Here is a 64,807-nt window from a genome sequence, read left to right as displayed (position 1 = left end):
GATCATTGGTTTTGAGCTAGTGAAGAATACTTCTAAGTGTTTCCAGAGAGGATTAGGATATGGGACAGTGACTGAAGGAAAAGACCTGCCTAAGTAGACTAGGGGCCCAGATGGAAAAAGCTGAAGAAGCCGGAAGAGATGAGATTCCAGCCTCCATCTGTCCGCAGGAACCTGTTTCAACTCTCAAACGAACATCTAGGTCTTCAGCAACTGATGGGATGACCAGAGGCTTCTAGAAGACACTTTTCTGTCTAGTGGTCATCTTTACTTAATATGCACTTTTAGCAAGTCTAACAGATCTAAGTCATTTGTCCTTTGTGCTTTGCACTTAACGTTTAATAAATTTCAATTAGCTTACAAACATTGTAGGTTTCCTTATATTTTCTTTTCTTTTCTTTGAATATGAAGGCATTTATTAGATTCTTTTCTGAGGACTCTGGGTTTTCCCAAATGTATGACAGATTCTATGGAGGTGGCTGACTTCAGATAGATTATTAACTGTCCTTGAAATTCTCCAAAGACCTCAATTCTCCATACAATATTTGTTTTTAAAAAGGCTCTATTGCTGGATCAAAGTGCATGCTGTCTCTCTCTCTCTCTCTCTCTCTCTCTCTCTCTCTCTCTCTCTCTCTCTCTCTCTCTCTCTCCTTCCTTCCTTCCTTCTGCAGAAAGAAACAAACTATCTTTTTTCATTAAAAATACCAATCCAGTTTCCTAGTTCCTCCCCTCCTCCCATTCCCTCCACATATCCCCCCACCCCATCCACTCCTCAGAGAGTGTATGGCTCATTGCTTTGAGGAAGGTCCATGGCCCTCCCTACTATTCCTTATATTTTCATACATAGTTTTGGCTGACCCCACTTCCACCCTCTTCTCTCCCTCATCTCTCTGACTCCTACCCATACCTTCTTCTCCTCCATCTCTCTGACCTTTACCCCCCCCAACACATACACACTCATCTCACCCTCATTATTTTCACTTCCACTTTCCTATTTTTCTTCATTAGTCTTTGTTCTTTCCACAATATGTAAATTGGATAGACTAATACAAAGATCAGTGCCAACTATTAAAATGCACTGATAAATTTTTCACTTTGGTAGATTACAAAAATATCTGATTTTCAGTGAATAGTACAGCTATGAAGATGTAAAGGACATGAATATTAAAGGCATACATATAAAATAAATAAAATTAAAAAATGTTCTCACCTATTTCTTCTTATCTTTGAGACAGGGTTTCAGCCCAGACTGTCTTCCAACTTACTGTGTAGTTAAGGATGACTTCTTCATCATCATCGTCATATTCATCATTATCATTTTTTTTATTTTATAAACACATTTTCTCCATGTAGCTTTAGAGTCTATCCTGGCACTCACTCTGTAAATCATGATGGTCTTCAACTCACAGAGATCCAAGTGCCTCTGCCTCCCAAGTGCTAAAATTAAACCACTGCCTGGCTGTCATTAGTATTACTGAGATAGTCTTACTATGTAGCCCTAGTTTTCTTGGAACTCACTTTGTAGACCAGGCTGGCCTCAAACTCAGCAATCCAGCTGCCTCTGGCTCCCGACTGCTTGGATTAAAGGCATGCACCACAAAGCTAAGGTTGACTTTAAACTTGATTCTCCTGCCTCTACCTCTAGGTTTGGGGATGACAGCTATACAGCACTACACCCAGTTTATACAGTGCTGGGAATGAATTCAGGGATTAACACATGATACATAATAACTCTATCAATTGAGCTACAACCTCATCCCTCTCAATTATTTCTTAAGAAAGAGAAATAGAACATTAATAATCTAGAAAAACTTTGTTATCTTTTAGAGTATTCTTGAATCAACTTAAAATATTTATTCAAAACAAAAACAACTATTTTCTATGCTTAAGGTTAAACATGCTATGGAAACAGTCTACCACTGTGGTGTGGGAGAATGCTCTTATACACTGTAAAGATTTGTAACTAATATTGGTTTAATAAAATGCTCATCGGCCAGTAGCCAGGCAGGAAGTATTGGTGGGGCAACCAGACTAGAATTCTGGGAAGAGGAAATGCAGAGATACAGTCACCAGCCAGATGCAGAGGAAGCAAGAGGCGAATGCTTCATTGACAAAATGTACCAAGCCCCATGACTAAACATAGATAAGAATTATGGATTAATTTACGTTCTAAGAGCTAGTTAATATGCCTGAGCTAATAGGCCAAATGGCCTATTATATATAATTATATTATGTTATATTTAATATAAGCCTTTGTGTTTATTTGGGACTGGATGCCTGCAGGACCATGTGGGACAGAAATTTCTGCTTACAAATGGCATCCAAATGTTTGGCAAGAATTTCCACATGAAGCCTGAGAAAGCTTTAAAAAAGAACAGAGTTAAGTGTACCTTCTTTGTAACCATCTTTACTCAGGAAGACTGTTCTCTGGCAGCAAACAGAGTAGTGTCTCCTTTAAGAGAGGTTTCCTAACTCAACATTATTGGCAAAAACTTTGCAGCTCTTTTAAGAGTCTCTGACACAAAACACTTAAATGTTGTTTATGAAGACCCTTGCATCAGGCTTCTTGGTGGTTTCATGGACCTAGAAAGTCTGCAGACTTTTGGCAATAAATCTGGTTCCCACTAGTACCTCTGCCATGAAGCTAGACTCTCAGAAAACTAAGGAATGGGGTGGAGCCAGGCCCCCAAACCGCAGTTTTAATCCTGGCCATATCGCTTAGCAGATAAAAGACTCATATGGTCTGAAAAAGATAGAGATATACAGTAAAGACAGATTGAGACAAAATGCCTCTAAATGGTTTACAGTGTGTTAAAAAATATGTATGTAGACCTGGGAAAGTAAATAAAAACGACAGAGGAAATGCTTTAAGAAAGTGATAGTGTGGGGCTGGAGAGATGGCTCAGTGGTTGAGAGCATTGCCTGCTCTTCCAAAGGTCCTGAGTTCAATTCCCGGCAACCACATGGTGGCTCACAACCATCTGTGATGAGGTCTGGTGCCCTCTTCTGGCCTGCAGACATACACACAGACAGAATATTGTATGCATAATAAATAAATAAATGTTTAAAAGAAAACATCATTTAAAAAAAGAAAGAAAGTGATAGTGTATCTGGGCATGGTGGCACACGCCTTTAATCTGAGCACTTGGGAGACAAAGGCAGGTAGATCTCTGTGAGTTTGAGGACATCCTGGTCTACAGAGTTAGTTCCAGGACAGCCAAAGATGCACAGAGAAACCCCCTTTAAAAAAAATTAGAGTAAAAAAAGACAAATAAAGATACAAAATACACAGAATCTGGATACAGTATATTATTGTATTGTTTTTTTAATTGTTTGGCTGCTGAGGAAGGAACAAGAGTGCTAAAAGACATTTGACTATAAATGATGCTGAATTAATCCAAACTACTTATTTGAAAAAGCCTGACTTCAAACTTTAAGTCAAGATGTGTTACTTTGGAGAAGAGGTTTTGATTTTGTTTCTACAGGAAATGAGAGGCTGTGGATACATTCTGTATAAGGTTTGATCAAGGAAGACCTCTGAAAAATCTCCAATAGGAATGGTTGGCCCAGATGAGCCCACATTTTTTAATTAATTTATTTATTTATTAAAGATTTCTGTCTCTTCCCTGCCACAGCCTCCCATTTTAAAGCACTTCTGTTGCAGTTTCCTCTTGAGTTCTACATCCAGAACAGCTTCAAGGCTATTGGCTGAGATGACTGACCCATTCTTACAGACTACTCCAGTTAGGACTTGACTATAATCCTAAATTTTCTTTGGGTCCTTATATTATCGGCACCCTCAATCAGTAGAAAGTAGCCTAGAAAACCACACCTATATTCCCAAAATGCATTATGGGTGTTTGTCTTTGTTTAGACTGTTGGTTACCTGTTGTTATGGATAATGGTCAGGAAAAAAGCTAAACAAAGGAGATTAGATTTAGAGTTCTTGTTTTGAAACAAAAAAAGATGAAGTGTTATGGGAGAATGTTCTTGTATCTTATAAAGATTTATCGCTCTTCTTGGTTTAATTAAAATGCTGATTGGCCAGTAGCCAGGCAAAGTCTGGGGGGGGCAACAAGACTAGGAGAATTCTGGGAATAGGAAAGGCAGAGACACAGTCACCAGCCAGATGCAGAGGAAGCAAGAGGAGAATGCCTCACTGAGAAAAGGTACCAAGCCACATGCCTAAACACAGATAAAAATTATGGGTTAATTTATGTTAGTTAATAATAAGCCTGAGCTAATAGGGCAAACAGTTTATAATTAATATAAGCCTCTGTGTGTTTCTTTGAGACTGGATGGCTGCAGGGCTGGGTGGGACATAAATTCTGTCTATACCACTGAGCTATGGCAGCCTCAGCCCAGAACCTCAATACCTGTATTGGTAAATGCAAACAAAACTTGTGTTACTTCTGACTTGAAAAGTTTAAATAAAAACAAAATAAGGTATTATTTGTTTGATCTCAGCAGGATTCAAAGAAAAACAATTAACAAATGTCATTTTACCTATAAAATGCTGAAGACATTTTTACCACAAAAGACAAAAATCTGGCAAAGTCCAAAAAATTGTGGGCATCTATATGTGCTTAACTGTTCTGGAATTTCTCTGTCTTCACTGTTTGCATACTTCTTGGTCTAGATAGCTTGCTATCTTGCTTCTTCATACTTTTCCTGAGGAAAGAATTTAGGGGCCAAATGTCTTAGGTGTTTAGGATATTTCTTATAACACTGTGTTTAGAATAGAAATAAAGTCCAGAAAAAACTTCAGTGTACAGGCACAAATGGCTAGTCGCATGATGCATAACGTATAAAAAGATATGTAGTCAATTTAAATGAATTTAATTCAATGAGGATCATCTCCATTTAGCCATCTAGCTAAGTCATAGGTATCCATGTCATACATAGATCTCCAAAACACAGGACCAAATGGCCAGGTGAATCACCAGGTGGTTCAATTTGATCCCATTCAATTAAACCACATGCCACAGAGTGAGCTGTTTTTTCCATGATTGTTCATGCAAAATACTTTATATTGACTATGATTTTAATAAATATTAAACAAATTTTAAAGTAGTCTAGATCATTCCAAGCCAGAGCTGTATCTGTTTTCATTGATCGAGAACCCTTGCTAAAGAACACTGCCAGAAATTCCTTTTATCATCTATGTAGTCTCTATTTTGCTCCCTCCTCTTCTAAACTCGATCAAGTTCCCCTCCCATAATGGAATAAAGTATCTTGGGTGCAAATTAATGCCATTGCTGGTTAGAGTCTAACACTGTGCTGGAAAACATACAAGTCTTTGGGTTTAATCTATGATACCAAAAAGAAAAAAGGAATTGGCGAGGGAAAGGAGAAAAGAATAAAAGATGAAAAAGAAATAGAATATTTCCCTTTGAGTTCCCAGTGGGTATGATACCTCCTGTTATATTCCTTGAATGTAGCATGCTGTAGTTCTCAAGAATATCCTGCACTTAAACTGCCAGCAGGCTACTTATGAGCTGCTAGACCTTGAACAAGGCACTTAACCAGGATGCACTTCAGGTTCCCGAGTGGCTAACCCTATGGGGAGTAGCAGATCCTGCCTCACCATACGTGAAAGAAATATGATTCATACAGGTCAAATGCCTGACTAGCATATAAATGCTCCAGAAGCATGAACAGTTACTATTTTAAAATCAGATGTATCCTTCCCAACCCATAACATGGTGTATCTAGTAAATTTAAGAATGAACAAATGGTTTTGTTTCCACATCTACCTCACCCCTGAATACTTCTTTATATTTTCAAATTTAAACCTTCCCATAAATCTTTACAAATACCGTAGACTTTCATGAATTCCTTTATCTGCTTTCCATCTGCCCTCTATCAACAATAAAACCTTGGGGAGATAAGCAATGAACAATCATATAAGCCATCAGTGGTAGCACACACCTTTAATCCCAGCACTCAGGAGGCAGAGACAGGTGGGTCTCTGTGAGACTGAGACTAGCCTGGTCTACAGAGTGCGTTCCAGGACAACCAGGGCTAGAGAAACCATCTTGAAAAAAAGAAAAACAATGTGCTAGACTTTGTTGACTCCCCATGGGAAACCTTACTGTCCCTGAGGTGTGGATTGGGTGGCGGGGGGGGGGGGGGGTTTGAAGGGAATGGGAGGAGGGGATAGAATAGGAACTGGGATTCATATGTAAAATGAGAAAAGATAGTTTTTTAAAAAATAAAGAAAATAGTCAAAGAAATAAAAAAACGATTAAGAAACAATAAACAAACATATAGCATTTGTGGAATTTTAGACAACATACGGAAACCAGTCAGGCTTAAAAAGAATTTTACTCAAAAGAACATGCCCAACTGTATAAAAACACAGTCGGCTGAAATGTTTAGCACATAGGGGTCATAAGCAACATGGTAGGCTCACAATTCACAGCACTGTAAAAGAATTTATTGTTTAATCATTCTTTCACTTCCTCAGCCCCATCCAGCCACTCATTCTGCTTTTTTGATGGTTCTAAAAGCTGAATATAGTCCCCTTCATGGAGGATGAAAAGCCATACAAACATCAATACTTTACAGCATGGCTTTATTAGGCACTATGCCACTGTGCAGGAACTGCTGGTTTGCAGCAAGTGAGATTTTCCTAGGGCTCCACAGGGTAGTCCTTTTTCAAGGTCACTGGGACACTCATGGACTTGAAATGACGATGTCCATCTAAATACAACATGGACTCTGAAATACAAGAAAGAAACCGCTGGAGAAATGTGTAGCACCTTGGACAATCATACAGATGAATGACTAGTTTGGAATACTAGGACAGCATTGCATGTGCAAAGCCAGCAACAGGGATGCACACTATCCTGAGAGAACAGATGCTGACTTCATCCTTTTTGTTGGCTGCACTAGTCTTCTTTCATTATTAATGGCTGTTTGCAGTTCCCACCAGGCCTGTGTACAACAGCTAAGCAAAATAACAATGGCCATTTCTGGGGCCCAAAAGGCATCTCTGGCTTTCAGGGCTACAGAACATAAAAACCCACATCTCCCAAAGACATGCTCCTGGGCTAACAGGCTTGGGGACAGTGGTAAGGATAATTTAAAAGAAGAGTAATGGAACTCTAACTCAGTGTCAGAATACATGTTTAGCTCATGTGAATCCTTGGATTCGGGGATAATTTAAAAGATGGAAATATAGCTCAATGTATGAAAACCCCTGGGTTCAATCCCTTGCCATGGAAAAAAAAAGAGAATTTCTTTCTTAAGCATTTCTTTCTTTCATTAGGAAGAAGCAGTCATCATAACTTACCTCCATATGTTTTGGGGAAAACCAAGGGTACTTCTTTTTCTGACATGAATGTAAAATGAAATACATTGGTGGTCATATGTTCATTACTCTCAAGAGAGGCCACTTCACTATGTACTCTGACTTGAATGTAATTGTCCTGAGTAAAGCATACCTAACGGATTATAGAAATAAGACGTAATCAGTTGTTTTAGGAACAAGGGAAGAACCCAGTCGTAAAAGAAACACAGAAAATAAAAACTTCTTTTCTAAACCTAAATGACAAAAAATACTTTTCACATTTCATGACACACCTACCTGTGAAGAAAGAAAGAGCAGTGAGCCAACTTCAACGGGTTTCTGAAACATGATATCATCTACGGTTACCACAAATGGCCGGGAACCACTATTGGAGAAAGACCAAGATTGGAGTGAACTGCAAAATTCAGGTCTAAAGTATTTCCCTTAACAATTTCCTGATGCAAAATAACAATAGTCAAAAAAAATGCAAAGAAAAAGAATATTATCAAATGCAGCTACTATGAGGGCGATATTCACTACAGTAAAAGTCTGGGGCTCAATTTGTGTATGACATTACCTAGGAATATATAATAAAAGTTTTTAATTAAAAAATTATCTGAGGCCTTTTACTTTGATTTTAGAATGTTAGCTCATTAATTAAAGACCAACTGAAAAAAATACAGCAATATGAAAAACGAAAAGCAAACTGATTTGAGATCTATATGGTCTCAGTGTCATCTTACATAATTTCCCCATTTAAAACCTGAAGATACACACACACACACACACACACACACACACACACAAACACACAAACATGTGAACGCAGCACACAGAGATCTTATAAAAAGCATAATCCTATAGTGTAGTTCAGAGTGGTTTAAAATATTTCCATTCAGTGGAATAAAATAAGTTGTTTCTCAGAAGTTAACTTAAGTCAAACTCACCCAAAGCTACAAGCAGTAGCCCACGCAAGTTCATATGCTTTCCTCATAAGAAAACCACCAAAGATCCGATTGAAAATGTTCCGCTCCTTTAAAAAAAATGAATATTAACAAATAAAAGTTTGTGGCTACCCTTTTGTGGGCTGTTTAAAGGTGTGTCAGATTTTAGACAATTATCATGAATGCAATCCAGCACATTCAGAAGATTGCTCACAAAGTTCTAGTACCTGAGGGTGACAAATATCCAAGCTCTTGAGTTTTGTATCCTCCATCCACACTGCCTTTGGCGGCAAAATTCGACTCTGAAAACTTATAGTCCTGTGCAAGTGGAGATGAATTAAAGCTGGTTATTGTCATGCTTTCACTCTTGAGAAGAAACTGGTTAGAAACACTCTCCACTCAAGTGTGGCTCTGGAGAAGACCTTGGACTCAAATACTTTCTCAACTTGTAGTCTCACCATCTTAACTTACTTTGGATCCAGTGTGTTAAGAAACATCTCATGTATGGTATTCCTCTCCTCAGGACTGGGAGCCATTTTCAGTAATGAAGCGGAGCTAAAGGCAATCCTTCGTCCCTTGTTCACTGGAGTATGCAAGAACAAAGAGGTGTGATCAGGAGGGTCCTCTCACAGCATCTAGGCTGTCTTGCAGCATACAACTTATGTCTAAGGTTCAAAATCCCACCAGAATATACACATACATAGACACATGCATATGTATATATGTACACACACACACATACATTTATTCATCCACTAGAATGTTGCAGAGAGTGCATAAAATTTCCAGAGATGGGACCAGGGACATGACACAGTTCAGAACTACAGCACTTCTCTTAAAGTACAAAGAACTGGGTTTCAAACCCAAACCACAAAAGAAACCTTGTTTTTCTAGTAAGTATTTTCTTTTATTTTTAAGACTCTTTTGGTCTTTTGTTTTGTTTTTAGAGATAGGGTCTGTGTAACCACCCTGATTGTCCTGGAACTCTCTATAGACCAGGCTGACCTCGAACTCACAGAGATCTGCTTGCCTCTGCCTCCTTAGTGCTGGGATTAAAGGCATGCACCACAATTGCCCAGCGGAAGACTTTTTAAAATAGTGATTTAACTTATTTTTATTTTATGTGCATTGATTTTGCACATATGTCTGTATGAGGGTGTCAAGTCCCCCAGAACTGGAGTTACAGACAGGTAGGAATTGAACCCGAGTCCTCTGGAAAAGCAGCCAGTGCTCTTAACTGCTGAGCCCATCTTTCTTGGAAATTATATCAGTTTAGCATGAAAACACTGGTTATCATACTGGTCTAGAGCCCTGACCTGTCTTGCATTTAAACCACTAAGACACACTACCCATGTTCCAGTAAATGGTCCTGCACCCATGCACATACTAGCAACATTAAGTGAATTCAGTTTTAAAAAGAGTTTATGAAATTAGGAGGGAAAAGTGGGCAGTGTGTAGGGAAGGAAGGAAAGGGGGTGGGATTTGATAAAAACATACTATATGCATGTATGTAATTCTCAAGCAATAAGAAAATGAAAAGAGAAATTGCTTCATTTAATACTGTCTCATCAATAAAACTGTTCAAAGCATTAGCTCCTTGGGACAAAATATAGTATTTTTTATTATCAAAAACTTTCTAATGTGAGTAACACATCTGACTATTATAAGAGTCATATAATCTTCAATAATCCTTTCTAAAGTAAAACTAATATGCTTAAAATTTTTATTTTACTATAAGTAAATTAACATACATTCTCCTTGTCTAAAGAGTTCTTCTTCTTCTGCAGTTTCAGGGATGAGTGGATTTACAAATGCCGGCCTAAACAAAAGAGAAAAACTTAGATTAAGACGTGGCCTTGATGGGTGTAATCCTAAAATTAGGGATGCTGAGACAGGAGGATGTCAAGTTTTAGGCCCACCTACTACAAAAAAAAGTGTACACTATTTATGCTATTATCTAATAAAGAATTAAGATGAACAAGTGCCTGCCAGTTTGAAAGTCTTCATCAGGGTTATATCTCAATGATGGGGTGCTGGCCTGGCATATGTAAGGCCCTGATGGCCAGCACTGCCAACATGAAAAGGTCTTCTTTTTTAGGTAATGCTTATTGACAGTCTCATACATGGACAGTGGAACAACTGAGCAAGCCCTCTCCTTACAGGCATAACTATGCACTAGAAAGTTCACAGTATACAGATACAGATGTTGGGCATGGTAGCACATGCCTGTAATCCTAGCATATGAGAGAGGAAGGAGGGATAGGGGTCCAGGGTCATCATAAAAATGAGTTTGAGGTCAGCCTGACCTCCATAAGGCCTGTCTTGCAAAAGGAAAAGGCACAAAGAAAACAGGATATAAGTATTTGGCACAAAGTTAAACCTGATTCTACTCATTAGAACACAAATATGGGTTTAGAACATTCTGCAGGACAACTGACTTGAACTCTACAAAAATCTCAGTATCTTCAAAGGCAGAAGGCAGGAGGGGTACTTCTGTTAAACAAACACGATAACCAAATGAAATGCAGGGTCCTTTACTGCAGCAGTTCTCAACCTGTGGATTTCAACCCCACAGGGTGTCACATCAGATATCCTGCATATGAGATATTAACGTTATGATTCAAAACAATAGCAAAATTACAGTTATGAAGTAGCAATGAAAACAATGTTATGGCTAGAGGTCAGCACAACATGAAGAACTGTATTAAAGGGTCATAGCATTAGGAAGGTTGAGCACCACTGCTTTAGTGGATCCTGAATCTGGGCTAGGACTTCACAAGGAAATTTTAGGGACATCTGGTGAAATCCAAATATGGATCATGTATGAGATAATATAACTGCTTCACTATTAAATAAATTGAAAACATGATATAAAGGCATTGAAGTCATGTATGAGAATTACGTTGTTCTTAAGAGACATACACTAAACTACATAGAATTGAAGTCACCAAAAACATACATTTAAATGATTCAGGGAAAAATTATCCCTGTGTGTAATTTCAGAGGGTAAGAGAAGAAGATGAATTAGGTACCATGTTGACCAGGGAATTTAGGTAAAAGGTATAGGAGAATTCAATGCATCTCTTAAAACTCTTCAAAAATAAAAATAAAACAAATAACTATAATGAATCAATAAAATGATAAAATAAAATAAAAATTCTTTGAAATAAAGAACTTAATTTCTCATAATTAAAAATTAAGGATACAAGAGTTCTTCACTGCAGCAAAAGAATTCAACATGTGTATCATTTGTGAATCCTAGATTTCAAATGAAAACATAAAATTATCTTTATCGCCGGGTGGTGGTGGCGCACGCCTTTAATCCCAGCACTCGGGAGGCAGAGGCAGGCGGATCTCTGTGAGTTCGAGGCTAGACTGATCTACAAGAGCTAGTTCCAGGACAGGAACCAAAAAGCTACGGAGAAACCCTGTCTCGAAAATCCAAAAAAAAAAAATATCTTTATCTATCTATATTAGAAATGAGACTATTTTAGAAATGTAGAGGAAGGAAAGAGAAGAAAAAAGATGGTTGGGGTCAATGTGATTCAAGTCTATAATATACTTGCACAAAATGTCTTTATGAGATCCATCATTATGTAGAGTGAATACATACTGTGACAGTTAGCACTGTCAATTTGACAGAATCTGGTTTTACATAGATGTTAGGTCCCTGCATGGACATGTGAGGAATTATCTAAATTACATGACCTTCTAAGCATGTCTATGGATGATTATCTTGACAACACTAATTGAGGTGTGAAGACCTGCCTACTATGGGTGACATTGTTTACTGGCTGGGCTCCCAGACCATAGCAAACAGCAAAAGTGAACTGAACACTAGCATTCTTTCACTGTTACCTGCTTCCTGATCGTGGATGCAATATAACCCACTGCTTTAAGCTTCTGTTCCCTTGATTTCCCTATGACAGACTGTACTCTTGACCTGAGAGCTGCAAGAAATCTTTTCTCCCCTAGAATTTTAATTTTTGGTCAGGGTATTTTGGCATACCAACAGGAAAAGTACATATCCTAGCTCTATACACTGAGGCACAGAAACAAGGGAAAAAATAATACCAGTATAGCTCCAGTACCCACTAAAAGGAGTCTCAGAATTGCATAGATAAATAGCTGACTCCAGGGTTTCAGAAGAAAGGGTATTAAGATGAGAGAGAGAGTACTAGCAGAGATGACTAGAATTACAGGATATGGGGGGGGTCTATGTAAAAACCTAGTGCAGTGAAAACTCCCTGGAATCTGAGACTGACCCTACTGAAGTCCCCTAGTAATGGGGGTACAGACCCCAAACCGTTGATCTTCTGTAACCAGACAACGCTTCTAGCAGGGAGACTGGAATATCAACCCAGTCACAAAACTGACCTACAATCTGTTCTGCCTGCAAGATGTGCTGGGGTAATGATGGTGCAGAACTTGTGGGAGTGGCCCACCAACGACTGCCTGCAACTTGAGGCCCACTCCACAAGAGGGAGCCTATGCCTGACACTGCCTGGATGGCCAGGAACCAGAAGTTACATATCTGGAGACCTAGGATAGAACAAAGCACAACTGGCTAAAGAAAGTCAATGAAATGATTCCTAATGATATTCTGTAATACTCATAGATTGGTACCTAACCCAGCTGCCATCAGAGCAGCAGTATCCAGCAACTGATGGGAGCAGATGCAGAGACCTACTGCAAAACATTAGGCAGAGCTCAGAGAATCCTGCAGAAGAGATCAAGGAAGGATTGGAGGAGCCAGAGGGTCAAGACACTGTGAGACCACAGGCCACAGAATCAACTAAGGGCTCATAGCAACTCACAGAGACTGAAGTGACAAACACAGAACCTGAGCTAGGTTCTTTTCCTCTATGTTACGGTTGTGTAGCTTGGTGTTTTTGTATGACTCCTAACAACTGGAGTTTTTTTGGGGGTGGGGCATCTCTGACTCTTGCTTGCACCTGGGACCCTTTTGCCAAGTCTAGATGATTTGAGGGTTTGTGCCTCGTTTTCTTGTATCTTGCTAGGCCATGTTTGGTGCATATCCCTGTGAGGCCTGTTCTTTTTTTGAAGGAAACCAGGAGGGAGAGGTCTAGGGGGAGAGGGTAGGTGGGAGAAGGGTCTAGGAAGAGTGAAGGGAGGGGAAACTGCAGTTGGGATAAAACGTATGAAATAAAATGAAAGGGAAAGGAAATAAAATTCATTTTATTCATTATTATTACTATAAAATAAAAGGGGAAAATGTGGGCCTAAACTGTCTCATCAAACTAGAGGGCAGGAAGGTATAAAGGACTAATGGTGCAGATAAGTGTCCGTCTTAGCCTTTCAGAGAGAAGCTTCTTTGTGTAGAGATCAAAGGTTAATGCAGAGACTCATAACCATTCATAGTGTAGAGAATTAATGACTGTGGAGTCATCGCTAAATGAGGTTTCTCTATCAGTAATTCCAGGCTCTGGGAACTATGAGGATACGCATATAAGAGCAGGAAGATTGGGAAGAATGCTGTGAAATACTATCTTCTGGACATAACAAGACAGTTCATATCGTGAACTCACAGCAGCTGTGGCTACCTGTGCTAACTGGAGAACATCAACATTTCATCATGCAGTCCCATCCTTCCCAGGAGGATGGGGGAAACCCTCATTTTCTTCAGAGGAGTAGCTACTGATAAGTTACCCATGCTCCAATAAATAACATCCCCTCATTCTCATGTAAGCAAACCTAACTAAACTCAGTGTATCAAAGAAAAAGACAAGAAAGCAGGAGGGGGCCTTGTTGGGAAGAAGGGGTTCAGCAGGTGTGGGGAGAAGGGTAAAGAATGAGCATAAGAGAGGAAAGAAGTAAATATGATCAAAACTACATTGTGTGCGTGTGCAAAGAATAAATAAGATAGAAATGGGAACTGGAACTAAAACTCCTGTTGAAATCTTGGTGGCTGAATTATCATTAGTAAATTTTTTTCTTTTTATTATTTCCTTAAATCCACTTCCATGATTAAATAGGAAAACATTACAGTGAAATACTATTGCTGTAGATACAGATGATCAGAAATTGAAAACAAAACAAAAGACTAATGGGGATAGGCTGAAAGGACAAAGGTGTCCAATCTCCCCCTGGCAGAAGATGATACAACCTGAACATCAAGAAGAGTAAGGACTATAGTTGACTGAAATATACTTAATATATCAAATCCACGGAAGTCAGATACCTTCTTTAAAGAGAAAAAAGGCCCAGCTCCTTCTGCAGGGCTGTCTTTCTTTCCCAGGATCCAGCCCCCCCAGCACCCCTCCCCAACCCTGCCCTGCTGTATGCTAGGACCAGTGCTCAAGTACAGTTTTAAGCTCCTAAACTAAGGCGACCCACCCAGAGCGGTGAGTGCCTGCCTACCGGGCAGACCTCAGGGTCCCCTGTAAGGGAGCCGGGCACCTTCAGCTCTGGAGCCAGGCTTCCTGCGCGCTCCTGGATACCATCCCCCCCTTGCTCCATTCATCCTGTTGGCCCTGGATCATTGGGCTACTGGCGGCCCTGCTTAGTTGCTGAGGAATCTCATCAGGACGGGTGAGTGTGTGCTATCCAGGGGCAGACTGTCCCGGAAGAGAGCACAAACCCCCTCCCCCAGCTCCTTCTGCAGGGCTGTCTATCTTTCCCACGATCCAGCCCCCCCAGCACCCCTCCCCAACCCTGCCCTGCTGTATGCTAGGACCAGTGCTCAAGTACAGTTTTAAGCTCCTAAACTAAGGCGACCCACCCAGAGCGGTGAGTGCCTGCCTACCGGGCAGACCTCAGGGTCCCCTGTAAGGGAGCCGGGCACCTTCAGCTCTGGAGCCAGGCTTCCTGCGCGCTCCTGGATACCATCCCCCCCTTGCTCCATTCATCCTGTTGGCCCTGGATCATTGGGCTACTGGCGGCCCTGTTTAGTTGCTGAGGAATCCCATCAGGACGGGTGAGTGTGTGCTATCCAGGGGCAGACTGTCCCGGAAGAGAGCACAAACCCCCTCCCCCAGCTCCTTCTGCAGGGCTGTCTTTCTTTCGCACGACCCAGCCCCCCCAACACCCCTCCCCAACCCTGCCCTGCTGTATGCTAGGACCAGTGCTCAAGTACAGTTTTAAGCTCCTAAACTAAGGCGACCCACCCAGAGCGGTGAGTGCCTGCCTACTGGGCAGGCCTCAGGGTCCCCTGTAAGGGAGCCGGGCACCTTCAGCTCTGGTGCCAGGCTTCCTGCGAACTCCTGGTTACTACCCGCCACCCTTGCTCCATTCATCCTGTTGGCCCTGGATCATTGTGCTACTGGCGGCCCTGTTTAGTTGCTGAGTAATCCCATCGGGTCGGGAACGGTTCCTACTTCTACACTGAAGAGATATACCCAGAGAGTCAATCACAGCAAAGACTGGACCAAGAGACCAGGCCTCTCCTGGCTCCATTTGAAGGAAGAGATGGGAAGGCGCCAATACAAGAATTCCTGCAACAACCTGAAAGGCATCATGACACCACCAGAAACCAGGGATCCCGAAATAAAAAGAATTGTACACCCTACTCCTGAAGAAATAGAAGAAATCGACTCAAAAGTTAACTATATGAAAATTATAGAGGACCTTAAACAGGAGGTGAAAAACTGCCATAAACAATTAGAGATTACAAACAAAAAGGTAGAGGAAATGAATAAATCGCTCAAAGACACGCAAGAAAACCAAGAGAAACAAAAAAAAGCAATCAAACAGGTTAGGGAAGCGGTTCAAGACATGAAGAATGAAATGGAAGCAATGAAGAAAGCACAAACCGAGGGAAGAATGGAGATGGAAAATCTGGGTAAACGAACAGGAATGACAGAGACAGGTACTAACAACAGATTACAAGAGATAGAAGAGAGAATATCAGACACTGAAGATACCATAGAGAAAATAAACACACTGATCAAAGAAAACAGCAAAACCAACAAACTCTCATCACAAAACATTCAGGAAATTTGGGACACAATAAAAAGACCAAACCTAAGAATAATTGGAGTAGAAGAAGGAGAAGAAGTGCAGCTCAACGGTACAGAAAATATACTTAATAAAATTATAGAAGAAAACTTTCCCAACCTGAAGAAAGAGGTACCTATGAAGGTTCAAGAAGCATACAGAACACCAAATAGGCTGGATCAAAAGAAAACATCCCCTCGCCATATAATAATCAAAACACAAAATATACAGAATAAAGAAAGAATATTAAGAGCCGCAAAGGAAAAAGGCCAAGTTACTTATAAAGGTAAACCTATCAGACTTACACCTGACTTCTCTATGGAAACCATGAAAGCCAGAAGGTCCTGGATAGATGTACTGCAAAAACTAAGAGATCATGGATGCAAGCCCAGACTACTATATCCAGCCAAGCTTTCGTTCACTATAAATGGAGAAAACAAAATTTTCCAGGATAAAAACAAATTTAAACAATACGTAGCCACAAATCCAGCCTTACAGAAAATTATAGAAGGAAAATCACTAACCAAGGAGTCCAACAATGCCCACAATAACTCAGTCATCTAGAGACCTTTCACCAGCGCATCTCAAAGAAGGGAAACACACAAACCCTACTACTAAAAAAGTGACCGGAGTTAACAACCACTGGTCATTAATATCACTTAATGTCAATGGGCTCAACTCACCTATAAAAAGGCACAGACTAAGGGATTGGATTCGAAAACAGGATCCAACATTCTGCTGTCTACAAGAAACACACCTCAACCACAAAGACAGGCACCTACTCAGAGTAAAGGGCTGGGAAAAGGCCTATCAAGCAAATGGACCTAAGAAACAAGCAGGTGTGGCCATACTAATTTCTAACAAAGTGGACTTCAAACTTAAATCAATCAGAAGAGATGGAGAGGGACATTTTATACTCATAACAGGAACAATTCATCAGGATGAAGTCTCAATTCTGAATATCTACGCCCCTAATATAAAAGCACCCACGTATGTAAAAGAAACATTACTAAAACTCAAGGCAGCCATCAAACCACACACACTAATAGTAGGAGACTTCAACACTCCTCTCTCACCAATGGACAGGTCAATCAAACAGAAACCTAACAGAGAAATTAGAGAATTAATGGAGGTAATGAAGCAAATGGACTTAACAGACATCTATAGATTATTCCACCCGAACAGGAAAGAATATACCTTCTTCTCTGCAGCTCATGGAACCTTCTCGAAAATTGACCACATACTCGGTAGCAAAGCTAACTTACACAGTTACAAAAAAATATTAGTAACCACCTGCGTCTTATCAGATCACCATGGATTAAAGTTAGAATTCAACAACAATGCTACCCCCAGAAAGCCTACAAACTCATGGAAACTGAACAGTCAACTACTGAACCATACCTGGATTAAGGAAGAAATAAAGAAAGAAATTAAAGTCTTCCTTGAATTCAATGAAAATAAAGAAACAACATACTCAAACTTATGGGACACTATGAAAGCAGTGCTAAGAGGAAAGTTCATCGCACTAAGTGCCCACTTAAAGAAAACAGAGAAAGCACATATTGAAGACTTAACAGCCCACCTGAAAGCTCTAGAAAAAAAAGAAGCAGACTCACCTAGGAGGAGTAGAAGATTGGAAATAATCAAACTGAGGGCGGAAATCAACAAAATAGAAACACAGAAAACAGTCCAAAGAATCAATGAAACAAAAAGCTGGTTCCTGGAGAAAATCAACAAGATTGATAAACCCCTATCCAAACTAATCAAACGGCAGAGAGAGAACACGCAAATTAATAAGATCAGGAATGAAAAGGGGGACATAACCACAAACACAGAGGAAATTCAGAGAGTCATTAGATCTTACTACAAAAGCCTGTATGCCACTAAACTGGAAAATGTAAAAGAAATGGACACTTTTTTAGATAAATACCATTTACCAAAATTAAACCAGGACCAGGTGAACAATCTAAACACACCTGTAAGTCGTGAAGAATTAGAAGCTGTTATCAAAAACCTCCCTACCAAAAAAAGCCCAGGGCCAGATGGGTTCAATGCGGAATTCTACCAGAACTTCCAAGAAGACCTAATTCCTATTCTCCTCAATGTATTCCACAATATAGAAACAGAAGGGTCACTACCAAATTCCTTTTATGAAGCTACAGTTACTCTGATACCAAAACCACACAAAGACTCAACCAGGAAAGAGAATTATAGGCCGATCTCACTCATGAATATCGACGCAAAATCCTCAACAAAATTCTGGCAAACCGAATCCAAGAACACATCCGAAAAATTATCCACTATGATCAAGTAGGCTTCATTCCTGAGATGCAGGGCTGGTTCAACATACGAAAATCTATCAATGTAATCCAGCATATAAACAAACTGAAAGAAAAAAACCATATGATCATTTCATTGGATGCTGAAAAAGCATTTGACAAAATTCAACATCCATTTATGTTAAAAGTCTTGGAGAGATTAGGGATACAAGGGTCATACCTAAATATAATAAAAGCTATATACAGCAAACCGACAGCTAACATCAAATTAAATGGAGAGAAACTCAAAGCCATCCCGCTTAACTCAGGAACACGACAAGGCTGTCCACTTTCACCATACCTCTTCAATATAGTGCTGGAAGTTCTAGCAATAGCAATAAGACAACATAATGGGATCAAGGGGATTCGAATTGGAAAGGAAGAAGTTAAACTTTCGTTATTCGCAGATGATATGATAGTGTACATAAGCGACCCCCAAAACTCCACCAAAGAACTTTTACAGCTGATAAACAGCTTTAGTAATGTGGCAGGATACAAGATCAACTCCAAAAAATCAGTCGCCCTCTTATACACAAAGGATATGGAAGCAGAGAGGGAAATCAGAGAAGCTTCTCCATTCACGATAGCCACAAACAGCATAAAATATCTTGGGGTAAATCTAACCAAGGAAGTGAAAGATCTATTTGATAAGAACTTTAAGGCATTGAAGAAAGAAATTGAGGAGGATACCAAAAAATGGATGGACATCCCTTGCTCTTGGATTGGGAGGATCAACATAGTAAAAATGGCAATTCTACCAAAGGCAATTTATAGATTCAATGCAATCCCCATCAAGATCCCATCAAAATTCTTCACAGATCTGGAGAGGACAATAATCAACTTTATATGGAAAAACAAAAAACCCAGGATAGCCAAAACAATCCTATACAATAAAGGATTGTCTGGAGGCATTACCATCCCTGACTTCAAACTCTATTACAGAACTACAGTAATGAAAACAGGGTGGTACTGGCATAAAAACAGAGAAGTCGACCAATGGAATCGTATAGAAGACCCGGATTTAATCCCACAAACCTATGAACACCTCATTTTCGATAAAGGAGCTAAAAGTATACAATGGAAGAAAGAAAGCATCTTCAACAAATGGTGCTGGCACAACTGAATGTCAACCTGTAGAAGAATGAACATAGACCCATATCTATCACCGTGCACAAAACTCAAGTCCAAATGGATTAAAGACCTCAATATCAGCCCGATAACACTGAACCTGATAGAAAAGAAAGTGGGAAATACCCTACAACAGATGGGCACAGGTGATCGCTTCTTAGGTATAACCCCAGAAGCACAGACATTAAGGGCAACATTGAATAAATGGGACCTACTAAAACTGAGAAGCTTCTGTAAAGCAAAGGACACTGTCACTAAGACACAAAGGCAACCTACTGACTGGGAGGAGATCTTCACCAACCCCACAACAGACAAAGGTCTGATCTCCAAAATATATAGAGAACTCAAGAAACTAGACTTTAAAAGGCTAATTAACCCAATTAAAAAATGGGGCACTGAACTGAACAGAGAATTCTCAACAGAAGAAGTTCAAATGGCCAAAAGACACTTAAGGTCATGTTCAACCTCCTTAGCGATCAGGGAAATGCAAATCAAAACAACTTTGAGATATCATCTTACACCTGTCAGAATGACTAAAGTCAAAAACACCAAGGATAGCCTTTGCTGGAGAGGCTGTGGAGGAAGAGGTACACTCATCCATTGCTGGTGGGAATGCAATCTTGTGCAACCACTGTGGAAGTCAGTGTTTCGGTTTCTCAGGAAATTCGGGATCAACCTACCCCTCGACCCAGCAATACCACTCTTGGGAATTTACCCAAGAGATGCTCTATCATATGTCAAAAGCATTTGTTCAACTATGTTCATAGCAGTATTATTTGTAATAGCCAGAACCTGGAAACAACCTAGATGCCCTTCAATGGAAGAATGGATGAAGAAAGTATGGAATATATACACATTAGAGTACTACGCTGCGGTAAAAAACAATGACTTCTCGAATTTTGCATGCAAATGGATGGAAATAGAAAACACTATCCTGAGTGAGGTATCCCAGACCCAAAAAGATGAACATGGGATGTACTCACTCATAATTGGTTTCTAGCCATAAATAGGGGCCACGGAGTCTACAATAGGCGAATCTAAAGAAGCTAAGTAAGAAGGTGAACCCAAGGAAAAACATATAGTTATCCTCTTGGATAAGGGAAGTAGACAAAATTGCCGGGGAGAAAAGTGGGATGTTGGGGGTGGGGTGGGATGGGGGTAAGGGGAGATGGGGAGAGAAAAGGTAGAAGGAAAGGAGGGGGGACTTGGGGAAACAGGAGGATCGGGATAAAGGAAGGTTGGATAGGGGAGCACGGAACCCCATTTCTTAGTTAAAGGACCCACTTTAGGATGGGCAGGAGACTTGACCCTAGAGGGGATCCCAGGTGCCCAAGCTGAGGCCCCCAGTTAGTTCCTTGGGCAGCTGAGGATAGGGAACCTGAAATGACCCTATCCTAGAGCAATACTGACGAATATCATGCATATCATCCTAGAACTTTCATCTGGCGATGGATGGAGATAGAGACAGAGACCCATACTGGAACACTGGATAGAGCTCCCAAGGTCCCAAGGAGGAGCAGAAGGAGGGAGAACATGAGCAAAGAAGTCGGGACCACGAGGGGTGCACCCACCCACTGAGACAGTGGAGCTGATCTACTGGGAGCTCACCAAGGCCAGCTGGACTGTTACCAAAAAAAAGCATGGGATAAAACTGGACTCTCTGAACATGACGAACAAGGAGGGCTGATGAGACGCCAAGGACAATGGCACGCGGTTTTGATCCAACGCAATGTGCTGGCTTGGTGGGAGCCTAGCCAGTTTGGATGTTCACCTACCTAGATATGGACGGAGGGGGGAGGACCTAGGACTTACCACAGGGCAGGGAACCCTGACTGCTCTTTGGACTGGAGAGGGAGGGGGAGAAAAGTGGGGGGAAGGGGAGAGGGGTGGGAGGAGGGGGAGAAGAATGGGAGGAGGGGGAGGGAAATGGGAGGCTGGGAGGAGGTGGAAATTTGTTTTTTTTTTCTTTCTTTTCTTTATTCTCCTTTTTTCAATAAAAAAATACATAAAAAAAATAGTACAAAGAGAAAAAAGAAATGGGAATATGTTATTAGAAAATAACCAAATTAAAAAAATTAAATATATATGTATTACAAATCTAATGGCCATAATAGATTAGGGAAAGCATCCCTTTACATAAATTAATATTAGTAAATTATTAATAAATTAATAATTTAATACATTGAGGGAAAAATCACAGAATTTAAAGGTTGCTTTATTCCAATGAAAATGATTATTGCAATGATCAACTCCATGCATTAAAATGAAGGAGTGTGGAGGAGGAAGTCGCTGCTAAGATGGCTGGTAGATAAAGGTGCCTGCTACCAAGTCTAACAACTTGAGTTAAACCTTGGGACCTACAAGGAAGAAGGACAAAATCAAGTTCCAAAAGTTGTCTTATAACCTACACACATTCCGTCCTCAATCAATCAATTGATCAATCAATTAGTAAACAGAAAAGATGGAAGAAGAAGTAGCTCATCACAAGATAAAGAAGAGAAAAACAACTTCACTGTGGAGAGCATGCCACTCGTAGATTACACAGATCAATCTTAGCAACGGCTCAGATGGTACCACCAACACCTACTGACTCACAGGGCCTTTCCTAGCATAATGATAATGTGCTCTCACCAATCATGCCTCTGAATCTAACACAAAGCTCCGGGTCAAATTTCAGGTACAGGACACAGTAGGTACACAGTACCACATACAAAGAATAAGGATGTCAAAAAGAAGCAATAAGGCAAATTCAGGAAGTAGGGTATTTTATGCAATAGCTATCCCAGTCTTTCAGCATGTAAATGATATAAAACAATAAGAGGGCAGTGGAGACACACAAGTAGGCTAGGTTAGAACATACTTAAAAGAATGTACAACTTGTAAGTATATCAAAATTCAAACTGTACACCTTCAGTGGGTGAATCATATGGCATATAAATTACAACTCAGTAAAGCTATTTTAAAAACAGACTTAGGAAACATAAAATCAAGCATAATCTATACACTGAATTTGGATCCTAATTTGAACAACCCCCTTTTAAAGGACATTAAAGAGTAAGTAAGTATGAAGGAATACTACATTATATTAAGGATTACTTGTATTTGTTAGGTGTGACAATGGTAATATAGTTTTGAATTTTTATGAGTTTATATTTTTGGTGCTAGGAATCAAACTCAGGGTCTCACACACGCTAATCAAACATGCTACCATAGAAGTAAGTCCCTAGCATGGTGATATAAATGCTATCTAGAAAATAGTCAGTTTGAGTATCACAATACCTGAATTCAAGATATACTATAGTCCTGATATGATGGCACACATATATAATCCTTGCACTGGAAAGGCTATGACAGGAAGATTGTAAGTTTGAGAGCAACCTAGCCCATATAGGGGTTTCGATGTAATAACAAGATAATGGCTAGACTTTGCATACAAACCACAAAAACAAAGTCTGGTATTGGTAGTACATGCCTATAAAACCCAGATTTACTATAGAGTTCAAAATCCTTCTCTGTTGTGGAATATTCCTTTATACTATCTGAAAATGTACCACTGTGGTTAGTTTAATAAAAAGCTAAATGGCATACCAAGTTGTGGAAGGACTAGGCCCCTCCACTCTGCATCAAGCCTGAGCAAGGTATCCCAACATAGGGAATGGGCTCTAAAAATCCAGTTCATCCACCTGGGATAAATCCTGGTCCCACTGCCAGGGGTTACACAAACACATCAAGCCACACAACTGTCATCTACATTCAGAGGTTCTAGTTCACTCTCGTAAAGGCACCCCAGTTGTCAGTCCAGAGTCTGGGAGCTCCCACTAGCTCAGGTCAGCTGTTCCTGTGCTTTTCCCAATCATGATCCCTCCTCCCTCTCTTCAACTGAATTCCAGGAACTCAGTCCAGTGCTTGGCTGTGGATCCCTGAATCTGCTTCCATCAGTTACTGGATGTAGGTTCTATGATGACAATTAGCATAATCACTAATCTGATTACAGGGGAAGGCCAGTTCAGGCACCCTCTCCACTATTGCTAGGAGACTTAGCTGGGGTCATTCTTGTAGGTTCCCTGGAATCTCCCGGGTACCAGGTTTCTCCCTAACCCCATAATGGCCCCCTCTATCAAGATATCTCTTTAATTGCTCTCCCTCTCCATCTGCCCCCTCTAAGGAGTGAATGGGGGTGGGATGGAAGATGGGGGGGGTTCGGGAGAAGGTGAGAGAGGGGCATTTTTCACGTAAAATGAAAAGAGAGAAAGAAAGAAAAAAGGAAAAGAAAGAAAAAAGGAAAGAGTGAAAAGAAAAAGAGGGAAAAAATCAAAGTCTGGGAGCAGGAACATGTCAGACAACACCAAAACATTTGCTACCAAATATGTTGCAAGAGATTATCAAATAAAAATGAAGGGTTCCAACTGTCAATAAAGGCTAAATGGCCAATAACTAGGTTGGAGGTATAGATGGGACTTCTGGACAGAGAGAGCTCTGGGAGGAAGAAAGGTGAAGTTGTGAGCCAGACACGGAATAACCAGGATGGGCTAATAGAGATGATGTATTGATCATGTGGAAGTACATAATTAAAAATATGGGTAAATTTAAGTTATAAGAGTTATTTAGAGACAAGCCTAAGCTAAGGTCAAGCTTTCAAAATTAATAATAAGTTTCTGAAGTCTGTTTCAGTTTTCGTGAGTTGGCGGCCCCAAAAGAAAAATCTGCCTACAATTCTCAGCTACACAGAGTACAAGGATAGCTTTGGCTATACTAGACCCTATTTCAAAATAAACAAATAATACATATTACAGAAATTTTAAAAAGCATAAACAGGATGCTATTGGTGTTAAAATACATATAGATTAGTGGAAGAGAATAGAGAGATTAGAAGTATAATAACATGTACATTATGTAGTACAAAGGTGATTCTTCTCAACAAATGGTGATAGGAAAACTGGGTCTCTGCATACAGAAGAAAAAAATGAGACTCATCTCTTAGCACTTACAAAAAAGCGAACTAGCCTCGTGGCAGGGGTGCATGTCTTTAATCCTAACATTTGGAAGGCAGAGGCAGGCAGATCTCTTGAGTTGGAGGGCAGCCTGGTCTACAGAATGAGTTCCAAGACAGCCAAAGCTATGCAAAGAAACCTTGTCTCAAAAAAAAAACCACAACGAAACAAAAGAACGAACTAAACACTCAAATCTAAGATCTGAAACCATTACAAAAAAAAATCAATGCAATGATGCCTAATGATATTCTGGTATACCCATAGACTGGTGCCTAGCCCAACCATTATCCAAAAGGCTTCATCCAGCAACTGATGGAAATAGATGCAGAGACCCCATAGCCAAATATTACACCAAGTTTGGGGAATCCTGCAGAAGAAGGGGAGAAAAGAGAGTAGAAGCCAAAGGGGGTCAAGAACACTACAAGAAAACTCACAGAATCAACTAATCTGGGTGTGGAGCCCCAAAAATGTGAGCCTATTTCCATCCTGACAGATGGTCAGGATATGCAAGCATACTTTTGCTCTGTCTTTTGTAAATGGAGTTACCTGGGGAAGGGCTACCTTCAGGATACTTGGTCTAGAGTGGTTTCACTTCTTAAACAACAGAATGTTAATAGCTTGATGCCTCAAAGTGTTAAAGCAATTTACTGTTCTTTGAGTTGTCCTTTGTATCATGTTAAAGAAGTCTGTTGCCTTCTTCCCCTTTTGTATTGGGGTATAAAAAACGTATGGAAAATTGAACATGGACAATTTCTGTTTTCACTGGTATGCCCTCCTGATACTATTCTATAGTTTCTGTTTTATTATTTTCAAATGCATCTTCATATTCTTTACTTATATTTATAAATCCCCACACCCCTACGCTGGCAAGAGGTGTTTTTAACATGGCAGGGTCACCATCACTGACACCTGGGCTTCAAGGGGCTCAACAGAGACTGAACCAACAACCAGGGAACCTACATAGACCTGACCTAGGCCCTCTGCATATGTTACAGTTGTGCAGCTTGGTTCTCTTGACTTTTAACTGTGGAAACAAGGGCTGTCTCTGACTCTTTTACTGGCTTTTGGGACTTCACACTTCATACTGTGTCACTTTCCTCAGCCTTAATTTATGGGGAGGTGCTTATTCTTACTGCAACTTAATATGCCATGCCTTGCTGATACTTATGAGATACTTTCCCTTTCCTAAACAGAAATGGAGAACTGGATTGGGGGTGGGAACAGAGGGGGTGGGGAAGGGGCTGGGAGGAGAGGAAGGAAAGAAAAAAAGAAAAGGAAACTGAGGAAACACTTCAGGACATCGAAATGGGTAGGGACTTTTGAGAAAACAGCTTTAAGACAGAAAACAAAAGGGAAATTAAGCAAGTGGGATTCCACCAAAATAAAAAGATTCTACCGAGCAAAGGCACATTTAACAGAGTACAGAGAGGACCTATAGAATGGAGAGAAAATCTTTACAAGCTTACATTTTAGAAAGAGTTGATATTGAGTATATATTACTCAAAAAAATTTAATAGACTAATTTAAAAATGTGCAAATGATATGGCTAATTCCCCCCAAAAGAAATACCATGGCTAATAAATAAATGAAAATATTTTTAATATCTTTAGCTATCAGAGAGTCAACAAGTTAAATGAGATACCAATTCACCCCAGTGGTTATTTATGGAGGAAGAGGAATGTAGATGGTATTGGAAAGAATGTAAATTAGTACAGATATCATAGAGAACTTTTTTAAAGAAACAGATGTGCCATATGGCTCATTTATCTCTCTTCTATATATATTCAAAAAATTAATTTAGCATACCAGAGATACCTATATACCTTATGCATAGTAGCACTATTAACATTTGCTAAGATAACTGAACCAGCTTAGGTATCTATCAACTAATAAATAGAAAAATTAAAATAAAATACATATATACAATAGAGTATTATTTAGCTGTTTAGAATGAAGTTGTTATCTGCAGAAAAATATACTGAACTAGAGTGCATTATGTTAAGTGAAATGAGCCGAACATGGTAAAACAAGCACCACAGTTCTCTCTAATCTGCAGCAGCTAAAAACAAGTCAACCTGAAAGGAAAATGGTGACTACTGCAGCCAGGAGTATGCAAGAGGAGTTTAATCAGGAAACAGTGTATGCAGTTAATAAATAAAATAAAATATCTACATTCATAAAAAGATTCTTACATCTTTGTAAGGTAAAATGCCATCATGTATGACATTTCTTTTTAAAATATTATACGTCTCCTTTAGAGAAAAATGTGAATTTGGCAAACATGTTCAATTAAGTCTGTTATACTCAGGTCATGGGCATATGGAAATTCATTAGTTTTCTCTGAAGTCTTGAAGATTTTTCAAATTAAGGAATTATGAAAAAGTGACAATTACCCTTTATTTTCAGAATCTCGAGCCACCATGACAAAGGTTGCATCCAAAACAGGCCAATAATCCTCATTATTTTGCAGCTAAAGAACAAAGGTAGAGAAAAATAAAGTTATAAGGAATGCATTTGTTGGGAAGACTGACCACAGTTCTGAAAGTATTCATTACTGTTATTCTTTTAGGTTATTATATAGTATAGTCAATACCATTTGTATGAATATGGCTAAAATATCATATCCCCAAGAACTGAAAGTATTCTAGGTCTAGGTGTTATCCAAATGTCAAAATTAGAACCCACTACTACCTCTTAAGACTAAAAATGCTGGCTAGGTATGATAGGATATGCCTGTAATCCTATCATCTGGGGAGGCTGAGGCAGAACAGTGCCTGTGAGTCTAAGGCTAGTGATGGAGGTGGGTCCTGTATCTTATCTGTTGCTTTCATTGGTTAACTAATAAAGAAAACTGCTTGGCCTGGTAGGACAGAAAATTAGGTAGGCAGAGTAGACAGAACAGAATGCTGGGAGAAAGAAGCCGAGTCGCAGTCGCCATGATTCTCCCACTCCAGACAGACGCAGGTTAAGATCCTCCCTGGTAAGCCAGCTCGTGGTGCTACACAGAATATTAGAAATGGGTTAGATCAATATGTAAGAGCTAGCCAATAAAAGGCTGGAACTAATGGTCCAGGCAGTGTTTAAAAGAATACAGTTTTCTGTGTAATTATTTCGGGTATAAAGCTAGCCGTGCAGGCGGCCGGGTGCCAGGAATGTAGTCCGCCACTCCTATTACTACAGGCTAGCCTGGTGGGTTTCAGGCTACCTTGTGTGATTATAGTCTTGTGTGACTGTCATCCTGTCATATACATACATATCCTCTTAGCTTTGTGTGTGTGTGTGTGTGTGTGTGTGTGTGTAGTTGTTATCTGCAGAAAAATATACTAAACTAGAATGTATTACATTAAGTGAAATATATATATATATATATATATATATATATATATATATATATATATAAAACTAAGAGGATAGCTGGTATTTTGATCTGTGCATTTCAAGGTCAACCAAGACCCAATGGAAAACAGAAGCCCTCTAAAAGGGCCCTAAAACTCCAGTCCTGATCAGAAAGGCTATAGGGGATCCAGAGGTTAGGCACTAATCAGTAGATATCCTATAGAGTGAAGAGACACTAGACAGGGAAACTCTAAAGGGTGGAAGAATTGCTAACATTAAACTGAACTAAATAGACAAGGCTCTAAGTTCTATGCTAGTTATAAGGATCTACTCAAATGGTCAAATGGATAACATTAAACATACTGTTCAAAAAAAACCCCAACACATTCTAAGAGTCTCTGACCAAATCTGTGGTGTTTTAATCAGTCATAAAAAGTCTAGATTCTCTATCCTACTATTTCTGTGCATAATGTATGCTCCAGGCCCTCCTGTCTTGATCCTAAAACTTTCTCTTTTTTGCCTATTTAATTTATTTCTTTTTATCATACACATATTTGTTTATTTTACATCCCAGCCGCAGTTTCCCCTCCTTCCTCTCCTCCTAGTACGTCCCCCCCCATTGCCCTGTCTGTTCCTATCCCCCAATCCAGTCCCCCTCCATTTCTGTTTAAGAAAGGGCAGGTCTCCCATAAATATCAACAAAACATAGCATATCAAGTTGCTGTAAGACTAAGCAGCTCCTCATGTATTAAGGATGAACAAAGCAACCCAGTATGAGGAGCAGGTTCCCAAAAGCCGGCAAAAGAGTCAGAGACAGCTCCTGTACCCACTGATAGGAATTCCACAAGAGTACCAAGCTACACAATTGTAACACATATGCATAATGTCTCTCTCAAACAGTAGAGAAACACTTAAGAAGTTGTTTGACATCCTAAAACTTTCTTATCAGCACAATCTCCTTTGCCTGTTTTAATTGTTTCCTGTATATATCTTCAGAAGGTCTACAGATCATAACCAAAACATCTAGTTCAAGTATAGAACTCAGCCTCATAAATTTAAAAGCAAAATTTAGCCTGATACAATTATATTTTACAAAAACAAAAGATAGTCTGACATTTTATTCAGATAATCATGTGGTTACATCGGAACCCAAAGGGAAACGGGAGTTAGAAAACTCGTTGTATTCAAGGAAACAAAAGAGATTCCATAAAGGCTACTAGGATCTCTTAGAGGCTTACCAGGCTAATTGAATCCATTAACCAACCTAAGCCTGAGATATGAAAAATGTCTCATGAGACATAAAAAATGAAAGTTGGGCAGTGGTGGTGCATGGTTTTAATCCCAGTACTTGGGAGGCAGAGGCAGGGGATCTCTGTGAGTTCAAGGCCAGCCTGGTCTACAGAATGAGTTCTAGGACAGCCAAGGCTACACAGAGAAACCGTGTCTTAAAAAAACAAACAAGAAAGAAATAAACAAAGAAATGAAAAAGACACTACTAAGGGTGGAATAAAACAAAAGAAAGCAATGATGCAGAAGGGGGCAGTGGGAGGAAAACAAAAACAAATTTTGACGGAAAATGGAGCTGGCAAGATGGCTCAGCAGGTAAAGTCTTTCTGAACAAGGAAACCACTTACACAAAAATGTCTTCCCTCTGAAGGGAAGAGTCTTCAGTTTTAGTAACTGATCCCCTTTCAGGATTAAAGCTGCTTGTGTTTTCCAGGTTTCTCCTCAAACAACTAAAGAAAATTACTCAGATAAGTTTAGATAACTCTTATATTAGATAAAAAATTCCATTTTTTACTTGAGGCCAACATATGTATAGTCTAGGTAAACAAATGTTCATTAAAGTGGTTCATTAGTCTTACCACCTTGAGGAAGATGCTTTTGAGCAAACTGTATTTGAGACAGGGTGTCATGGAGTCCAGGTTGGCTTTCTGAACTTGCTATGTAGGTAACAATGATCTTGAACTTATGACCCTCATGCCTTGACCTCCCAAGTGCTGGAATCACAGGCAGGCATCAACACCCTCAGCTATTTAATGAATTGATTAAAAAATTAGAGACAGTCCTAAATGGGACATTTGTATCACCCTATAGAAGGTTCAGGGGAACATCATGGAAGAGAGGACGAAAAAAAATTAAGAGCCAGAAGATGGGGAGGAAGACTGTGGAATTCTATCCTCTGAACACGGCATGGCTGCTGTATCCATGAACTCAAAGAAGAGTGATGTGGGAGAGTCTTCTGTTTCGTGTTAATTTCATTGGTTAAATAAACTGCCTTGGCCCTTTTGATAGGACAGCAGCTTAGATAGGCAGAGTGGACAGAACAGAATGCTAGGAGAAAGAAGCCGAGTCAGGCAGTCGCCATGATGGTCCCACTCCAGACAGATGCAGCTTAAGATCTTCCCTGGTAAGCCAGCTCGTGGTGCTACACAGAATATTAGAAAAGGGTTAGATCAATATGTAAGAGCTAGCCAATAAGAGGTTAAAACTAATGGGCCAAGCAGTGTTTAAAAGAATACAGTTTCTGTGTAATTATTTTGGGTAAAGCTAGCCGGGTGGCGGGAAGCAGCCTGCCGTTCCTCATACTACAGAAGAGCCGGTGAACAACACAAGACTGTACCCATCAAAATTCCACCATGAACAGGGGAGGGTCTTAGGAGGCCCACCTCTCCAGGAGGGGCTACTGGCAGTTAATGATTGCTGTAGAAGGTGCAGTCACATTTTTCCATGTCATAGCCACTGGCTAAGCTGTCCATGTTCCAGTAAATAACCCTCCCCTGTGTTTATACATGCAAACCTAATTACAACCAGTGGGTCATGCAAAACTCACATGAAAGGAGGAGGATGACTTGAGAAGAAGAAAGGAGAGGAAAATGGGTGGGGTGGTGAATATGTTTGAATTATATGATTGTTTATGAAACTGTGAAACAATAAATATAATTTTATGGTCATATACTTATTTAAAAGGTTCTACAAGATCCCAAACAAGATTGTTACTTGGACCAAGTTTGCTCCTAAACACTTAAAAAAGACAACCACCGAGCACCCCTCCCCAACCCTGCCCTGCCGTATGCTAGGACCAGTGCTCAAGTACAGTTTTAAGCTCCTAAACTAAGGCGACCCACCCAGAGCGGTGAGTGCCTGCCTACCGGGCAGACCTCAGGGTCCCCTGTAAGGGAGCCAGGCACCTTCAGCTCTGGCGCCAGGCTTCCTGCACACTCCTGGATACCATCCCCCCCTTGCTCCATTCATCCTGTTGGCCCTGGATCATTGGGCTACTGGCGGCCCTGCTTAGTTGCTGAGGAATCTCATCAGGACAGGTGAGTGTGTGCTATCCAGGGGCGGACTGTCCCGGAAAAGAGCACAAACCCCCTCCCCCAGCTCCTTCTGCAGGGCTGTCTTTCTTTCCCACGACCCAGCCCCCCCAGCACCCCTCCCCAACCCTGCCCTGCTGTATGCTAGGACCAGTGCTCAAGTACAGTTTTAAGCTCCTAAACTAAGGCGACCCACCCAGAGCGGTGAGTGCCTGCCTACCGGGCAGACCTCAGGGTCCCCTGTAAGGGAGCCGGGCACCTTCAGCTCTGGAGCCAGGCTTCCTGCGCGCTCCTGGATACCATCCCCCCCTTGCTCCATTCATCCTGTTGGCCCTGGATCATTGGGCTACTGGCGGCCCTGTTTAGTTGCTGAGGAATCCCATCAGGACGGGTGAGTGTGTGCTATCCAGGGGCAGACTGTCCCGGAAGAGAGCACAAACCCCCTCCCCCAGCTCCTTCTGCAGGGCTGTCTTTCTTTCGCACGACCCAGCCCCCCCAACACCCCTCCCCAACCCTGCCCTGCTGTATGCTAGGACCAGTGCTCAAGTACAGTTTTAAGCTCCTAAACTAAGGCGACCCACCCAGAGCGGTGAGTGCCTGCCTACCGGGCAGACCTCAGGGTCCCCTGTAAGGGAGCCGGGCACCTTCAGCTCTGGAGCCAGGCTTCCTGCGCGCTCCTGGATACCATCCCCCCCTTGCTCCATTCATCCTGTTGGCCCTGGATCATTGGGCTACTGGCGGCCCTGTTTAGTTGCTGAGGAATCCCATCAGGACGGGTGAGTGTGTGCTATCCAGGGGCAGACTGTCCCGGAAGAGAGCACAAACCCCCTCCCCCAGCTCCTTCTGCAGGGCTGTCTTTCTTTCGCACGACCCAGCCCCCCCAACACCCCTCCCCAACCCTGCCCTGCTGTATGCTAGGACCAGTGCTCAAGTACAGTTTTAAGCTCCTAAACTAAGGCGACCCACCCAGAGCGGTGAGTGCCTGCCTACTGGGCAGGCCTCAGGGTCCCCTGTAAGGGAGCCGGGCACCTTCAGCTCTGGTGCCAGGCTTCCTGCGAACTCCTGGTTACTACCCGCCACCCTTGCTCCATTCATCCTGTTGGCCCTGGATCATTGTGCTACTGGCGGCCCTGTTTAGTTGCTGAGTAATCCCATCGGGTCGGGAACGGTTCCTACTTCTACACTGAAGAGATATACCCAGAGAGTCAATCACAGCAAAGACTGGACCAAGAGACCAGGCCTCTCCTGGCTCCATTTGAAGGAAGAGATGGGAAGGCGCCAATACAAGAATTCCTGCAACAACCTGAAAGGCATCATGACACCACCAGAAACCAGGGATCCCGAAATAAAAAGAATTGTACACCCTACTCCTGAAGAAATAGAAGAAATCGACTCAAAAGTTAACTATATGAAAATTATAGAGGACCTTAAACAGGAGGTGAAAAACTGCCATAAACAATTAGAGATTACAAACAAAAAGGTAGAGGAAATGAATAAATCGCTCAAAGACACGCAAGAAAACCAAGAGAAACAAAAAAAAGCAATCAAACAGGTTAGGGAAGCGGTTCAAGACATGAAGAATGAAATGGAAGCAATGAAGAAAGCACAAACCGAGGGAAGAATGGAGATGGAAAATCTGGGTAAACGAACAGGAATGACAGAGACAGGTACTAACAACAGATTACAAGAGATAGAAGAGAGAATATCAGACACTGAAGATACCATAGAGAAAATAAACACACTGATCAAAGAAAACAGCAAAACCAACAAACTCTCATCACAAAACATTCAGGAAATTTGGGACACAATAAAAAGACCAAACCTAAGAATAATTGGAGTAGAAGAAGGAGAAGAAGTGCAGCTCAACGGTACAGAAAATATACTTAATAAAATTATAGAAGAAAACTTTCCCAACCTGAAGAAAGAGGTACCTATGAAGGTTCAAGAAGCATACAGAACACCAAATAGGCTGGATCAAAAGAAAACATCCACTCGCCATATAATAATCAAAACACAAAATATACAGAATAAAGAAAGAATATTAAGAGCCGCAAAGGAAAAAGGCCAAGTTACTTATAAAGGTAAACCTATCAGACTTACACCTGACTTCTCTATGGAAACCATGAAAGCCAGAAGGTCCTGGATAGATGTACTGCAAAAACTAAGAGATCATGGATGCAAGCCCAGACTACTATATCCAGCCAAGCTTTCGTTCACTATAAATGGAGAAAACAAAATTTTCCAGGATAAAAACAAATTTAAACAATACGTAGCCACAAATCCAGCCTTACAGAAAATTATAGAAGGAAAATCACTAACCAAGGAGTCCAACAATGCCCACAATAACTCAGTCATCTAGAGACCTTTCACCAGCGCATCTCAAAGAAGGGAAACACACAAACCCTACTACTAAAAAAGTGACCGGAGTTAACAACCACTGGTCATTAATATCACTTAATGTCAATGGGCTCAACTCACCTATAAAAAGGCACAGACTAAGGGATTGGATTCGAAAACAGGATCCAACATTCTGCTGTCTACAAGAAACACACCTCAACCACAAAGACAGGCACCTACTCAGAGTAAAGGGCTGGGAAAAGGCCTATCAAGCAAATGGACCTAAGAAACAAGCAGGTGTGGCCATACTAATTTCTAACAAAGTGGACTTCAAACTTAAATCAATCAGAAGAGATGGAGAGGGACATTTTATACTCATAACAGGAACAATTCATCAGGATGAAGTCTCAATTCTGAATATCTACGCCCCTAATATAAAAGCACCCATGTATGTAAAAGAAACATTACTAAAACTCAAGGCAGCCATCAAACCACACACACTAATAGTAGGAGACTTCAACACTCCTCTCTCACCAATGGACAGGTCAATCAAACAGAAACCTAACAGAGAAATTAGAGAATTAATGGAGGTAATGAAGCAAATGGACTTAACAGACATCTATAGATTATTCCACCCGAACAGGAAAGAATATACCTTCTTCTCTGCAGCTCATGGAACCTTCTCGAAAATTGACCACATACTCGGTAGCAAAGCTAACTTACACAGTTACAAAAAAATATTAGTAACCACCTGCGTCTTATCAGATCACCATGGATTAAAGTTAGAATTCAACAACAATGCTACCCCCAGAAAGCCTACAAACTCATGGAAACTGAACAGTCAACTACTGAACCATACCTGGATTAAGGAAGAAATAAAGAAAGAAATTAAAGTCTTCCTTGAATTCAATGAAAATAAAGAAACAACATACTCAAACTTATGGGACACTATGAAAGCAGTGTTAAGAGGAAAGTTCATCGCACTAAGTGCCCACTTAAAGAAAACAGAGAAAGCACATATTGAAGACTTAACAGCCCACCTGAAAGCTCTAGAAAAAAAAGAAGCAGACTCACCTAGGAGGAGTAGAAGATTGGAAATAATCAAACTGAGGGCTGAAATCAACAAAATAGAAACACAGAAAACAGTCCAAAGAATCAATGAAACAAAAAGCTGGTTCCTGGAGAAAATCAACAAGATTGATAAACCCCTATCCAAACTAATCAAACGGCAGAGAGAGAACACGCAAATTAATAAGATCAGAAATGAAAAGGGGGACATAACCACAAACACAGAGGAAATTCAGAGAGTCATTAGATCTTACTACAAAAGCCTGTATGCCACTAAACTGGAAAATGTAAAAGAAATGGACACTTTTTTAGATAAATATCATTTACCAAAATTAAACCAGGACCAGGTGAACAATCTAAACAGACCTGTAAGTCGCGAAGAATTAGAAGCTGTTATCAAAAACCTCCCTACCAAAAAAAGCCCAGGGCCAGATGGGTTCAATGCGGAATTCTACCAGAACTTCCAAGAAGACCTAATTCCTATACTCCTCAATGTATTCCACAATATAGAAACAGAAGGGTCACTACCAAGTTCCTTTTATGAAGCTACAGTTACTCTGATACCAAAACCACACAAAGACTCAACCAGGAAAGAGAATTATAGGCCAATCTCACTCATGAATATCGACGCAAAAATCCTCAACAATATACTGGCAAACCGAATCCAAGAACACATCCGAAAAATTATACATTATGATCAAGTAGGCTTCATTCCTGAGATGCAGGGCTGGTTCAACATACGAAAATCTATCAATGTAATCCAGCATATAAATAAACTGAAAGAAAAAAACCATATGATCATTTCTTTAGATGCTGAAAAAGCATTTGACAAAATTCAACATCCATTTATGTTAAAAGTCTTGGAGAGATTAGGGATACAAGGGTCATACCTAAATATAATAAAAGCTATATACAGCAAACCGACAGCTAACATCAAATTAAACGGAGAGAAACTCAAAGCCATCCCGCTTAACTCAGGAACACGACAAGGCTGTCCACTTTCACCATACCTCTTCAATATAGTGCTGGAAGTTCTAGCAATAGCAATAAGACAACATAATGGGATCAAGGGGATTCGAATTGGAAAGGAAGAAGTTAAACTTTCGTTATTCGCAGATGATATGATAGTGTACATAAGCGACCCCCAAAACTCCACCAAAGAACTTTTACAGCTGATAAACAGCTTTAGTAATGTGGCAGGATACAAGATCAACTCCAAAAAATCAGTCGCCCTCTTATACACAAAGGATATGGAAGCAGAGAGGGAAATCAGAGAAGCTTCTCCATTCACGATAGCCACAAACAGCATAAAATATCTTGGGGTAAATCTAACCAAGGAAGTGAAAGATCTATTTGACAAGAACTTTAAGGCATTGAAGAAAGAAATTGAGGAGGATACCAAAAAATGGATGGACATCCCTTGCTCTTGGATTGGGAGGATCAACATAGTAAAAATGGCAATTCTACCAAAGGCAATTTATAGATTCAATGCAATCCCCATCAAGATCCCATCAAAATTCTTCACAGATCTGGAGAGGACAATAATCAACTTTATATGGAAAAACAAAAAACCCAGGATAGCCAAAACAATCCTATACAATAAAGGATTGTCTGGAGGCATTACCATCCCTGACTTCAAACTCTATTACAGAGCTACAGTAATGAAAACAGGGTGGTACTGGCATAAAAACAGAGAAGTCGACCAATGGAATCGTATAGAAGACCCGGATTTAATCCCACAAACCTATGAACACCTCATTTTCGATAAAGGAGCTAAAAGTATACAATGGAAGAAAGAAAGCATCTTCAACAAATGGTGCTGGCACAACTGGATGTCAACCTGTAGAAGAATGAAAATAGACCCATATCTATCACCGTGCACAAAACTCAAGTCCAAATGGATTAAAGACCTCAATATCAGCCCGATAACACTGAACCTGATAGAAGAGAAAGTGGGAAATACCCTACAACAGATGGGCACAGGTGATCGCTTCTTAGGTATAACCCCAGAAGCACAGACATTAAGGGCAACATTGAATAAATGGGACCTACTAAAACTGAGAAGCTTCTGTAAAGGAAAGGACACTGTCACTAAGACACAAAGGCAACCTACTGACTGGGAGAAGATCTTCACCAACCCCACAACAGACAAAGGTCTGATCTCCAAAATATATAGAGAACTCAAGAAACTAGACTTTAAAAGGCTAATTAACCCAATTAAAAAATGGGGCACTGAACTGAACAGAGAATTCTCAACAGAAGAAGTTCAAATGGCCAAAAGACACTTAAGGTCATGCTCAACCTCCTTAGCGATCAGGGAAATGCAAATCAAAACAACTTTGAGATATCATCTTACACCTGTCAGAATGACTAAAGTCAAAAACACCAAGGATAGCCTTTGCTGGAGAGGCTGTGGAGGAAGGGGTACACTCATCTATTGCTGGTGGGAATGCAATCTTGTACAACCACTGTGGAAGTCAGTGTTTCGGTTTCTCAGGAAATTCGGGATCAACCTACCCCTCGACCCAGCAATACCACTCTTGGGAATTTACCCAAGAGATGCTCTATCATATGTCAAAAGCATTTGTTCAACTATGTTCATAGCAGTATTATTTGTAATAGCCAGAACCTGGAAACAACCTAGATGCCCTTCAATGGAAGAATGGATGAAGAAAGTATGGAATATATACACATTAGAGTACTACGCTGCGGTAAAAAACAATGACTTCTCGAATTTTGCATGCAAATGGATGGAAATAGAAAACACTATCCTGAGTGAGGTATCCCAGACCCAAAAAGATGAACATGGGATGTACTCACTCATAATTGGTTTCTAGCCATAAATAGGGGCCACGGAGTCTACAATAGGCGAATCTAAAGAAGCTAAGTAAGAAGGTGAACCCAAGGAAAAACATATAGTTATCCTCTTGGATAAGGGAAGTAGACAAAATTGCCGGGGAGAAAAGTGGGATGTTGGGGGTGGGGTGGGATGGGGGTAAGGGGAGATGGGGAGAGAAAAGGTAGAAGGAAAGGAGGGGGGACTTGGGGAAACAGGAGGATCGGGATAAAGGAAGGTTGGATAGGGGAGCACGGAACCCCATTTCTTAGTTAAAGGACCCACTTTAGGATGGGCAGGAGACTTGACCCTAGAGGGGATCCCAGGTGCCCAAGCTGAGGCCCCCAGTTAGTTCCTTGGGCAGCTGAGGATAGGGAACCTGAAATGACCCTATCCTAGAGCAATACTGACGAATATCATGCATATCATCCTAGAACTTTCATCTGGCGATGGATGGAGATAGAGACAGAGACCCACACTGGAACACTGGATAGAGCTCCCAAGGTCCCAAGGAGGAGCAGGAGGGAGAACATGAGCAAAGAAGTCGGGACCACGAGGGGTGCACCCACCCACTGAGACAGTGGAGCTGATCTACTGGGAGCTCACCAAGGCCAGCTGGACTGTCACCAAAAAAAGCATGGGATAAAACTGGACTCTCTGAACATGACGAACAATGAGGGCTGATGACACGCCAAGGACAATGGCACGCGGTTTTGATCCAACGCAATGTGCTGGCTTGGTGGGAGCCTAGCCAGTTTGGATGTTCACCTTCCTAGATATGGACGGAGGGGGGAGGACCTAGGACTTACCACAGGGCAGGGAACCCTGACTTCTCTTTGGACTGGAGAGGGAGGGGGAGGAGGGGGAGAAGAATGGGAGGAGGGGGAGGGAAATGGGAGGCTGGGAGGAGGTGGAAATTTGTTTTTTTTTCTTTCTTTTCTTTATTCTCCTTTTATCAATAAAAAAAAATACATAAAAAAAAAGACAACCACCTAGGAGACAGACTTCAGCCCATTTAAAAGGGTATACTATAACAGCTGCAACCTCCAAAGAATTACTGACAGGGTTCACCTGTGAAGAAGAAAGTCCAATTTTCCAGTAAGGGTTTAAGGTGAGACACAGGGACCCTACTGAAACAGTTGAACAACCAATGGAGGGCTTGTATTTCTCTTCAAAATGGACTACAGGGGACCAGTTAAGATGATCTGAGGACCTGGGTTTCATAGTTCCTACTTTTGGAGCTATTATTATTATGAATTAATTGTGTTCACCATTACCTGTGCTCTATCAGGTAAATCTTTTTACTAACTGCCATCGAAATTCTTAAAGACATTATATTCTTTTATCTAAATGTGTGTTGAGGTGGGCTGATGCAACTGGTTCTCTATTTCCTGATTGTCCTGCCCTGTCTGAAACTCTGGCTTTATGAAGATTCCTAAACCTTCATTCTAGTCTCAATGACCTGGGATTTTTTTTTAGGCTACTTTATGCAAAGAGAATGATTTTCCAGTTCTCCAGTAATGAAAATAAGTCCTTCTTCCACTAGATTGATGCTGTCATGTATTTTGTCGCAGCAACAAGAAAAGTAACTGGGGCTGGAGAGATGGTGCCATGGTTAAGGGTCACTTGCTGCTCTGACAGCCACATGGTGGCTCAAAACCATCAGTTCCATGAAAGTCAACAGGCATGCGCATGGTGTATATATAAGCTCTAAGGCAAAAATTATAAGCATTCATGTACAAAAAAATCAAACAAAAATTCTAAAAAATAAAAATATAAATTAACTAATACAAAAAAATCTGAAATCAAGAAGGAAGACAGTTGTGACAAGCCAGACCATGTTGTTCTTGGGCCTTTGGAAACAGTTTACAGAAAGAACCGAGAAAGTTTAGAGGCATCGGGATAGTTTAATGAACCTACTGGAATGGACTAGAGGCCATTCATGTTCCATTCTGGCAAAGAAGAATCCGTGTGTGTGTGTGTGTGTGTGTGTGTGTGTGTGTGTGTGTGTGTGTCCTGCCATTTGAATGAGCCTCAATTCAATAGTAATGAGATAAAGACAGGTACAATGGCACACACCTTTAATCCCAGCACTCAGGAGGCAGAGGGGATGGGTCTCCTGAGTTCAGGGCCAGCCTGGTCTACATAGGGAATTCCAGGACAACCAAGGAGACACAGATATTGTCTCAAAAAAGCAAAACAACAACGAAAATTAATGAGGTCCAGCCCTATTCAGGGTATCTGTCCATCACCCAGCCCAAGGAACACAGCATAAGAAAGGGCAAAAAGAATGTAAGAGCCAAAGGGCAGGGAGGAATGCTGTGAAATGACATGTCAGAGCTGCTGCATCTGTTAACTCACAACAGCTGTGGTTACTTGTAACCACTGACTATCAACACTGGCAATCATTGATAGGTAGGAGTTAACAGCAGTTAATAGCCACTGGCCAGGGGAGGAACCATTATTTCCAGGGGTTTATTCACTAGTAATGCTGCCTATGCTCTAGTAAATAACCTCCCATGTATGCTCATGCAAGCAACTCTGATTAAACACTGGATCATAAAGGATGGGAGCTTGTTAAAAAAAAAGGATTCAAGAAGTAAAAGCCAGGAAACAGGTGAAAATGATCAAAATACATTGATACAGATATAATGTGTACAATGAAGCTACAGAGTTTAATGGTTGGTCAGCTGCGTTTCAGTCTTGTTACCTTCTTGTTCTTCTCTTTTAAAATTTGAAATGGGAATTCTTAGCATGTACCGTTTATAAAAGAAGTATTGTTGCTTTTTGATTTTACAAATGCACACAGATAAATGTTTGCCCTGAGTTTCAATAAAAACTTCAAATTTTTAAAAAAGGATTTAATTGTGTGTGTGTCCATGTGTGTCTACCAGAGGCCTGCCCCTCTTTCTCTCTCTCTGTGTGTGTGTGTGTGTGTGAGAGAGAGAGAGAGAGAGACAGACAGACAGACAGACAGACAGACAGAGGTGTGTACACATGACTGCTGATGCCAGCAGAGTCCAGAGGCATCAGATCTTCTATTGTGAGATATCCAGAGTAGGTTCAGGAACTCAAACTCCAGTCCTTTGTAGTAGTAATCACTCTTAACTGCTGAGCATCTCTCTAACCCCTGAGACATGGAACTTTAGAACAGAGTTGAAACTGTTCAGGGGACTTTAAAGTTAGACTAACTGCATTTTGCTTTACAAGACAGCTTATGAGCGTTTGGGGATCACAGGCGAAAGGATACAGTTTGAATGTGAAATGTGCTCCTTTAATTAGGACTCCAGTCTTTTAACACTTGATTTCCAGCTGGTGGCACTGTTTTGGGATGTTGTGGAACTGTAGGGGTTTGGACTCTAGATGGCAGAACTATTTCGCTAGAGTGGACTCTGAAGGTTATCCTCACTTCTGCTTCTGGACTCTGCTCTCTGATTTGTCTGCTGCCATGATACGAGAAGCCCCAATCACATTCTCACTGACAAAAATGCTACCATCCTAACCTGCATGATGGACCGAAATGCCTCTGAAATGGATCCAAAATCCATCCTCTCTCTTTTACTTTAAGTTGCTTTTGTCAGTTGTATTAGTTAGTTTTCTACTGCTGGAATTAAAAAAAAAATCAGGACCAAAGCAAGCTACAGAAAGGGTTATTTGGGTAATGGATCCAAAGGGATAAGAGTAAGAGTACATATTAGAGGGAAAGCATGGCAGCAAGCATGGTGGCTGGAACAGCGAGTTGAGGGCTCACTGTTCGAACCACAAGCAGGAAACAGAGAGACCAAACTAAAAATGGTATGAGTCTTTATATCTCTCAATACCTACCCCCAGTGACATCCTCCCGCAAGGCCACATCATTTAAACCTAACCAAACAGCACCACAAAACTGGGAACTGAGTATTAAAATGCTTGAAACTGTGGGGGATATTTCTCAGTCAAACCATCAGATAGGTATTTTGTAATAGCCACAAGAAAATGATGCAGAAAGGAATTAGGAAGTTGAACATCTCACAATGAACTGGTAGGTCTTCAGAACTAAGAAATTTCCTGGATAAAATGCCAAAATACCTGTTCTGAGAAATACTGCAAAATATGTTGCAATTATATATTTATGTGGCTGCTTCCCTATGACATAGTAAGTGAGGTTCATGTAGACCGACACCATTTTCTTCATATTTCCACTGCCACCACTAAGCACAAATACTGGCAGATACATATACAGTTAATGTTTCAAAAATGAATGAATGGGGCATTACATGAATGGGCTTTTGTAAAATATACTCTCTAAGAGAAAGGAACTTTCTGTCTTGCTCATTGTCATATACCCAGACCAGAAGAGCTGTTCAATAATTATAATTGCCAAATTGATTTCACGAACAGATATTGAGAAGTGGGCACTGCTGTTAACAAGTATATCATCTAGTGGGAGAAAAAAACAATGTTTGTATACCGTTTGTAGGACAGAGAGTAGCAGGTGCCAGGAAGGAGAGACAGACTAGGGCTTGAAGACTGAACAAATGCTCCAAGCTGGAAGAGTCAATGGGGCTGAGCAAGATGTGACGCTAAAGCACAGTGGGAATGCACAGAATCAGAGCACAACGCATTTCAGGTAAAGAAAAAGGCACTAACAGACATTTGGTTGCTAAATGATTACATTGTGTTTTACTACAATTTACACTTGCTAGTGTCACACACTAAGAATGCCAAGATATGTAACTCCATACTCGCAGACTACTCAATAACCAGCAATGAGCACTAAGAAGGTACACAGGGCTGGGAAGTGGCTCAGTGGTGCAGCATTTGCCTATTATACACAAGGCCCTGGATTCAAAACTTGGCATTGAAAGAATAAAAAAGAAAACACATAAATGATAAAGGGAATAAAGTTGGCAAAGTAGATTGCATCTAGCTTATAGAGTACCTTGGGCACTACCTAATCAAAGGAATATGCATTCCAGCCCAATGGTCACTGAAGGTTTTTATAAAGTGGAATGACATGATCTAAGATTAGCTTTGGAAATTTTACCTGGTAAACCCAGAGAGAAAGGACAGGCTAGAGAGAGAGGCATATGACACAACTTTTCATATTTTCTCTCCCCTCTCCTCCCCTCTCCTGTATCGTTTTTCTAATTTATTTATAGTAGAGTCAAATAGCTGTGATTCCCCGGAATGCAGGCCCTAGGTCAGGAAACCTACAGTGTATAAAAATGAGTAGGACAAAAATTAACTAAGAAGTTTGGTTAAGTGTCTACAAATCATAGAAGCATTCATAGCAACTTTATAAGTGTGTTGCTTTATCATTATTATTATTATCGTTATTTTGGTTTTTCAAGATAAGGTTTCTCTGTAGCTTTGGAGCCTGTCCTGGAACTCACTTTGTAAACCATGCTGGCCTTGAACTCACAGAGATCCACTTGCCTCTGCCTCCTGAGTGCTGGAATTTAAGGCATGCACCACATTTTTTGTTTTATAATTTTTAAAAGGACAATAAAACCAGCATTACTGCCAATTACATAAATATTGAAATACAATCCAATCACTTTGATACAGTATTTAATTTTTAAAAAAATTACTGGTAATTAATGCTGACACGTCTAACTCCTCAAAAGTGCTAAGGACTAAGTGGTTGTTGAATATGCAGCCCTATATAGAGATATCTATATCATCCCCTCTGAATCTTAAAGAATACCCCATGAGAGGGGGCAGAAAAACTGTTAAGACTCAGAGGATGTGGAAAAGTTTTGTACAATGATGTGTCCTCTCAAAGCTTTTTTTTTTAATGGACCTATGGGAGAATCTTCTCTTTTCTTTTTTTTTTTAATTTATTTATTTATTAAAGATTTCTGTCTCTTCCCCGCCACCGCCTCCCATTTCCCTCCCCCTCCCCCAATTAAGTCACCCCCCCAGCCCGAAAAGCAATCAGGGTTCCCTGTCCTGTGGGAAGTCCAAGGAACCCCCACCTCCATCCAGGTCTAGTAAGTTATTCAATATCTGGTCACTGCACTCATGAAGTCACAGCAGCTATGGTTACCTGCATAAGACCACTGGGCCCTTAAACATTCCATCAGGGATAGAGGAGGGGCTTGGGAGGCCCCACCTCTCCCCAATCAGCCATGTGGGGAAGGAGTCATTTTCTTCAGTAGTGTGGCCACTATTTCAGTAAATAATCCCCTACCCATGCTCAAGCAAGCAACCTTAATTAAATGTCATGGGTCACAAAAAATGACATAAAAGTATCAAGGGTCCTAGTTGTAAAGAAGGGAAGAAGTGGTTCAGTGGGACTTAAAGGGGACCAAAAAGAGGGTAATGGGGTACATATGCTAAAATGCCTTATATGCATGCTTAAAATTATCAAAGAATAAATTTTCAATTTCTGGACAATTACTGTACATTGCAAGCTTCAGACTTTTCTCAAATCTGAAAGTTGATTTTACCAAGAGGTGAAAATGCTTTAGAATTCTATAGCAGAAAAATAATGCATCTGAATAAGTCCACTGATTACCACAGTAAATCAATGCTTATGTTGTCTACAGTGGAATGCTGGGCGTACTCTAAATTATTCGGTCTCTGCACTGACTATTCTCTGAATTCTGTTCATAAGAGGAGCTCTTTTAATTGCACCCAAATGACTATTAACAATTGAGGGCTAGGTATGTAACTCAGGTGTAAAGCACTTGCCTAGAACATGAAAGGATATGAGTTTGGTCCCCAGTACCACACAAAGAAAAGAATTGAAGTGTGTCTTTCATCTCCCAAAGGTATGATGAAGGCGTAACCTCCAGACCTATAGGTGGGAATTATTTGAAAATGGGGACATTACAGGCATAATTAGATAAAATGAAAACCAGGAATAGCAACTCATGCATGTAACCCTAGCATTTGCTAGGCTGAGGCAGGAGGATTGCTATGAGTTCCAGGACAACCTGTGCTACAGAGTGAGGCTGTGTCTCAAAACAATAAATAAATAAGTAAATAAATAAATAAAGCCAGGCATGTGACACATGCCTATGAGAGGTGGAGGCAGGAGGATCAGGAATTTGAAGCTAGCGTAGACTACAGGACATAAACTTGTCTCAGAAAACTAAAGCCCCAGAACAATAGTAAAGCCTCCCACTGCTTCTGTAAGGTTGCCTCATCAGTTGTGCTGATGACAAAGCCACCACCAACTAGTCCTCCATGGGATACTCACTCACTCACTCTTGAGGACCAATTCAAGGCCAGCCTGGGTTATATGAAACCCTATCTCAAAAACAGAACAAAAACAATGAGTTCAGATTGGAGCAGAGTGGGCCTTCAATCCAATATGATTAAGATATTAGAGAAAAGACATGGAAATATAGACAGACAAAAACCACACAGTCTGTACTGGCTGGTTTTGCGTGTCAATTTGACACAAGCTAGAGTCATCAGAGAATAAGAAGCCTCTGTTGAGAAAATGCCTCCATGAGATACAGTTGTAAGGCATTTCCTCAATTAGTGATCAATAGGGTGGGGCCTAACCCACTGTGGATGATGCCATCCCTGGACTGGAGGTCCTGGGTGCTCTAAGAAAGCAGGCTGAGAAAGCCGGGGAAACAAACCAAGAAGTAGCATTCTTCCATGGTCTCTGTGTCAGCTCCTGCCTCCAGGTTCCAGCCCTGTTTGAGTTCCTGTCCTGACTCCTTTCATTGATGAACAGCAATATAGATTTGTAAGCCAGATATACCCTTTCCTCCATGACTTACTTTTTGGTCATGGTGTTGCACTGCAGTAACTAAGATACAATGACAAAAGCAGAAACGCCTCCTGCTACGAAGAAGAGGTAAGCAAAGATAATCTCCTGCAGGTTTAAGACAAAATATGACCCTGCTGACAGCTTGATTTGGGAATCAGAGCCTCCAAATTCAAACAATAAATTGCTGATATTTTTAAGCCACCAGTTTGTGGGACTTTATGGTACAGCAGCCCCCCAAAAGTAATACAGTAGTCAGTCCAATTCACATCTAGTTCAACTCAGACTTTTGTGAAACCCTCCTGGGCAAAATCAGAAACAAGTACCTTAATGTACAGCTGTATATGCATACAAAATAATATATATTAAATGCAAGTAGCAAAAGGAAGATACTATCCCTCCTTTGAACTGTTAATTATTTTTGAAGCTAAGGGTTGCATACTTATCCATGAACATACACAGCTTTTCTTCAAGTGAGTTAGCTGATTATATTTCAACAGTGAGGGATCTTCATGCACATACATACCTGGAACATTTTCATCTTCACTTCCATGGATGTCTTTCCAACCCAGCTAACATGGCCAGTGAACTTAATGTCCTGTTCAGGACTTAAGCTCTGTTTACACATATCTGCAAAATAGAAAGTTAAGAGCCATCCAAACTATATAAGAAAAGTTAGTACTATAAGTGAACAAAAACATCTGAAAAGCTGACAAGTTGTATTATATTTATCTTCAAAACTACAATAATTTTTGACATACAAAATAAATCTAAAAATCTGAGACCATACAAAGACTATAAAAACCGTAATTAAATTAAACTCTTCCACTTAATTATATAAACATCATGTTATATTCTAGATAGTTTCATATATACATTAAAATCCCCTTTAAAAGAAACCATTTCCCCCCAATCCTAATAATACTTCATAATTACTGAAAATTATAAGTATGCATAGAAGCTGATCTTGCTTACCAATCTTGTCCACTAGGGCTGTCACTATTGATAAAGGAGACATCATAGCAGAATGATTTCTGTTGTGCATGTAGCAAACAAGAACTGTAGGAAAACCAGAAGAGTATAATAGAAAAGCAAAATTATTTCTTCCATTTACAATTCTCTCCCTTAAATTCACAAAAGGTCTTATTTTCAATAAAATCCAGTACTACTCATGTAATGATCTTATTCTAGAACTAAAGACTCTTCTTTTGGTTTACTGAGACAAGGTCTCACTCTGCTGCCCAGGCTGATTGGGAACTCACTATACATCCCAGGCTGGTCCCAAACATGTGGTGATTATTCTACCTTATTCTCCTACATACAAGAACTGCAGATGTGAACCTCCAGGCTTAGAAAGACATTTTTCCCTCTTTTTATGTGTGTGTGTTTGCATATATGTATTAGTGCTGCATTTGTGCAGGAACCTGTAGAGGTCTGTCCTAGTTGGTGTTACTATTGCTGTGTAAAACACCATGGCTAAAAGTAACTTTGGGAGGAAAGGGCTTATTTGCCTAATGCTTCCAATTACTGTTAATCACTGAAGGAAGTCAGGACAAGAATTCAAACAGAGCAGGAACCTGAAGGCAGGAGCTGATGCAAAGGCCACAGAGGAGTGCTACTTACTGGCTTGTTCTTCATGGCTTGCTCAGAGTGCTTTCCTATAGAACTCAAGACAACCAGCCCAGGAGTGGCACCACCCACAATAAACTGGGCCCTCCCACACCAATCACTAACTAGTCAACCTCCCCATAGGCTTGCCTACAGCAATATCTTATGGAAGCATTTTCTCAATTGAGGCTCCCTCCTCTCTGATGAATCTAGTTTGTGTCAGAGTGACATAAAACTAGCCAGCACAAGGTCCAAATAGAGCACTGGATTCCCTGGAACTAGAGTTACATAGAGAGAGTGTGATCTGCCATGTAGCTATTGGAAATGAAACCTGGCTTCTCTGTAAGAGCAGCTAGTGCTCTTAACTACTGAGCTATCTCTCCAGCCCCTGCTTTAAGTCTTTTAGGTGCTAGGGATTAGAAACCACTCTACTATATCTGGCAGCAAAGACTTATAAACTGAATCAATCTGGAGATCCTTTAATCGGACTATTCCCTCACTTACAGATAAAGTAAGGAAACAAAATTCCAAAGCTCAGAGCTGCCAAGTAGCTTGTCACCACCCTGAGGAAACAGTGCTAAATGAGAGCAAGGCCTAGGACAAGCTGACAGTATCAAGCAAACATCCCCAGAAGAGAGGAACTAAGCACAAGGCCTCAGCTACATGCTTTCCTCCTGATTCTTCCGCAGTCACGAAGCTGTTTTCCTTAGTTATCCCCCTTTCCCAACCACACTCCTGACTCCCACACTGCCCTAGAATCCTGTGTACACCTTCTGTATCTTAACATACATTATATATTTTCCAAGTATGGTTCCATGTGCCTTATGAATGTGAACTCATTTAAATTTGTACTGCAGTTCCACATTGGTTGATGTCCCTGCTTTCCCACCATGATGTACTCAAATATGTCTCATTCATCCTCAGGTCAAAGTCTGCTGAATAAATACTTGCTGAATGACAGTTAATTCTTCCATCCACATATCTTTTAAAGGATACACTGGGGCATGCAATGTTACAGGCAAGAAACCCCACTTAAAAGCCTGTCAGGTTCCCAGAAATCTTGCATGTGACCTGTGTCATAGGAGTAGAATAGGAAATTAAAAAAATTCAAGAAATAAGAAAAAAGTAGATCTGACAAGACTTGACTAAATGCAAGTTTCTAGCTTAGATGAGTGTTCCATTAGACGGAACACAATGGGCCAATTGTATTGAAATGTTGTTTGCTTGTTTATTCAGAGCTAGGAATTGACTCCCACCATGCTTAGCTAGCACTCTGCCACTGAGCTATACCTCCCAGCTGAAGATTTTGAATTTGAGAAGTCTAAAAAGTACATTAAAGGGAAGATATCCAGTAGACAGGAAGACAACCTGGAACTCAGAGGAGCCCAAAAAAATGTAGTTTTACAGGTATTTAGCATATTCATAGCAACTGAAGGGCTAAAAATAGATGAGATTATTTATACAGAATGTACAAAGGTATCCTTCAAAAATGCAGAAGATAAACACTCTGGAACAGTCAACATTTAATGGATCAACGGAGAAAGAGGAACCTATGAAGAGGACTGGAAAAGAGATGCCAAAGAGTCAAGAAGAAACAGAGACCAAGAATGAGGGCAACGATATCACAAATCACAAGAGAGATCAGGGAAGCTGAGGGAAGAACTTAGTAGACTGTGCAGTGAAGGAGACAAGGGTGAGTGTGGCAAAAACACTGGCAAAGGCACAGAAGAGGTGAAACCAGGCTATAGCAGCCAGGCAAGTAATCAATAGTTCACGGTAAGGAACAGCGAAACAAATGGACTTTTCTAATTCTTTCCAGAAATCAGCAATGAAGGGAAGGGGAAAATTGAGAGTGTTTATAAGGGAAGGGGGTTTATCTGCTTTTCACTTTGAGATGGAGAAAATTGGTGTTTATAAAATGTGGGGAAAGTAAAGTTGGGAAATGGCTTGGGATACAAAGAAAACGGCTTAAATGGTATGGCAAGTTCCCTAAAGAAGGAATTAAAAATATTAAGAGAATAGGTGGAAGGGATTGGCCATCAACAGGAGGTCACGAGAGAGAATACAAGGGTAGGGTCAACAAGAGAGCTCAGCCACTAAAGGTACTTGCTGCTAAGCAGAACGACCTCAGGTCAATCCCCAAAATCTGCATGGTAGAAAGGTAGAAACAACTCCCATAAGCTGTCCTATTCACATACACGCAAATAAATTTAAAAATTTAAAAAAGAAAACTAAGGGCAATGGCAAAGGTGTTTGTGTATATAAGGACAGCTAAGAAAACCAAAGTAAGATATGCAAATATAAATGTGTATAATTTTTAAAGACCACTAAGAATTTCTAACTAATGTAGAGAAGAAGGGCAGCTATATGTAAGTGGGCTTCTGTTTGTAAGAGACTTGAGAGTCTTTAAGTCCCTTCCCAACAGTTCAATCTAAAAGTCATTATGAGGGAGTGAGAAGGGCAACATGGAGGAATGAGTGGAATGAGCAGGATATTCTTGTAGAGGGGAATTGACAAAAGTATGGTGAGAGTGTTGCAGACCTAAAACAATGAAGAGGGTGACCTATTTTTTAGGTTGCCAGAGTACAAGGGATGTGACAATGAGGATTTGGGTAGTGGTAAATGGGTTATAGGCAGGAAGCTGGTCACGTTAGTAAATATATTAAAGATAATGGAGCTAATTGGAAAAGGGAATTATAAATATTGAAGTGCAAACCATAGACTGCTAAACAAAAGTTGAAGGTACCAGTTTAAAAGCATAGTCTTCATATACATAGATCAATAAGTAAACAAATGTAAATGGACATACATGGACATACATATCCAGGATTGTGACAACCAGTAGCCACAACTACTCCCAGCATATAGACTTTAATGCCATTCTCCAGTAAAAAGAACTACAATCCCTCCAAGACTTGGCTAACTGGCTGCCTGGGCCAGAGAAAGGCTAAGATGAATCTAGAATATCTTACTGGTCAGAAAGTTGAAAGTGCTCATAGAATGATGGAGGACACATTTTTTAAATCCAGGGAGCCATGGAGATGGCTCAGTTTTATAAAGCGAGGCCAGCCTGAGCTACATAGCAAGTTCTAGGCCATCCTATACAGCAAGACGTTGTTTGAAAATTTAACAGTAACTTGTGGTACTAAGAATGTAGGTCAGTGGTGGAACACCTATCTGCCATGTTCAAGGCCCTCAGCTCAATTTCCAGTACTGCAACATTATGAAGAGGAAAAAGATAATAATAATAACTGAAAGTCTGGCAAGGAATGGGATACTTACAAGGTCTCAAAGTATCCTTACAATGATGCTAATTTGCTACAAAGGGGAAAGGAGTAATTTTACAGAAAACATGTCAGATATCACATTCACTATGTGAAAGTTTACCTTATCAGAAACTGGAGAAATAAAAAGCTAAGTATCATTTGATGAGCCATAGTAAGAACAAAGCATCCCTCCCATGGCGTTCCAGCTGAAGATACAAATCCTGACACTAATCATGAGAACACATCAGACAAGACTAAAGAGAGGGCTTGTCTATAAGAATCTACAAGAAAAGCAGCCCGCACCCTTCCAAAGGGCTAAGCTTACAAAAACCAAGAAAAGGTTGGGTGTCTATTTCTAACACAACTACCAAATGCAATCCATGCATAGAAAGCGTGCCTTTCTTTAATAAATGACCACTAGTGAATACTGACTAGCCCTGAGGATTAAAAAGTATTAAGTTTCTGATCATGATAGTAGCATTATGGTTATATAAGAGATGTCCTACTTCATAGGAAATGTACACTAAAATATATGGTGGTCTGCAATTTAATTTCCAACACATGATACATGGAAAATGCTTCTTTACATGGTATCTGTAACTTGTCTTTAAATACTTTTTAAATGCTGGGTGGTAGTGGTGTACAACTTTATTCCCAGTACTTGGGAGGCAGAGGCAGGTGGATCTCTGTGAGTTCCAGGACAGCTTGGTCTACAAAGTGAGTTCCTGGATAGGCAGGGCTTTTACACAGAGAAATCCTGTCTCTAAACACCCTTACCCCCAAAAAACAAAAAAAAAAATTTCTCTTAAAAAGTTTTAGTGACCCATTGAGTTTAGTTGGGGTGCACACATGGGCATAAGTGAGGGATTATTTACAGGATCATAGCTCAATTTGCCGGTGACTACACCACTTAAGAAACCACTAACTGTCTATAGATCCTCAGGGAGGAGTGGGGCTTCATAAGCCCCTCATACCTAATAACAGTTAACTGAACATAGAGCTTCCGGGAGAGGTGGGACCTCCTAAGTAGTTTACTCCCCTATGATGGATTGCCAAAGGGCCCAATCTCGTACAGGTCTTGTACAGGCAATAACCTACTGAAAATTCAAGAGTGCAATGGCCATGCCATGCTTAGATAATAGTGTTCCCTGACATTCCAGATAAAACTGCATCTAGAGTGCATGCTTAGTATGCTTGAGGCCCTGGGTTCAATCCCCTGCATTCAAACTAAAATTTAAAACTAAAAAATCATAAAGAAGCCTCATTTGGATGGTAACTCTGTTATATGGAAATCCATATTCATAAGAAAAACAGTATGACAATGAAAAACCTTTTCTGTCTGTGTGGTATAACGAATAAAATGGCCCTTTCTAACTGGGATTCGCTGTCTACCTGTAACTGTTCTTAGGAAGACAAATACCAGTACCTCCTAAGCTGTCAAGGTCCTCAAGAATCCGGCCGAATCTGTTGAAATAAAGCCAAAATGTGAATTAAATGAAAATCACAATGACTTCCCTTTAAATTTTCATAATGTCCTTTGGGATAAAGAAAGAGCCCTAAGATTGACTGTAGTGATACTTACACAAGCCTTTCACTGTACTGAACCCACACAGTCATACACACACTTCAAATAAATGGACTGTAAGGATTATGAATTCTATCTCACAGTTGTTATTTTAAAAGGAAAAAATGATAACATTTTTGACAATAATGAAAATAATACAGCGTTACCTTACTGTGTTTTGAACAGTCAGATATTTATCTCGCAGCTCAGGATCAGTACCCAAAGGTAGGAGAACTTCGATGAAACTGTCCTTCATTTTCCTCGGTGGTAGAGCTTTCTGTGATTTAGCCAACAGGTTATGAAGTAACTTCCTCTCCTCCATTGCTTTCACATGGTCTCTGAGAAGAAAAGGTAGGCTTCACAAAACAAGAACAGTTCTGTCCCACAATTCCAGTATCCATTCCCTCAAACAGGTCAGTCAGACAAAATAAATGGAAGAAAGGAGGGATCAAGGCCTACTTGATCTTCAATTCCTTCTTTCCCTTCCCACGAAGCATTTGGTAAAACAACATTTCTGATGACATTTTTATGCTTGTGGATATAAGTCTCATGCTCTCCCAAGTAAATTAGCTGTCATTAGGTATATACATAAGAAATGCACGCCTTTAATCCCAGCACTCGGGAGGCAGAGGCAGGCGGATCTCTGTGAGTTCGAGACCAGCCTGGTCTACAGACCTAGTTCCAGGACAGTCTCCAAAACCACAGAGAAACCCTGTCTCGAAATAAAAAAAAAAAAGAAATACATACTTAGTGATATAGATACACCTAAATGAACCACATATCCAACTGATCAAAAAAAGTTTATTCAGGAGCTGGAGATACGGTTCAGTGGTTCAGAGCACTGGCTGCTTGTGTAAGGACTCAGATTCAGTTCCCAGTATGCACAGCCATCTGTAACTCCAGTTCCGGAGGATCTGATGTCAACTTCTGGCCTCCTCAGGTACTACACACACGATGCACATACATAAATGCTGGCAAATCAGCCTTACACATGAAAATAAATAAATCTTTTAAAAGGTTTATTCATACTAGCCCCACAGCTTAGTGGTAGAACACTTGCCTAGCAGAGTCCTGAGTTCAATACTAAGCATGAGAGCAGAGAAAGGCAAGAGACCAGGTGCTGACACTCTTATTCTATGTCCTGTCAAGTTCATCTCCATTCTCATCTTCTCCCTCTCCCCTCCTCACTCATCTGACTCTCTCCCTCCCCTCCCATCCCTTCAATCTCAGAAGAGAGACAAACGAGATAAGTGAATGATATCCAGAGGTATGCAAAGTGGAATAAAGGGTTACAAAGGAAGAAAACATTTTTAAAAGGCAGAGAAAAAAGAAGAGTAAAGCAGAAGACAACAGAGAAAGCAATAGGAAACAAAAATGTTATGTAAACAACAGCAGCAACATGTAAGAAGTCCTTCCAAATTTAAATGATAAACTATTATTAGTTTAGTTCACAAAAAAATATTAAAGTCAGAGAAACAAGTTAAATGGTACTAGATAAATGGAGAATGTGCAATACTTTCAAATCAAACAGGCTAGCCCTATAAAAGTCAAATTCATGGGGAAAAACAGGTGTAAACTGTCAATTTTCTCTGGATGGGGAGAACTCAAAAATCATCAGACATCAGATGTAACTTTTAAAACATTTTTGAATCTTAACGTTGTTTTAAAAACTTTAATCCTAGTCTGGTTACCTCTTCTTGCACCCCAAGAAATCTCTAGACTTCTAGCCAGACGTGCCCCTCCCTGAATCCACACATGGGTCCCTTTGCCCCACCTTCACCACTCTACTCCATACCCAGGTGTTAGAAGTTCTCCTCCAGACTCTAGCCTAATATGTAACCCCAACAACCTGACATTTGTTTTTCTGTAACCTCCTGGATCATGCCTAGGTCTCAGAGGCAATGCCCTGGCCTAGTCTGACCACTCAATTCCGCATGACAACCGACCTCTAGACTTCGACCAGGAAGCATCATATCCACAAGCTCCTTCTGGGGACTGGCTTGGTGAGCACCCTGACCTCATCTAAGCCTTTTCCTAACCTCCCAGATTGAGCCTGGATCCCACAGATGGTACACCACCATAGTCTGGCCTTCTATGGCTTCTCAGCAAGGCTGTCCTCGGCTTGGGCCAAGATCCGTGCTACCTATAGCCCAAACCACAGAACTCTCCCAAGCCTTTGAATAAGGGAGTCAAGTTACATGAAACAGTAAACCGAGAAGACTTGAGTTCAAGTCCCACGTCTTAACTGTGAGTTTCAGTTTCACTGTGTTAAAAAATGGAATAGAAAAATATACCATAAGAACATTACAAGTTTTCTTCTGAGAATCAGTGAATATACCTAAACAGTTTTGAAAGTGCGCAATATAAAAAAAGAAAAAAGAAAAGAAAATGTGCAATATAGATAAATCCCGCTTTTCATGGTGATGACGCATCAACTGATTAAAACATTAAGAAGCTGTTGTTTTTGCCCCAATGGGAAAGCCCCACCTCCACATAGGTCTCCCCATCCATAGAAGAGGACCAGCAACTGAGCCTAAATATTACTTAGCATGATGCCTGGGGGATAAAACAACCAAAGTGCTTACCTCCAGTTTGTGGATATTCCTACTATCTCCCGTAACTTATCCCGAACTGAAACAAAAATAAAGCCATTACCCCATGAAACAAGGCAATAGGAAAAATGGGTTAGGGCAAAATGCTCAGGAACTAAGCAAAGCTGCTCATGCACTCAAAAGGTATCAAGATTCCTAAATTCCCATTCAATGCTATAACAGCTCAGGGGAGGGATCAGGCTTCTGATCTCTGAAAATGGGAAACAACTATACCATCTCCTTAGTGCAAATAAACATACTTTTTTGTCAATTACTGAGGTTCATTTACATAAATCATAAAATTTTCATCCAAAAGGGCTGATAAAGCCTTTTGATAAAAAGAGATGAGTCACTTTAAGATGGAAATCTTTTGTACATGTATAAGCCAGAGAACAACCATAGGTATCACTATTCAGGTGTGAGCCACTTTGTTTTTTGAGACAGGATTTATCAGGACCTGGAGCTTGCTAGGCTAGGCTAGGCTACCCAGCCTGTGAGCTTGCTAGGCTAGGCTAGGCTACCCAGCCTGTGAGCTTGCTAGGCTAGGCTACCCAGCCTGTGAGCCGCAAATACCCATATCATTTCATGTCCTCGGTGTTGGGACTACAGATCAGTCTCAGGTTCTCATGCCTGCAGGCAAATACTTTACCAATTGAGCTACCTTCCCAGTCTGGGAACAAAGATATTTAGAAACAGAATCTCCACCTATTTTCTTATAGGCAGCATTAGAGAAAATAACTTAGTTCAACAACTAATACTAATATCTAAAACTGAGTTTTATTGCAATTGATTACTTACATATCTATACCATCCTAATTAAAGCAGCTTAAGCCAAAAAAAAGCAAAGACTTAAATCAAGGTAAAGCAAAAAGTGTGATTTAATTTTAATTAGTGCCCACTATGCAGGAGTGAATTAGCTTAAAACAAAACATAAGCGCTGAGGGGAAAAATCAATACTAATTACCACACACCATGATTCACATGGATAGCTGAACATGCTGTATGGAAAGGGGAAAATAATTAGATTATCAGTATTAATTTAAAATTAGAAAATAAACATATAATATTTCAAATAATCTGTTTTTTCTACCATTTCAAAATATAATTTCCGGTCATAGGAAATTAAAATGTAGCTATACCTGGTCTTTCAATAAAAAAATGATCAAAACCAAATTATGCTAAGAATAACATGTAGTCTCCTGAAAGTGGTGGATTTCATATCATACTGTTGTATATATGTCACATACTCAGTGAACACATTAATTATGGTGAAACCATAAAGAATTGTAAAACATCACCATTAGTAAATTATTCTTATTTCTGAATTTCCTCCCCCCCAAAAATAATGTATACAAAATAGCCCAAACAGTAGAGATTCCTGATGCTCACTGACATAAAATAGTTCTCACTAGTTTGGTCACTGTAAAGATCGGTAGGTGCTGAAAACCAAGAAATTTCAATTTTACACATATTCATATTTTCTCTCTCTTTCGCTCAGACCCCTTAAAGAGGTGACAATTTTAATTTTTATGAGTATTTCTAGTTCCTAAGACATACCATAGTCTGCATATAATATTAGTAAGTGCAATTAAGAATACATTAACAATGTTCCTCTAACAAAACTATAGATAAGCATTTAAGGTTGACACAAATGGCAGGCTCATGTCTTCTTCATGACTATATCTCTGTTCCAGTCTTCTGTAGCTCTACACAGGAAGTGGATAGAAGAAACTGCTCAGTCCCCAAGGCTCCTAGGAACACATCAAATTCTGACTCCGATTTCTACATCAAGCTATTATGCAACTACCTTCATTATTTTATACGTGGGATACTTATGAAACGCTGAAACTTAACATGTATCCAGGATAGAGAGGTGATGCAGTGGTTAAAAACATGTACTTCTTGGCCATTCTTACAGGTCTAAGATGGAATCTCAGAGTTGTTTTGATTTGTGTATCTCTGATGGCTAAGAATGTTGAGCATTTCCTTAAGGCCAAGATCAAAAACACTGATGACAACTTATGCTGGAGAGGTTGTGGGGAAAAGGGAACACTTCTGCATTGCTGGTGGGAGTGCAAGCTGGTACAGCCCTTTTGGATGTCAGTGTGGTGATTTCTCAGAAAATTAGGAAACAACCTTCCTCAAGACCCAGTAATACCACTTTTGGGTAAATATCCAAAGGATGCTTAATCGTGCCACAAGGACAGTGCTCAACTATGTTCATAGTAGCATTGTTTGTCATAGCCAGAACCTGGAAACTGCCTAAATGCCCCTTGACTGAAAAATGGATAAGGAAAATGTGGTACACAATGGAGTACTACACAGCAGAAAAAAATAAGGAAATCTTGAATTTTGTGGGCAAATGGATGGATCTAGAAAACATACTGAATGAGGTAACCCAGACCCAGAAAGGCAATTATCACATGTACTCATTCATAAGTGGTTTTTAAACATAAAGCAAAGAAAACCAGCCCACAAATCACAACCCCAGAGAACTTAAGACAATAATGAGGATACTAAGAGAGACTTACATCGATCTAATCTACATGGTAAGTAGAAAAAGATGATCTCCTGAGTAAGTTGGAAGCATAGGGAGCATGGGAGAGGGTTTAAGGGGAGGGGAGAAAAAGGGAAGGGAGCAGAGAAAAATGTAGAGCTCAATAAAAGCAATAAAAAATAAGATAAAACTTAGAAAAAAAGAGCATTTACTTCTTCTCTGGAATACCTGAACTCAGTTCTCAGCACCTGTATCAGGTGGCTTAACTCCAAAGAAAACCGACACTCCTGTATGCACAAGTGTTCTTGTACAAATGCCCTCCCCCCCACATATATGTGTAATTATTTAACATGCACGGTTCATTACTGCTGCTGTCATTCTGTGCACCACCTCCCAAGGAAAATGGTTTTTTTCATCATATAGGCACAAAAGGGAAAAACAATCATGCTTGCCTTCACTGATGTGTAAGGGTCCATGATTTTTGGTGTACTGGGATCTTTGACTCAGTCCTCTGCCATGAGTAAGAAGCCCCCTGTTCAAGGTACAAAGCCTGGAAAACAAGAGAAAGCATACTTAAAATAGTTTCTAGAGCTGCTTCTCTAGGAATCTGTAAGATGTCACCTCTTCCAGAGTATCTAACCACACACACTCTTTAGTAAATGCTTTGTTCTTTACTTGCACACCACATTTCCTCAATAAGTAACATGAACTCAATTACAAACTAATCATCTTTGAACTTTGAGTCATCACTTTGCACTCAAAGTACTTATAAAACTTGTTGAAAAAATCCTAGGACCCTAAAGAAAAAAAATAAAAGCTATGTACCCAAAGGAACCGTACCAATTCTCTCAAAAATGAGCTGGGTAAGCTGATGGATAGCTCACTTTTGCAAATATTGACAACCATATACTACCATATCAGTAATAACATATAGCAGCCTGGTATGGTGGCAGATCCAGGTGAGTTCAAGGCCAGCCTGTTCTATACAGTGAGTTCCAAGACAGTGAGGGCTAAATAGTGAGACCCCACCCACACATACATACTCTGAAAGCTGAAACATTACTGAAGGAATCAAGAATTCTAAACACCGTCATCTACTTCAAGTTACTGGCAAATTCCTATACTACACAATGTTATGACAATGACTAGCCAAAAAATTTACATGTTTACCTTTTCTTAGAGCAAGCTACTGAGTTACAGCATTCAATGAAAGTCACTCAGTAAATCTGCTTTATAAAAATCTGCTTACATGTAGTTTTGACAATTAATGTGCTGCTAGAATAAATCTTTGACCTTTCACCAAGCCAACTAATTCAGCTGCAAAACAAGATATGAATATGGATACTTCCTCACAGGAGATTGTTAACCCCTTTGCCACCTGGTCATCTTATTTAGCGATGACACAATCCCTGTTGGCTCAGTAAAACAGAAGCGCCCACTGGAGGCCTTCAGTCTTTATGCCCTCTTTAGTCCTCATCTGTATGGCTGTCAGTCACTTGGCATTTTGTTTCACACAGTAACCTTTCCCTTTTCTGTACTTTTCTACACAGATTAATATTCTAGTCTTCTTGATCTTAACCTTAAAATTTGAATTTTCTCACAATGTGATTTAGATTTTCTATTTTTCATCATTGTACACACTTTTATATAAGTTCAAATCTATTAGCCATGGAAGTAGGTATGTATTCCTGTATTCTGTCATCTCATAAACTAGGATTCTGCAATAGAAAGAACTGACTCCACAAAACTGTCCTATGACCTCCACCTGCACACCATGGCACACACATGTACATCATGCAGATATACACACATAGACACAATAATATTTTTTAAATAAAAAACACTGGCGAGATTAGGAAGGTAGCTCAGTGGGTAAAGTATAACTTTGTTCAGCTATCAGCAACCACATAGTCAGGTGTGGCTGCATGTAGTGAAAAGAGCGGCAGGCTGCGGCTGCGGCCTGGCTCCCGGCTAGCTTTACCCGAAATAATTACACGGAAACTGTATTCTTTTAAATACTGCCTGGCCTGTTATCTGCAGCCTCTTATTGGCTAACTCTCACATCTTGATTAACCCATTTCTAATAATCTGCGTGGCACCACGAGGTGGTGGCTTACCGGGAAGGATTCTAGCCTACATCCATCTGAGGTCGGAGAATCATGGTGACTGCTTCACTGCCTTCTTTCCAGCATTCTGTTCTGTCTACTCCGCCTACCTAATTTTCTGTCCTATCAAAGGGCCAAGGCAGTTTCTTTATTAACCAATGAAAGTAACACATAGACAGATGAACTTCCTCCATCATGCATGGGTGCCTATAACCCCAGAGACAGGAAAGCCACCAGAGTTTGCTGGCCTTAAATGATCAACTCTAGTCTCAGTGAGAGCTCCTATCTCATGGGAATAAGGCCAGTGTTAGAGCAGGATACTCAATGGCCTCATCTTGATGCTGCATGCAAACCAACACACTTGTAAACATACATGTGCATACACCTCAACTCACATGCACAGACAAACATGAAAAACCCACTACAAATAGGAAAACTAATCATTCCCATTGCTACCATTCGCCAAAAGACAAAATGGCCCTGAATTCAAACCCCAGGGGTAACTGAATTCAGAAAAACACCTGGGTCAACATATTTTTAAAGTGAGTCTCATGTCCTAAGTTTGTTTGCAGCTTAAAAGATGGGATATATATTTTAAGGAAATTTGAACACTTTTTAAAAAAAACTGTATGAATTGAGCATATAGCTGAGTTGGCTGAGTGACTGCCTATCATGCTTGAAGCCCTGGATTCACTTTCCAGCATATATAAAATTGAGGGTGGTGGCACATGCCTACAATCACAACATTCAAGAGGTAAAGGTGTGTGTGGGGGGGGTGGGTATATGGGTATGTGGACATGAGTGTTGCTGTATGTGGGTGCTGGTGGGATCCAGCTCAAGGGAATGACTCTTCTGAGTTGGAGTTACAGGTATTTGTGAACTATCTGACATGGGTGCTGGGATTTAAACTCAGGTCCTCTGGAAGAGCCCCAAGTGCTCTTAACTACACAGCTATCTCTCTAGTCCCTGAACTGCATATCTTAAAACTTGAAAAAACCCAGGCAGTGGGGGTGCACACCTTTAATCCCAGCACTTGAAAGACAGAAGCAGATGGATCTTTGGGAGTTCGAGGCCAGCCTGGTCTACAAAGCAAGTTCCAGGACAGTTAAGACTGTTACACAGAGAAACCCTGCGCAGAAAAAATTTTAAGAAAAATAGAAAAAAAAACTCATATGACATTGATATGAAAAAAAGAATAGCTTTTAAACAGCTGTACCATATATTTGTGCTTTGAGCTGACTCACATGGACCAAATTCTAGTCCTGTAAGCTCCATTAACAGCAGGGGAGTGCACCCTTTTTATTTTCTACACCACATTAATACTCTATCTTTTCCGTTTTAAACATAGAAATAACTTACCACTGTGTTACAATTGTCCACACCATTCAATACAGTACTGTTCTGTAGATTTACAATCTGGGTGCTGTAAATTGTAGCATTCGGTTTGGCCTGGGTCATCTGGGTTTGTGTTAAGTATACTCTGTGATGTTGTACGACAAAACACACTTAACAGTGCTGTGCTTAGAGGATAGCCCCACTGGTAGGTGATGAAGCAGTTAAGCAAAAGAGCAGGAGAATTGCTTAATAATAGCCAGTCTCTCAGTCCCTCAAGATTGCTTTACTCTCCTCCTCATCTCTGATAAAACCACAAGAGCGCCACAACATGACCCCCTAGCTTTTCAAGGAAACTATCATGGATCCTTTAGGACACTCAGGCCACAGGACCCCAGGACTGAACCTTCCTAATGAAAGAGGCCTGAGAATTTCAACCTCTCCATGGCTTGCCTAGGGAGCTAGAATCACCTGCAGTAAAAAAAATGGCAAAAAAAGAATTGTCAGTGTATTATCATATCTGTATTATCATATCATAGACAAGCCTGGGGGTGTCAGCTCAGAGGTAGAGGACTTGCTTAGCATGACTGAAGGCCTGTGCTGCTATCCAGTACCTCAGCTACAATAGCCCAGACAAGGTTATTCATATGTCCATTGCCATGAGAAAATACCTCAATCTGGAGATTAAATCAAGTGGCATGATGCATGCATGCCTGGGAAAAAGCCCCACAAGCAAACACTAAACCTGATCACCTCAGACAGTTTGTCCTTATGTAGGGATTACCTCTCAACTAGACACTGACAGAAGCCAAGGTTCACCAGGACTAACAAGAAAGGAAGACAATGACATAGAGTGCAAGGAAGAACTTATAAACTGGGTTAGAAGGGCTCAAGAAAGGAGTTGTCGGGACTGGAGAGACAGCTCAATAATTAACACTACCTCTTTTTTAAAAAAATTGAGATTTTATCTTTATGTGTATGGGTGTTCTGCCTGCATGTATGTCTGTCCACTACATGCATGCTGTGCCTGAAGAGGCCAAATGAGGGGGTCAGATCTCTTGCAACTAGAGTCCTTGAACCTGGGTCCTCTGGAAGAGTAGCCACTACCCTTAGTCACTGAACCAACTCTCTAGCCCATTAAAAAGTACTTCTTGCTCGTATAAGAGATTTGGGTTTGGTTAGCAGTACTCACGTGGTAGCTCACAACCATCTATAACCCCAGTTCCAGGGGATGTGGTGCCCTCTTTTGGTCTCCACTGGCATCAGGCACGCTTATGGAACACATGTAGACATGCAAGCAAAACACTCATACACATGAAAATAAAATTTCACAACCCTTTGGAAAGGTCCTGTGGAAGAAGGCACAAGGGCAAGGCCAAAAAGCTTATAGAAGCCTTTCTTTCACATTATGTCCAAAGGTAATCATGCCCTTCTTGTAATGACTTTCAGTCTGTCTTCAAATAGTTTGACAAAGCTTAGGTGCTGGTGAGTGGGGAGATGACCCACTTTGTTCACCTGATAGCAAGGTTCCTAGGAACTGTAAAGGCACATCAAGGGCCCCTAGAAAATTAGTCAAGGTCGAGTTCACCAACAGCAGGATGACTTCTGAAACCAGAGCAAGTGTCATTCTCTTGGAAACCAGGCAAGCAGAAAAAATTTGCATGTTGTGGAATAGGGACAGCCAGATATGCCCTTTAGTCTAGAGACTTCAGTCCTTAACTGTGCCAACTGGAAAGATTACATCTACCAAAAGGCATTCTCATTGCCCATGTGGTCCAACAGAGCCCTTTCATTACAAGACCCTTGCCGCTTATCAGAGTCACCTTCTAAATTGGGCATAATGAACATCTGTAAATCCCAGCACTAAAAAAGCTGAAAGCTGAAGGACTGCCATGGGTTCAAGGCCAGCTAATATTACTTGGGCTGTTTCTCTCAAACCAATGAATAAATATACAGACAAGAACTGGAAGTGGTGACACATGCCCTTAACCGCAGCACTGGAGAGGGATCTCTTTGAGTTCAAGGCCAGTCTGGTTGATATGTGAATCGAATTTTAGGCCAGCCAGGATTACATAGTGGAACCCTGCCCCAAAAATAAACAAACAAGTGGCTGGAGAGTTGGCTCAGTGGTTAAGAGCACCTGTTGCAAAAAGTCCTGGGTTTGATTCCCAGCACCCACATGGGGGCTCACCACTTCAGGCACCAGACATGTATGTGGTTCAAAGACGTTCATGCAAGGAAAACACTCATAGACAGAAAATAATAAAAAGAAATCTAAAATAATTAAAAATAGATGAATCTGCTTATGCGAGCCGAACCCAAATGCTTTGCACACGTGATAACATACTTAAGTCAGATTCCAAGTGTGTCAAGCACATAACCTCCAGAACATTTTTCAAAGAGAAAAGGGCTGGCAAGGCAGAACTGAAAATACTGGCTTTCAGAAAAGGGGCTACCCCAAGGTTCCAGCCACACCCATGGTGAGCAAAGGGACAGGAATTTCAAGGGAACACCCCGAGTCTTCCCTTTTTAAAGTGCCAGAGTCACCAGGGCAGACTCGCATTCTTCCAAGCTAGGTCGCTGGGCCCGGGTACGGGCAGCTGGGTGCCTCTTTCGGCATCCTTTGCTTCTGTCCCGCCCACTGCTTCTTCCGCCCCACGCCGGCAATCGAAGGCGTGGGCGCCCTAGGACAGCGCTCCTCCAAGCCCTTCCACGCCCCGCCACCTACCACATCGCTGCCCGCTTCATGGTACTCCACTGCCCCGCCAGGGGTGGACAACCAAATCTCTCACACTCCTGGGCGGAAGCAAAAACGTGACAGAAGAGCCTGAGTGTGAGCCGGAGTCCAAATACCGGCAACCGCCCGCCCAGGAACGACTCTTGCTTGGTGCCTACGCCACAAGAGGACCGGGAGGGGTTGGACCTCACGATCGGAAGGGCGGGGCTACGTTCCTCGGGGGCGGGACTACCACGTAGAGAACGTCAAGTCCTGATGTTTGATTGGTGGGCAGCTGGAGACGGACTCAATGGAACTTCCCATTCAATCAGCTAGGTGGGGTCCTAGACTAACTGACAGGACTCTTCCCTCAGTTGTAAAGGAACCGCTCCTCACAGTTCAGCACAGCAGAGGGACATAGCGGCTGGGAGCATCTCAGCCCTGGTTGAACTCTTTAGTTCCCGATTCCTAGAGGTTTACTCCCAGTCCGTGCTTCTTGCCCTTAACATCATCTGAGCAGCTTTCGAAAATATGGGTACCATGATTGTTCTCCCAGCAATAGGAAGACTGAGGCCACCAATTAGAGGCCAGCCTTGGCTAAAGCCTTGGTCTAGGTCAGAAGAAATACTGTTGTTGTTTTTATTTGAAGTTTTGGTTTAAAAATTCTTAGTGATGAAAATTAAGTTGAAGAGAATTTTTCAAGGGAGGCCCATGCCTGTTATCCAGGAAACCCAGGAGAGTGAGGCTGGACGATCACAAATTCAAGATCTGCCTGATTACAGAGTAAGGTCCAGTACAGCCTTTGAAGCTCACTGAGATCCAATCTCAAAGTGAAAAGTAAAAAATGGATTGAAGGATCTAAGTGGCAGAGTGCAGGTCTAGCATGCTGGAGTTCCCGAGTTCAATCCCCAGTATCAAAAAGGAGAAGAAAAAAAGAAAGAAAAAAATTTCAGATACTAGGCATTATGGCACATTCCTAAAAGAGTTGATTGTGAGAAGGTCTTATTTACTTAACAAGAATTCCCTCATCCAGACCCATGGCCAGGTGCTGAGTCACAATTTACTAATATAGATGTTTGCATTCGTGAGCCTAGGAAACCTTTTTTTTTTTTTAAGAAAAGAAGTCCTGCAAAACGAACCCCATAAACTCCACTGCAGATGATACTTATAAAGGGAAAATTCTCAATACTTGGCTCACTTAATTCTCAAGTCAGGAAAGTCATGTTAAAGCCAGCCAACCTAGCATTCATATGTATCTCTAGCTCAGGTTTTTAAATCAGGCTAGAAAAACGGCTCAGCAGTTATGAACACTTGCTGTTCTTTCAGGGGACCAGGGTTCCATGCCCAGCAGCCACATGCAGCTCAAAGTCATCCCAGGGGATCTGATGCCTCTTCTGGCCTCTGCACATGCTAAGCCACACATATAGTACACATACATGAATACATACACACAAGCAAAGACTCATACACATAAAAATAAATGTTTTTTTTTTAATTCTTTTAATGTTTTAGCAACCCTGATGTCTCATTGTTGTTCTTGTGGCTGTTGTAAGGGGCAAAGTAGTCACAAAGCCAGACAAGAAACATGTAAGAACTGTATAATGATGAAAATCCCTGTCCTTACCTTACATCTGCCAACTCACCTTTATTGTTACTTGTGTCCCACATGTAATGAAAATTTCAAAACACCTAACAATAGACTTACAGATATGTTAGCAATGCCTTTACTACAAGCAGAATACTAATTAACATAATCTGATAATGTTATAGTTCAGTCATGTACTATAACCAAAACGTTTTAATAATCATATTTCCTCGGGATGATGGGCCATATAGATTCTGGGTATCCGGTTTAAATAAAGCATTTTCCTGGGAGACTATGTCATCAGCTTTCA

General features: G+C 40.7%; 1 protein-coding gene across 4 annotated transcripts; it reads right to left on the bottom strand.

The window, feature by feature from the left end:
* Positions 1-6,305: 6,305 nt before the first annotated feature.
* On the bottom strand, positions 6,306-63,151 carry Acot9 (acyl-CoA thioesterase 9). 4 transcript variants are annotated; one of them, XM_075957718.1, is made up of 16 exons: positions 62,925-63,151; positions 57,212-57,309; positions 55,234-55,260; positions 54,257-54,302; positions 51,839-52,009; positions 51,534-51,571; positions 46,209-46,292; positions 45,760-45,863; positions 27,022-27,098; positions 9,987-10,054; positions 8,707-8,818; positions 8,463-8,553; positions 8,239-8,324; positions 7,589-7,676; positions 7,295-7,445; positions 6,306-6,720 (listed from the first exon to the last, which is right to left on the bottom strand). In XM_075957718.1, the coding sequence occupies exons 1-16, from the start codon at positions 62,942-62,944 to the stop codon at positions 6,632-6,634; spliced, it is 1,350 nt and encodes a 449-aa protein (XP_075813833.1). In that variant the 5' UTR covers positions 62,945-63,151; the 3' UTR covers positions 6,306-6,631. The 4 variants fall into 4 exon arrangements, with proteins under 4 accessions (XP_075813833.1, XP_075813835.1, XP_075813836.1 ...); XM_075957721.1 differs by having other exon boundaries at positions 6,488-6,720; positions 51,534-51,574; positions 62,925-63,118; XM_075957720.1 differs by lacking the exon at positions 55,234-55,260 and having other exon boundaries at positions 62,925-63,127.
* Between the last annotated feature and the right edge of the window lie 1,656 nt (positions 63,152-64,807).

This window comes from Microtus pennsylvanicus, chromosome X, assembly GCF_037038515.1.
Source record: "Microtus pennsylvanicus isolate mMicPen1 chromosome X, mMicPen1.hap1, whole genome shotgun sequence".
In the NCBI taxonomy this organism is placed as follows: domain Eukaryota; kingdom Metazoa; phylum Chordata; class Mammalia; order Rodentia; family Cricetidae; genus Microtus; species Microtus pennsylvanicus.
The sequence above is the reverse complement of the archived record's forward strand: the minus strand, read 5'-3'. Positions and strand labels throughout refer to the sequence as shown.

Coding starts and splice junctions, on each gene's coding strand:
- Acot9 (XM_075957721.1), bottom strand. CDS start 62,944: ATGAAGCGGGCAGCGATGTG. Junction 51,575..51,838: donor ACTGTTCAAAACACAGTAAG/GTAACGCTGTAT, acceptor GCTTTATTTCAA/CAGATTCGGCCGGATTCTTG. Junction 6,721..7,294: donor TTTCCCCAAAACATATGGAG/GTAAGTTATGAT, acceptor CTTGTATTTCAG/AGTCCATGTTGTATTTAGAT.